Genomic DNA, 54,993 nt, shown 5'->3' on the forward strand with positions numbered 1-54,993 from the left:
TAGCACGGAACCCTAGGATTTAGCAAGCTTAAACCAAAATTACATTCCTTATATATGACCCCAAAATAATAAGCTGCTCAAGTAAGCAAATTGAATTGATTTCAAATTCCGAAATTCAAAGTACAAGCCTAAATGAAATCAACCCCATTGTTGCAGTTGATTTGAAAATAAAATCTAAAATTAGTTGAACTCAACCAATGATTTTAGAGTAAAAAAGACATGGTTAAACCACCAACTAACTTTAAACCACCAACTACAATGTAACATTTTACACAAGAATTCAATTGTACTTAGCCCCTTAAAATTGCAGCCCAATCATATGCCTCAATTTTGAAATAAAAGTTCATAGATACTTGTTAGACAATTGCAAATGATTTAAAAATTAGATAGCAACAATCTCGGCTCAAATGCTAGCTAAAACAACCAAAATTTGAAAAGTACCAAATTCTATATTGCTTCTTATGAGCTTTAGTTTAATCATGCAATTAATAAAAATAAAAACAGAAATTAACTTGTTGAAACTAAACATTGATCGCAAAGATTAAAGTACATGTAATCTGCTAGGATTAAGATGAGACAATCAAATATGTAAAACGTAAAAAAGTTTGTGAAATTATATTTTCTAAAATATAGATAAATTGACCACACAATGATTTGGAAGAAAAATAATGCTCTAGAGAGTACCCCCTTGTGTTGGCCAAGATTTTTCTTGGAAATGAAATCGAAAAATCGTATGAAAATGAAGTTTTAACATTCTAAAATAGAGTTGTTAAGTTTGAAAGAGATTTTTTGTCCTCTCGTAATATTCAGCAAGTCCTTGATAAAATTAAGAAAAAACACTTAAAATGGCATTGGTATTCATGATGATTTCTAAAAGAAAAATGGAAGTAAGAAGACAAAGACAATTGATGGAAGTGTAAGAAGAGAAGAACTGAAGAAGAAAATTTTGCTTTGATAATGTTTGAAATAAGGTATGGAATTAATGGAAGAGTACCTACTTGTTTGAATGTGATCACCCTCCTCAGGATCAAACCATAAGCTCTGACACCATGAAAAAATTTAACCCACCATGAATGAGTGCAGGAATGAGAGAGTTTCAGAGCATTCGAGACCAAAACCCGAGAAAGAGAGCCAAGGCAAGGTGACAAATTTTAAATGTAATGAATGAGCGAATGTAGAAGAGTTACAAGAGTTTATATAAGTTTTGTAAAATCGTGAATTGAGAAACAAAATCTTAAGGTCATCCCTTAGCTAGGTGTCACCTAGATCTCTTGACAAAATTACATAAATCAATATAAATCAATGTTTAGTAATTCCTTTCTTCTCCCATTAATTTGATCTTGATTTCTTTCATGTAATTAATTGGTTTAGCCTTAATATTCTTCCTTTGATCTAGTGACTTGAGATAATTTATCTCCTTAATTTATTTGGGTTGATTGACCATGATTTATAAGAGATCCTTGAATAATTTTGAAAGGTTGTAATAGGACCCACATACGAGAGACTATAGGGATGGATTTGTCTAAAACCATGCAGAGGTGGATGTCACCCTTGCATGGTTTTGCATGGATGACATATCCCCTTTTGCTCTTGTACTACCTTTGTATGAGCTTGGTCTTCCTTTGTATCTATAGTTGTCGGTATCGCCTAGAGTAATATATCTTCTTATGCATATCTTTATGTGTTAATATATTTGTGTTGCTTATCAAAGGGGAGATCCTCTCTAACACACAAGTCAACCTTTTTTGAGTGGATTAGAACTTACTAATGACCTAAGTTGGGGAGGACTAGCCCATTGTAAAGGGGTCCGGTCTGCCTTCTCAAACCTGACCCACCTAATCCCGATTTAACCTGTCAAAATGCAGAACTCAGTGAGTAAAAAATCCATTGTCCCGGTCTATGGACCTGGATTGGATGGATTCTGCCGCAACGGATAAAGAAACGTCCAAGACTCGAGCAAAGCAACCATTTTTCAGATTTCCCGCGTTCTTATTGTGACTTTTGAGTATTTTGAGACGTTTATGAGAATTTTCATACGCGTCGGATCCGCCGTAGCCGCCGACAATTGTGGAATTTAGTCTCCTGAATTCTCTGTCCGATAGCAATGCCCGCTTTTTTATGATTCTTTCATTTCTCACGTGAGGATTCTCACTGTATCGCTTCCGTCATTTAAGCTCCCTTCGACATTGGTTTAGCGTGGATAAGCAGATCGCTTTTAAATCAGTATGGCTGGCTGTAGTAGGAGGCGGAACACTGATCCTTACCGAAGCAGATAGCCAAGATAAGGTTCTCTTCTCCTTTCTCTTAATCTCCAAAACCCTATGTTTTGTTGCAGTTAGTCTGCCATTTTCTTCCCGATTTCGCCTCTCTCACTCCGGCAAAGGCGGTTGCTCATTCAGAATAACAATTCTAGAGCTCAGTTCTTCTTTCCTGTCTTATTTCCATGATTCCCCTTCCTTGTATATACTCAGTCGCTGGTCTTCCCGAGTCTTCTGTGTGTCCAATAACAGACAGCTCGCTCGTATGTAAAGACCGCAGAAGATCGACATGGACACTTCCGGCATTTCAAACGTCGCCATTTAAAAATTCAATGAGCATAAGGAGCACATTGTATCCATCTGATCCCTCGGAGCGACGAGTCAGAACTCTGTTTCCGGGAGGATTTAAGCGCCCGGAAATAAGAGTGCCCACACTTGTGTTAAAATTGAGCTCTGGCGATGTGCTGGCCAGAGAGGGTTCTTTGAATATGGTTGATTCTGCGGTTTCAAAATGGGTTGGGATTGTCATGCTTGAATGTGACGAAGACAGCGGTGGAAGGTTATACGAGGCTGCCTGCGCTTTGAAGTCGGTGATCAGGGATAGAGCGTATTTAGTTATTTCCGAGAGAGTTGATATTGCTGCTGCAGCAGGTTCGAGTGGAGTTGTGCTATCTGACAAAGGTTGATGTTTATTATATTGAGATAATCGTTTACTTGTTGTTGATATTTCTGATACAACGATTCCTTTCAGCTGCCAATAGTAATTGCCCATGTATGAAGTAGTCCATAGGTAATGGGGGGAGAAAAACTAAAAAAATTGACAGATTCCAACTTTTTGACAATTTGGTATTCTTGGATACTTTGATGGGTAGGCAGAGATCAGAAGAAGATGACATTGGCCTAAATGAAATGAAAATGAAAATGCATGATGTACGTTTATAGTTTCCTGCAGTAATTCTTTAAATAAAAGAAAGAAGATGAGATCGATATCTGTATCTTATATGTTTCTGTGCACAGGAAAAAAACTACTAACATAACTAAATCTTCAAGCTAGATGTTGCATTTACATGGATGGCTAGTATCTTTTGCACTGCTCTTGACCACTGAATTATAATTTTGATCTTGGTTGTTCCTGCTGTTTGTGGGTTGCTATCTTGAAAAATCACGTTGGGAAGTTGGCTGCAAAAGTTCAAGAGATTTTTCTTTTTTGACGAACAGTGGATGGAAGGTTTCATTTCAAGAGAGGAAATACAACTGCTGCAGCCCTCACAAGAGATGAAAAATTCAAGAGGCAACTCTTCAGTTTTAGGCCACCTTGTGAGGAGCAAATTTTGGAGCTAAGATAAATTACTTGATGCCTTATTTCTTAAGTAAGATAAAGGCCACTTTTTTTCAATCTCCTACTTTAAAAATCCATTTGTATAATGGAAATGCCATACTATTGTCTATAAAGCTTTTTTGGCTTTTACTTATTTGTACCTTCAGAATTGCTTACTCAAACTTTAATGCTTGGTGTTTGATAGTTTACAGTTGCCTTTTCTTTTTGTTTTACTGCAGGTCTTCCTGCCATTGTTGCTAGAAATATGTTGAGAGAATCTAAGCCAGAATCTGTCATTCTCCCTCTAGTTGCAAAAATTGTTCAAAGTGCTGACTCTGCTTTTAATGCTTCTCATTCTGAAGGTGCCGATTTCTTGATAGTAGAAAATGATGGAAATAGCTCTGCTAAGGTGTTGGTCAATTCTATATGTCAGAATGTGAAGGTACCGGTTTTTACAATGGTTGACTTGGTTGGAGAGACCATCCCTGTTAGTGATGCATCAGAATTACTACAATCAGGTGCTAGTGGGATTGTTGTATCCATGAAGCTTATGGAGATGTTGAGTGATGATATTGTAAACAACTTGTTGACTTCTACATATGTGGCAAATGAAAGAAGCCATGATGGACTTCCAATCTTCAACAAACTTGGTTTGATAGGGGTGGGGAGAGCATCTCATGAGAGAATGGGCTCTGTGGAGCTTAATTTATTCACAGAGAAGACAAAGCAATTCATAGAAGCAGAACGGCTGGTTTTGCTCGAAGCCATTACTACTATCCGCAAAGCTGCACCAATGGTGATCATCTTATATCTAATACTTGGTAGTTGAAGATTCCCTTCAGATGTTAGCTATTGTTTTGATTGTTTCCTTTCTGCTTTTCTCTTACTGCCATTATTCATCTGGAGTGACAGATGGAGGAGGTTTCACTTCTTGAGGATGCAGTGGCTCGACTTGATGATCCTTTTTTGCTGGTTATAGTGGTAATTGTGTGTTGAACTTCAGCAACTCATGTTACACGGGCTTATAGAAATTGGTATTAGCTCTGAATTTCATAGAACTTCCTTTGATACGATAATGGTGGCATTGAGTACCAAAGTAAAGCTTTTATTATTCGACTGATGTGACTCGCCCCAACTGATGATTTCTGATTTTTGGTTTTTTAAATTTTGTTTTTTGTTATTGCTTTAGTTGTTAAAGAGTATGTAGGAAGAAGAAAATTCAAAATTGCGGGACTTCAATGTCAGACTCAAGATTTTGGTACCACACACAACAAATTTTTGAGAGATAGGAAAGGCAGAGTAGAACTGTGGAGAGAAATGAAAGAGGAAGAAATGGTGGTGGAGGCTGAAGTTGAAATTGAGAGAAGAGATAAGTTGTGAATCTTACCCACCAGTTAACCCCATGGTTAGAGGGAAATAGGAAAAGCAATGCAGGGGAAATTTGAGACTGAACCAAGATGGGAGACTCGGTCCTACTCTAGTACCTAATAGCTTGTCTTGCACTTAAAAATGAAAGTGAGATAACTCACTGTAACTATTAACCCAATTAAACCTATATGAAGCGTAAAATTAGAAACAAGTACTTCTGATTTGTAGTCTGTAATTTCGAGCATGGGTTATACTGATTTTAGCATATGGTTTATAATGCAGTACAGTGGTTTAGATTCAAGAAATAACAAAGTTGCATGCTTCCTCTAGAATATAGATAACCTAGATTTCAGCAACAAATAAGAAAACTATAATTTGAATTCAAATTTGATGGGTAAAATTTGAAGAAAAGAAATTAGGGTTTCTGAAGCTATTAAGAAAAATATCAAACAGAGAAAAAACAGGAAGGATAGATTTCTCCAAGAGATAACAAAAACTAGAACTTTATTGAATAGCAAAAGAGTTACTTCAGTGTTACATATGAAGCTTTTTAGAGTGCATTCTACGAAACAGAATTTAATTAAGACATACTAAAACTAGTTCCACTTGATGGAAAAGATACTCAAAAAAGGGCACAACTTCTAATACTTAGAGTTGTTAATTTTAGATTTTCCTAATTTAGAAACAAAGACCCGAGCTAAAAATCAAAACTACTAATTGCAAAGATTTTTTAATTGGAGTTGTTATCCAAAATAGCAAGTTGATATATGAGTGATGCTTCCCATAAATTTAGCAAGTGCTTGTCCGATGAAACTTCTAATTTCAGCAAGTTTGAAATAGGAAAGTGCAATTTAGTGAGACTTTCTATTTTTGGTATTAAAGTCCAAAATAGGAGGATTTTCAGGTTTCTTTTATCCTTCTTCTTCCATAAATATGAATGACTTTGGGGTGATCTCTTACCCTTAGATGTTCCTCAACTAGATCTTCATCATTGTAATGTATTGCATCAGTGTAGGAGCAAGTTGATAAAATTACTGCTAGTTTTGTTAGTCCTTGCCAGGATAGTTTGAACTTATAAGATTTCTTAAGAAAATGCCATTTGTCATGATTTTAAAACAGAATGTAGTATTTTTTATCATCAACCTGGGTGATGTAGTCATAATATCTTCTATTCCCATAAGAAATATCTGAAATTCCTGTTGCTCATTACAGAGGAGTATTCTATTATGAGAAATCCCTTTGGACTCTCTGCTGTTCCACTCACACACACATGTACATAAAACATTGCATAAATAATATATTATAAGATGTCTATCTGTCAATCCATCCATTTATAGAAGGATAGATAGTTGAACTTTGCATTATTATGTAGTCCCTGTAAAAATGTAGTTATTAACATCAACTGACTGGTTATTGAGGATGTTAGTCGCTGCTATATACAGCACTAGCATAATTGTCTTGCTCATGGGTTTGTGATCATACAATTTAATAACTGGATGGTATGTGCATTGTAAGTTGGTAACTTGATAGTGTCCAGAAATAAACATAGCTCTAATCCTTCACCTGATTCAATTTTGTCATTGTATAGCTTTTTTTGGTAAATTTTCGGTGTCAATCAACAACTGTCAGAAATTACTGTTTTCACTTAAGAAAAGTCACTTGGGATTCAGTCTCTGCTTGTTACTGATCTTTTCTTATGTGTATCATCAGGGTGAATTTAACTCTGGTAAATCTACTGTTATCAATGCCCTCCTTGGACACAAGTACCTTCAAGATGGAGTTGTTCCTACAACTAACGAGATCACATTGTTAAGCTATTCTGCAATGGAGTCTAACCAGAATGAACTGTGTGAAAGGCATCCAGACGGTCAATTTATATGCTACTTGCCAGCTGAAATTCTTAAACAAGTAAGGCCCTTAACACTTTCTCCTTCATGTCTTTTGAAGCCTAAAGCAATTGAAAACAAGCATTTTTTCTTGTTCAATTAATCAATTTGAATGAAGGTGGTTAACTGTGTTTCTTGTAATATGCAATTGTATGTCTGTGACAAGATTATCTCAACTTCTTGTCTGATATTATTTATCTATTTATTTATATGTTGCCATGCAACTAAGTTCTATTTATACCCGTGCTCTAAAGTCTATAAATGTTAACTTACATAGGCAGGGGTATTTTGGTCATTTATCCTTATAAAATAAGTGTCATATTGTACCAGAAGGATGGTTTTCATTTCATATGCTTATGTTTCAATTTGTATTAGAATCTGAGTTGTATAGAGAGAGAGATATAGTGTATTTTATACTTATGGGAATTTCTATCCTTTTACTTAAAACTCACTTAAGTGATTATAAAGAGGGAACAGTCTTGATTTTCAAGACTGATCAACGCACATACCATACTTCCTCCGTTCTTCTTATCCTCTTCCTCTATTCTCCTTCTCCTCTCGATATAGTGTATTTTCCAAACTTCTTTTCCTCCGTTCTTCTTCTCCTCTTCCTCTGTTCTCCTTCTCCTCTCGATATAGTGTATTTTCCAAACTTCTCTTCCTCCGTTCTTCTTCTCCTCTTCTACCTTCATATTTTCTTCATTCTTGCATCTTTTTCAATACATCTTTGTGATTTTATATCTCATTTGTTTTGGTAATTTCATTGTTTACATTGGTGTGTATGTTGTTCATAGTCTCTTGGTTGAGCAGATGAACATTGTTGATACTCCTGGAACTAACGTGATCCTCCAGAGGCAACAACGGCTTACTGAAGAATTTGTGCCCCGTGCAGATTTGATTCTTTTTGTTATCTCTGCAGATCGTCCATTAACTGAAAGTGAGGTACATTGAATTCCTAGTTTGCCATTGGTAGCAATTGCATGTTTTGTTAGTATTTTTTTTAGGAAAATGGAAAGTGAGTCATGTTTTGTTAGTTATTGGAACTATTGCTGAAGATGAAATTAGTATAGAATTAAGCCTTTGAGAAAAGCTGAAGCCAAGCTTATTTTTACTTATCAGGTGGCATTCCTTCGATACATTCAGCAGTGGAAGAAAAAAGTTGTCTTTGTTCTGAATAAATCTGATATATACCGGGATATGCATGAGGTGATTTTCTATATTTAGCAGTATTATTTTCTCATCATCTCTTTATAACCTTTTCAAAAAACATTCTCCTAATGAAGTGTTTGCTGGTAGAATATTGCCTTCTTTCCTGAGATTATCTTTTTCTTGTCTATTTTCTTGACTTGTCTGTAGCTTGAAGAAGCCACCATGTTTATTAAGGAGAATGCACAGAAGCTACTGAACACAGAACATGTGATGTTGTATCCTGTATCTGCGCGATCTGCACTGGAGGCAAAGCTTACAGTAGCTGGTAAGAGTTATGCTGAGGTCTTGTCCAAGGATCCTATATGGATGACAAGTGGGTTCAGTGAACTTGAGAAATTTTTGTTTAGCTTCCTAGATGGATCTACAAACACAAAAGAGAGAGTCAGACTCAAGCTTGAAACTCCAATTGGAATAGCTGAGCGGTTACTTATTTCATCTGAAAAATTGGTAAGGAAAGAATTTGAGCTTGCCAATAAGGATTTGAACTCAGTCAGGGAAATTGTCAGCAGTGTACATGATTGTGCCCTGAAGATGGAAAATGAGAGCAGCTATTGGAGGAAACAGATCTTATCACTGGTATTTTTCTTTTCTTACTGAGTCAATCTTGGTCATTGACTATATGCAATTTCATTTGTTTGTGTGTGTGTGGGGGGAACGAAGTGGCGGGAGGATCATGAAGTTCATTTCATGAGTAAAAACTCCCAGGTATGGGATATAAGAGGCCAATTTATTGTCACCACTAAATTCTCAATGATGGTCCACCTATAAACCTTACCAACTAGGCATTCTATTGTATCTATTAACTGGTCCTAGTTTTATACTTTTTAAAAGAAATAAAAGCAGTGCTGCCTCTGGTATTTTTGGAATCATGAAACCTTACCAACTAGGCATTCTGTTGTATCTATTAACTGGTCCTAGTTTTATATTTTTTAAAAGAAATAAAAGCAGTGCTGCCTCTGGTATTTTTGGAACCATGACCTGCATTGGCATTTTTGAATGGGCAGGTGTTTTTTGAAAAATTTGAAGCATAAAGTGTAGTGTTAGTATGTGATTATTGTTAGAAAACAGTACAAGGGGCAATTTAGTCATTTGGCAAGGTCTATAGTTCCTAGTGGAATTACTGCTTTACTCAGCATGTTTAGATGTATTTATAGTTTGATTTTTATGTAATTTGGACATTTATGTTATTTATACGCTGTTATGTGTATGGATGGTATTTATGTAACTGTACCCATTTTCACTTAAATTAATAGGAGACTTAGGGGTCGAGCACAACCCCAACAAGAGCTGTTCTATTGCTCTCTCTTCAACTTCTTTCTCCTTCTTCATTCTTCCTTCTTCTTTCTTCTCTCAACCTCCTTTAATTCATCTTTTCATAAGGTATCAAAGCAGTAGATCCTAATTACAAGCTTGTGAAATTCCTTCTCTTTCTCCTTTGAAGACAATGAACTCATAGAAAGGGTGTTTCAAGGTTTTGATCTTGACTAGTTGACAAAATTTTGTTTTTTTGTGTTCTTTCTCATAGCCCTAAGGTTGATGGTTTCTGCTGCCTTTGGAGCAGTTTGATGCTTGATTAGAGCACCAAGAAAGGCATCTGACTTAGTTTTACCTCATCTATCTGGTTTGTAACCTAATCCTGGGTCGAATTGCTTGTGTCATCACCTGTTAGGCTGACATCAGCCTATTTTATGAGTATTAAAGTGCATGTGCGTGTGATTGCCCAAATCCTATTTTTTTTAGAAGTGGGGCAGGTACTTTGTTTGTGTGAAGCCATAGTTGCTTTGTTTGGCCATTCCTTGTACTTATGGCTGATTCTGGTGAAATAATCACCCTTTCAAGGGAGTTTGGTGGCTTTAAGGGTAAAGATTTGATTTTGATTACTACAGAGAGGTTAAATAGGTAGAATTACCTTAGTTGGTCAAAATCAATTCGTCTTTATCTCAAGGCCAAATGGAAGTATAAATTTATTAGGAATGATCCACGTGCCCTTGGATGATGATTGTGAAGCAGATGACAACCAAGTTATGACCTGGCTACTCAATAACATTGATTCCAAGATGCGGATGTCTATAGAAGCATTTTATGTAGAGGAGAGTAATTTGTCCCGAGTTTATGAACTGTATGCGAAATCATTCAGCCTTAAGCGAGGTGAAAGATTAGTCACAGATTACTACTGCGAGTTACTAGGGTTTCTACAAGATATAAATATTTTTCATCCCTTTACTACTAATGAGAGGGAACTACAAAAACAATAGGGACAACTGCATGTGGCTAAATTTTTGGATGGTGTTGATTTTTCAGGATTCCATGGATTTAGCTCATGGAGAGGAGAGATACCTATTGGTAGAAAACCAGAGGAAGAAGAGGTTATGTGTTGATTTTCAGGACTCGTTGGATTTAGGTCATGGAGAAAAATGAGAGAGACACCATTGGGAGAAAATGGGGGGAGAGGAGGTTATGGACTTGATCCAAACCCTCCCCATAAGGTATATTTATAGATATCAAAACTACCAATATTACAAGTATACCCTTCACCCTAATATGAGTGAAGAAGAGACAGGAAATGTAAACTAATTACATCAATGCCACCCTAATTACATCATATATTCCAACACCCCCTCAATTGGGAGGTAATGGCAGTGATCTCAGCTTGAACCAAATAACGTAAATGTAGTAATAATCTCCTTCATCATGGTGTCCCAAGGATAAGTACGAAATTGGACACAAACTCTCAAAGGGTAAAAATGGATGATAAAACATAAGTCAAAACCAAACTCAAGGATTTTGCACAAATATAGTGAAAATAATCACTAAAGTGGGTAATGTCTGTCATTCACAAGACGGCGATAAAAGACCCACGGGTACCAATTAAAAGACTCAATGGACTTTAAACACCCATATGAATATAAGGAACAACCAAAGCAATGCTTTAAAAGGGTTGGCCAATAAGGGTAAGTGAGAGTTAAATAAAGGATGGTAGGAGAAAGACTGCCAAAGGGTAATGAGTAATGGGTAAAGAGGAATATACAATGCTAAGGCCACCATGTGATTTATTTTTCTAAGACATTCAAAATTTGCATCAAACGAACCAATGCCAACAACAGCCAGCAAATAATGACCCCAAGGCAAGCAACCGAGGAGTTCGTCGTCAGAAATAATGTCTCAATCAAAGAGACACAATAACAGCAACGGAAATGGGCCATTGCCCAGATAACATGCACCATATATGCAGTTGTATAGTAGCGGATAACCGGTAAATAATAGGGGTCCTTAAGAATAATAGGGGTCTCAATCAAAGAGACAATAACAGCAACGGAAATGGGCCAATGCCCAGATAGCATGCACCATATATGCAGTTGTATAGTAGCGGATAACCGGTAAATAGTAGGGGTCCTTAAGAATAATAAGGACACATGAAATAGTCGGCAGCGAGTCCATCAGTAAATAAGGAAGTTGCACCAAATCCGGGTAATAATCCACGATAATAATCACCCGGAGACAAATAACCGAGTTGGACCGAGTCAAATAATAGATCAATATAGCCGAGTTGTGGGAGGAATCGACATAGAACTCGGGACCCAGACACGTATACCGAGGCCTTTTTTTCAGTTTGACCTGGGCCGGGTTGACTCAGTCCGAGTTGACCCAAGTTCACTCAGCGGAACAAGAGCAAGTGCTGACCCATCACTGGGTGAACTCGGCCCAGTCCAAGATGGCTTGACTTAACCCGGGCCGAGTTGGGCTGGAACAGGCGCTGAACCGGCTCTTTATTAAGTCCGTTTCCTAAGTTACGAAAATCAAATTTTCCAACATTGTCTTCTTCCCACGGCGCCGAAAAACCAGAGATCACGATGAACAGAGAAAATCTAGGCAGCTAATCAAGCTTCAACCGAATTTATGGAGCAGATAAATACGGCTTCCAGAATAAACTCCTCCGTATAAACATCAATAAAATCAATCCAGCAAGGAAGATAAAAAATTTTGGAAGTTCACGGATATGTATCTCGGTATGGAAATCCAGCGACAACAGAAAAGAGTTTCCAAAATCTTCTGTTAACCAGCTTAACATTCAAAAATAACAGCCTAATAGCAGAGATGATCAACAAAGAGATTAGCAGGCAGATATCCGATGAACCAAGGATCACGGACCAGAATTTTTCTGGATGACGGCTTCCGAATCAGAACATGACAACGTCTTCGTCCAGAAACGGCAACCAAGCTAGCAGTATCAATCAGCCAGCATCTTGGTGCCGTCGTCTTCAACCTTCAAAAACGGAAACTAAGCCGGATCAATTTTTTGGATTGACGGTAGATTGAATACACCTTACTGGATCCTTCAGTAAATCAGCCATGGAAGATAGAGGCCACGCTTCTATTGTTAACGTCTGAAGACTCGGGATGCAGTAGTAGTATACCAGAGAACCAAAGATAATAGAGTTTCAGTAGACGATGTTAACAGAGAACCAACGATCATATTGCAGAGGAAGATGAGCCAGAAGGTAACAGAACAACAGATTAACAAGAAGGTCATACAACGGAGCAAGGCAATATGATTAAACGACAACCAGAGGTAGAATGGCAGCCGATTAAAATGAGAAAAAATAACAGTTGTAGATTAATGGAGTAAGGAAGGTAAGGCATTCCACGACAAAACAATATGAAGCCAACAATATAGTCTTGAATGAACAACAAAGAGACTATGATAATCAAGATACCAAAGTAGAAGAAAAATGAGTTAGAATAGGAAAACAAATAAATAGAATCCTAAAAACTCATAGTACGAGTCCTGAAAATCAATGCTCTGATACTATGTTGATTTTCAGGACTCCATGGATTTAGGTCATGGAGAAAAATGAGAGAGACACCATTGGGAGAAAATGGGAGGAGAAGAGGTTATGGACTTGATCCAAACCCTCCCCCATAAGGTATATTTATAGATATCAAAACTACCAATATTACAAGTATACCCTTCACCCTAATAAGAGTGAAGAAGAGACAGGAAATGTAAACTAATTACATCAGTGGCACCCTAATTACATCATATATTCCAACATTATGGATTTTTTTTTTTTTGATAAAGATGTATTAATAAAAAAACAAGAGAAATTACAAAAGAGGAGGGAGCAGATCCCTTACAACCAGTGATTGTAGGGTAGTTCCTTGCTTGGTAAGCACATCTGTTGTCAAATTTGTGGATCTCGGTATGTGAGACCAAATACAAGATACAATTAAGGTAATTTCTAAAATCTCCCGAAAGGTATCCCAATGACACCATGGGGGAGGGGATGCACACTCACACCATCCAATGACCACCTTTGAGCCCCCTTCGATATAAAGAGGACTGCTGCACTTGTCTCTGAAAACACGGAGCCTAGAAAGGAGGCCATGAAGCTCTGCTGACGTAGAGTCGGATATGCCTAGAGGGCCGGCATATGAGAAAAGCTGATTACTAGAATGATCCGAAATAACCCCTTCGAAACTAGAAATCACAGGATTACCAAGAGAAGAGCCATTAAAGTTCAACTTAAGGTAACCGGGTTCAGGAGGAATCCATTCCTGCAAAACTGGGACCTTTGTTTAGAGTGCATCATAGCCAAATTTCTCCAGTTTTCACGGATAGAGGTGCCCAAAAATGAGGAGAAAGACTTCTTAGCAGAAGCCAAGTAGATATATGACCCACCACTCGGTCCGCGATCGATCTGTAGATTCACTTTTTGCATCAAATCATCTTCAATTGCACTCATTCCAAAGCCCCCACAGAATGAAACTAGCACAAGCAGAGAACATCAATTTTCCGAGGTCAGACAGGGGTACCAATGAGCGACTTATTGAATGAGATCATATCAGCCGCCATGCAGAATTGTAACCCCAACATACTAAGAATGGAAGTCCATACCTTCCAAGAGAATATACATTGAAGCAGAATGTGGCTTGTGGTTTCAGCTTCAGTGTGGCAAAAATGGCATAGGGGGTCAATTGAGGGGTGACCTCTTCTTCTAAGCACGTCTGCCGAGAGAATCTTGCCTTGACAGGCACTCCACATGAAAAATTTTATCTTTGGAGGAGCACAGACGCCATATGAAATAGATCTCATGCTCCCTCAAAGACGAATTCTAGCCATTAATGCATCCATATGCAGATGATACAATGAAAGTGCCATTTTTGTTCGGCCACCAAATGAGCTTGTATGCCTCCAAAGGACGAATTTTAACCGAGATAACTAAGTCCATCAAGTGACTGGCCTTCAGAGCCTCAGTATCCGAAAGACCCCTTCTAGGGTGAAGGTTCATACTACCCCCCTCAAAAGCATCGGCTACTGATATGTCTCTATGAGATGAGAGAAGAAATAGACTTCTGAAGGCAATTTGTGCTTGAGACGTTCTCACTAGTACCCAAACTGACTTTTGTATGCTTTCTGGTGTCTATAGCTTTTAACCAGGGTTGTCCACTTTATCAGCTGGACATTAAAAATGGCTTCTGGTATGATGACTTAAAAGAAGAGGTCTATATGGAGTAACTTCTTAGGTATGTTGCTCAAGGAGATTAGAAAGGTGTATAAGACTCAAGGACGTGATATATGGTCTTAAACAAAGCCCTAGGGTATGGTTGGAGAAGTTCAACCAAGTAGTTATGTCCTTCGAATTCTCTCGGAGCAATTGTGATGATTTGCTCTTTGTTATGAAGCTGCCTTTTGGGATTGTAGTAGCTGGTGTATGTAGATGATATTGTTTATCAGGAAGTGATATACATGGCATTGAGAAGGTAAAAGTACACTTTGCTAAATATTTTCAGACCAAAGATTTGGGCTTCTTGAAATAGTTCCTTGAAATTGAGGTTGCTAGAAGCAAGGCAGGGCTTGTATTGAGATAGACGAAATATGCGATAGACATGTTACAGGAGTATGGCTTGTCAGGTGCAAAACCTGTGGAGACACCCATGGAAGTTGGCCATGATCATCATGATGAATGTAGTGATGAACTCAAGGACAAAAAAATATATCACAAACTAGTGGGGAAACTAATTTATGCCATAGTTACTCGTCCTGATATATCTTTCTTTGTTAGTGTGGTTAGTATTCATGGATCGTCCATGCAAGGTACATTTTGAAGTTGCACAGAGAATGTTAAGATATTTTAAGGGGCACCTAGAAAGGGGTTATTTTTTAAACCTTAGTGTTACTTTTTTTGAAAATAGGGTGTGAATATATATTGCAAAATGAAGAAAAATTACATACCTAGCTAAGGTGGCCTTCCTCCACAACAAGCTGTTGGAGGGAAACGCCTTGTTTAGCTTGTTTATCTACCAAATGATTTGCAAAACTAGGAATATAATTCCATTTACAACGCATTTGGGAAATTAAAGTACATATATCCTCATATAACTCCGAATGCCGCCAAGGAGGTTTTGAAGGCTTCATACACCAATTGATAACAACAACCTTTGAATCGCCTTCAATGTAGAATGGGCCCTCCATCTTTTGCTTGAAGAGTTTTAACCCATTAAACAGCCCCTGTAACTCAGCACTGGTTGAATCTGATATTCCAATCAGTCCAACATATGATAAAAGAAGATTCCCACTTTCGTCATGAATCACTCCGCCAAATCCAGCAGGCCCGGGGCAACCAAACGCACTTCCGTCAAAGTTTAATTTGAAATGTCCCACTGGTGGTGGAGACCAAATTTTCATAGTAAGAGGTTGTGACGGAAAAGACATTTCCGCAATAAGATGCTAGTTTCCACACAAATTTGATCCTTGCAAGTTACAATATTCCTTCCGCATGAGTACCCAAGAGGACACTTGCCCTATGATTCTATTGCACAAAATTTTCCAGGGAAGAGATTTTTTATTAAATTTTTTGTTGTTTCTCTGTTTCCATGGATTCCAAACCATGTACCCAACACGACAAGAAATTAATATTTTCCCTAAGTTTGGGAAAACGAGCACTTGTAATAGTGAATATTGTGGAATGTAATGATTGACAAGGGCAATATTGCAACCCAATTTTGTTCATGAGTTCAGACCAAACCAAATGGGCATATTCGCAGTGCAAAAGGGTATGATCAGCGGTTTTAGGAGAGGAATGACAGAATGGGCACAAGGGGTCTGAGACACTATTTCCACGTCGAATTAATGCGTTGGAGGTTAAGATTTTTTTCCGGCACGCGGTCCAAACAAAAAAATTCGCACGAGGTGTACGCAAAAGCAGTTGAAGGGACTGTTTGCTTGGAGAGAGATCAAGAAGTGGTAGGCAGAAGCAATAGAGAACGTACCTTGCCTACATGGTGTCTAGATGAGTGTGTCTGGTGAGCTTTTGATTCTTGCCGTTGAGAGACTTGTGACAAGGTCTACAGCTTCAAGAGCTTCATCATCTGTCAAGGCTCTTCAGAGATCTAAGTTCCACTCACCAGAGGTAAGCCTTTGCATAGAAACTGTCACATCTTGTTCTCTTGCCAGGCGGTAAATACATCCATGACTATCTTTGAAACTGTTGAGCCCAACCCACCAGTCTGTCCAGAATTTTGTTTGGCTACCAGAACCAATGTAGCATTTGACAACAGTTTTAAAGACAGGCAGCAGCTGGGCAATCTTCTTCCACATGGGGGATAATTTGTAATATCTTTCGCCATCAATCCACCAACCAGAAACTTTCCCAGATTTGGCTTCAACAATTTTCCGCCATAACAGAGTTGGTTGCACATTTTATTTCTAGATCCACTTCAACAATAAAGCAAAGTTGTTGTTGCAATATCCTGGATCTCGAGACCACCCTTTACAATGGGTTTAGCCCATTTGGCCCATCCCATAAAAATCTCCTTTTAAGGAGTTCTATTCTATTCCAAACAGAAGCAGGACAGTGATACAAGGAAAGAAAATAAGAAGGTATGCCATGTAAACAAGATTTAATGAGGACCAGCTTACCACCTTTGGACAAGAATCTTCCTTTCCATGATGCAAGACAGCCTTCGAGGCGTTCAATGACAGGGTGCTAGACGCTTTTTGTTGGTAGGGTAGGGGTCAGTGGAACACCCAAGTGCTGGTAGGGGTGGCATCGAGCCGAGCCGAGCCCGAACCTACCTATGTTCGAGCCGAGCTTGATTTAAATATTTCAAACTCGAGCTCGAGCCAAGCCTAGGTTCGAGCATAAAATCGTTATCGAGCTCGAGCCTAATAATTTTAACCGAACTCGAGCTTCAACATTCATTTAAAACTTTTCAAAAAATACATGGCTCGAGTTCTTGCTCCAACATACATTTAAAACTTTTCAAAAAATACATGTCAACTAAATTGTATATAAAATTATGCATACATTTTACATAAAATTGGGAATGACCTCTACTTAAAATTGGGCATAAGGGTGGCATCGAATCCAGTTGAGTTTGAACCTTGTTCAAGCCGAGCTTGATTTAAGTATTTCGAACTCGAGCTTGAGCTCTAGCCGAGTTTGAGCTTAACCTACATTTAATACTCTATATAAAATATATGTCAAATAAATTATATATAAAATTATGCATACATTTAAAAAAAAGAATGATAGGGGAAGTACAGGATTGAATTTCAATAATGGATTAAAACACACCAATATTAATCTTTTTTACTCCAAATGTTGTCTCGCTTGTTTTGTAATTTTTTAATCTGGCCATAAATTTACTATGGCCTCAGTGCCCCTGGTTGAAAATTTCTAGTTTTTCCTATCATACATATTTCCAAAAAAAACCTTTAAATAAAATCCTGTTACTATTAGTGACTTATTAGAAAATTACAAAACATATTTTAAAATTTTCTGAGAAAAGTTAAATGGACATCTTATTGCCTCTTCTAGGGAAATAAATAAAAATTAATAATCAATATAATATATTACTATACTTATCGATAAATTTTTAATCAAATAAAATGCCAAACACAAAATTGCAATGAAAATTGCCTCATGCTAAAAGTATTACAACATCAACTGTCAAATACTTATTCAAAAAATTTTTATACGGTTTTCTAGCTCATCTTGGCAGGAAAATCTTACTTAGCAAATTATATGATTTTTTAATAAGAATTTTCAATTAGAAAAATGTTTACAGAAAACATGAGACACTAATATTCCCTAGAAACTTATTTCTACTAAAATGTATTTTCAATTTCTTCAAGAGCCATGAGGAAGGAGAGTTTAAGGATTTTTTTTTTTTTCACTTTATAATCTTGCACGAGTGAAATCATCTTCGCGTGGGGGTGGGGGTGGAGGTGAGAAATTATTTCTCCCCTGGTTCTGGTTTTCCGCCAAGACGACGCAGAGGAAGGAGGTTATGGCACCGGCGAGGACCTGTCGTTGGAGATGACGGTTGCGATGGAAATAGAGGCGAAGGCGAGGGGAGGAAGAAATCGAACAGACGGCGGTCAGCGAGCAGCTGTCGACAGCTGTTAGGAAAGAGTGTTGATTTGTATAGGCCAATGATCAGATCCAGTTTTGTTTATGACTTGGCCAGAAATGTTAGGAAAGAGTTGACACTATTCATTGTTTGCAAATAAACGACGCCAGCCAGCACCCATGAAGTTCCAAGGGAGTGATCGTGAAAATGCAAGCCAATAGAGTAGTGGCCCGGTATAGAGAGGGTGGCGTCAACGGCTTTTGGGTCCCAGATGACAACGATGCCATCAGAGTGCCCAATCGCATTGACATTAGCCCATGCAGGATTCCGAGTCATACCATTATTCTCGAGCAATAGAATAGTCAAAAAATTGCAGCTTAGTTTCTACAATAATTGCGATTTTTGGCTTACATTCAAAAAGCGCTGCTTTGATAAGGGCTCGGTTAGCTTTTTCTTTCTTCCTTTTTCTAGAGTAAGTGTAGGTGAAGGGGGTTATAGAAGGCCTTTTCTCTGTTTCAATTTGGGGGGTAGTGGCGGGAGATTTGGTTTTAGAGCTTGAGGCTTCCATGGTGGGTTCAGGTTAAGTATCTGAGGGGGTTGGGGCATAGAATAGAGGGGGAGCGAATGAACCGAAGTCCCAGGTGGGATTTGATTTGGACGTGAACGTTTTGGGAATCGAAAAGACTACTTCTGATGGAGGGGAGGGACTGGACGGGGCCCGAGGAAGTACTACGATCTGATAGGATTTTTCCAGAGGTGATGGGCTGCAGGGAGTGTTTATGAGAGGTACGGAGTTTGATGTGAATGGAATGATTTGATGTGGACAAGGTGGAGTTGGCGAGGTTGATGGACCTCGAGATATGAAACTAGGGAAGGGAGCAGGGGAGGCGGTTTTGATAAGTGGTGCGGATTTCGACGTGACAAGGATGATTGACGAGGTAGATGGGCCTCGGGTGGTGGAATTTGGGGAAGAGGCATGGGAGGCGAATTTTGGGCAGTGTAATGTTAGTTGATAGGTCCAATATCAGTACCCAGATCCGATTTAGCTCCGGGATATGGCTCTGAGTTGGATCCGTTTGCTGCTGTGTCGACTCGGACTGAGTCTGGCAGAGGGGAGAACCTTCCGAGTCGAAAAACTCGGCCGGAAGGACTTCCAGACCTCCGAATTCCATGGTGACCCATGCTGTGATTTTTCCAGAAAAGATCTTAAAAAAAGGGGTTCCACTTACCCGAGATTTTGGCCGTAGGAAGATTTTCTCCAGGTGGAGGTTCACCAGTTGGCTTTCAGCCCAGATGAGCTCTCCAAAGACGCTAGTGAGGCATTCCAGGGTATGTCTGCAATGAATTTCAATCGGTATACCTTTAATGGTCACCCATTGCCTTGAGAGGGGAACTGTGACTTTTGGCCTCCAGTCAACCATGTTTAGGATCAGGAATCCTTCATTTGTCTTCAACGAGTGTAGTTTTAGACGATCATCTTCCGAGTTGAAATTGATGAGCCATCGCCTGTCTTGAACTCTGGCGATGGCTTTGAGACCGATGCTTCTTTCCTGGATCCATTGCTGGATTTGTTGGCTTGAATGAATTATCGACAGGACCTCTATGACTACTGCCAAGGACATTTTGCGAGTTCCCTCTATTGCGGCTTGGGCTGGCAGGGTGATAGAATAATGGGTTTCATGGTGTAGAATCTGAGAGACTACCCAGATGTTTGAATTGAGGTGCGGTTGATCAGATGGAGGAGCAGGCGGGGTTGGAAGGCTAGGTTTTTTCTAGTGTGTGATACTTGGTTTGGGGAGGATTTTTTATGCTCAGTTAATTGTCGGAGGGTTTGGTGGAAGAGTTTCCATCCGAGGCCTGAATTAGAGTTTTGCGGTAGGAAGATCATACCCATAATCATCGAGTCGTGTCTTTGAGTGATGACGCATTCTAGGAAGCCACCGTGGTATTTGGTGTGGAACTGGAATTCCAATTTGCCGAGGAAGAGTGATCGGCTGAAGTTTCGTCCCGTTTTGCCTTTTTGAATCTTTTAAAAAATGACCAGGAAAGAGCCCACTGCGGAAATCGGGAGGGAGATGTAGGATCTTTTCACGCCAGATTGTGAAAGTATATGGATTGCTTCGCCACTTTTCTTTTTCATTATCCGGAAGGTCAGTTTGGCTTTTCCATTCCGGAATTCATATCTTGAAGGATCCTCCACCAAAATCCGTCGTAGTGAAGTTCGAGAAATGACAGTTTGCCACTTCGCTTTTGTACCGTCTCCAAGGCCATTGTCTTCTTCCTCATTGTCTTCAGCCACTTGTCGCTCTTGCCTCTACTGCTTCTCCGGACTTTCTCAGCCTTTGCCCCATACTATGCGGTGTCCCACTCAAAGAGGTGGGTTAGACAGATTGGTAGTCGGGGGGTAGTTACTCCGTGCCCCGTTTGGTAGGTGGGGGGGAGGGGGTGACTCCATGGCCTGATTGTCGTTCCGCCATAACCTTAGTGTTACTTGAAGATAAAAGCCTTCTTAGATGCAGATTATGTTGGATCTAAACTTGACATAAAATCTACCACTTGCTATTGTGTGTTTCTTAAGAGGAAACTTTTTTTTTGAAATGTGGTGTATAAACTATTAAAAGATAAGAGTACCCCGATAATTCACATGTTTAAGACTATACTTAGAAAGTCAGTGGGAGACTTCTTGAATATCGGCCCCAACATAGTTCAGACTTTTAAGTTACATTATTTTGAACACTATTTGAAGTTATGATTTAGAGATTTTCTTCCACACCATGAGGTTGGAGGCCTTACTGCAGCTTACAGTAAAAAAAGCTTAAGTTTCTTTACCTGAAATTTTTGGTCCATTACTTGCAGATTGAGGCAGCAAAAGACCGTACAGTGAAGCTTACTGAATCTACTCTTCAATTATCAAATCTGGATCTTGTTGTGCAATACTTCCTCCAAGGGGAGAAATCTGGTTCTTTTTCTCCTAACTCAAGAATTCAGAATGAAATTATTGGTCCTGCACTTTCTGATGCTCGGGTAAACCCTGCCTGGTAGTTTTCCTTTTTTCTTTTTTGATGTTTTCCTTTTCCAGAATGATTTTTGCTCAATGTGTCAATTGAATTTGCATTTATAAGTTGAGCTGTATTTGAACTTTTGAAACCCAGAAGAAAGCCCCAGTCCTCATTTGTTTTTAAGTCTTTTGAACCAAAGGACTTCGTTCTCAAAAAATGAAGGTCTTTGAAGGAGAACACAATAGTATTCCCAAAAAGAGATTTTTTTTAACAGGTGTATGGTTCCATTAATTTGTGACCAACTATAGGTGCATTAGCAATTTTAAGAGCTTGGAAATAACTTTTCTAAAATATAATATTGTATCTTTACTTACAAATAGAACTTATCAGATGAAAAGTTTTGAAATGAAGTAATGGTATTTTATAATTTTAAAAATAAACCTTAAAGTGAGGTTGATATTGCCATTTTATGTTTCTTTTGATTGCTTTTGTACTCTGTCAATGCAATCTTGTAAAGGAGCCATTATGCTAAGTAATAATCTAATTCCTCTTTTGGAAATAAGCCATTTTACGTCATCTTTTAGAATATATTGAAATAATATTTGGAAAGAACCTCAAGATAATGATAAATTGTGAATAATGAAATATAAATACTATTTCTAGTCTAGAAAAAACGAAATATAATATTTATTGTAATGGCATAAATATAAATAGTAATAGTAGCAGTTGAATCTGAATTGAGAATAACAATTAAGGGTGGCAAATAACAACAACCATATATTGCATGAGGATGTGTCATCACTGCTTCAAAAATTCCACGTTGCATGTAAATCCTGTAATGGGTTTATAGGATAATCCTATGAGCTACCATAGAACAAAAATTAAATTTTGTGTATCAGATAATACTAGGACTCATGAAAAAACTAAATAAAAGTACTTAAAAGGGTCATAAGAAACAGTAAATTCATAAGGCACTCTAGAGACTGAACCTTTCAATTTCAAGTAGTGCAGTGTCAGACATTTACATTCTCTGGCAAATCAAATTCTCAATGCACTAACCCGGATGAAACATTTCACTGCTTACGTTACATAACTAATTGATTGTTAAGATTCTTAGTAGACGCCAGAAAGTCACAATCTTTCCAAGTTTGATGGTGCTTTCACCGTATGCTTTATGTCCTTAATTTTGTATCATATGTTGAGTGCCAAAATAGTTTTTATACAAGATAATTTTGTTGCTCTTGGAACTTTTTGGTTTTCATTGTGGTCAGTCTTCATAGTAGTTTGTCAATTTCAGAGGCTACTACAGGAATATTTGACATGGTTAGAATCTAGTAATAATCGTGAAGGAAGGCGTTACCAGGAATCTTTCACAAAAAGATGGGCAACTTCCTTAAACTCACAAAAAGTGGTCACTTCAGAATCCTATGAATTAAGGGGAGGAGATGGACTTAGCTTGAAAGTGCTAGAAGATTTCAGTGCAGATGCTGCTGCAAGACTTTTTGAACAAGAAATTCGTGAAGTGGTGAGTCTAAGGTTTAGTTTTAGAATTGGAAATGCAATTGATTACCTTCAAATATTCACAACTGGTGCATTATGCTTCTGTTTATCTTATCTGCATGGCAAATAAATTTATCTTGTTGTTTTATTGCACTTTTTCCCTCTCAAAGGTTTGACTTATCTGATGTACTGAGTCTATGGCCAACATCGACAATGACAGCTTGAAGCCTCTAGAATAGAAGGTAGTGTAATCTGTTGAACAGAAGGTGGGGGTGCCCCAAGTATGGTGGTGTTTCTAACATGTGTGATCATTATAGATGATTATGATGTATTAGTTAATGTTATCAGAAACAGGCAGGGCAGGCCCTCGAACAGGGTCAACTGGTTCTGAGTCCCTTGTCCGGGTCTGGAAGTTATTAACCTGGGAAAAAACTTGCCAACCCCTTAAAATAAAAAAAGAGCTTCATTGATTGCTGAACCGTGAGGACCTGTCTGGCCAGATCAATCTCACCTTCCCATCTTTGATTACATAGAGATGGGAGGAGCTCCTTAGTCTGTTTGCTGGCGGGGGGTGGCTGTATGACAATTACTGATTTCTCATGAAGAGATAAAGGGTGCGACAGACTGGCAGCATCAGTCACTGTTGAATTATAAGTATGGGTATTTTGGTCTCTTTTACTTCACTCATTGTATCCCTGAAGACTAGGAAAGTGTCTTATTTCACGTAGTAGGTATAACTTTTCGATTTTCAGCTTTTTATGTTATGTAATTTCGAAGACATAAGGAGTTAAGTCTAGAGAGACATTTCTATCCATGTACATTATTATTCACTAAGTGATATTTAAGATAAGAGAGGTCGACTTCTGACCTCTTTATGAGTGCTGGAAACTGCTGCACCCTTATTCCGTCTCTTGTGCTCTCTTTTCTCTCTTTTTTCTTTTTCTTTCTTCTCAATTTTCCACTTTTACATTCACTGTCAACATTGGTTATTTACTAACTAGTGGGTTCGCAATGCATGGCTAATATATCGGCACTTCATATATTCCTCTACTGTAGTTGGTTCTCAGATTCTACTTTTGTTGCAATGTACTTAAAAGTTGGTAAGGACCTACACTTGTTTCTTTATTAAAAAAATAAATGTAAGGGGAACACTCCCTTTTATGTTAGATGGACAATCTTATTTGCAGCATTGTTTTACTTGTCTAATGTGTGTCGTAAGCTACTTGGTACTGCAATATATACGTTTCTTATTTGTTTGTCTGTTTGCAAACAGGTCTTGGGAACATTTGGTGGACTGGGGGCTGCAGGACTATCTGCTTCACTCCTGACATCTGTCTTGCAGACGACTTTAGAAGATCTTCTTGCTCTTGGCTTATGCTCTGCTGGAGGGTACACACCATTTCCATCTGCTCTTTTAATCCATCACCCAATTTTTTTGGTCAGCATGATTACCTGAAAGCTTCAAATCACTGATATTACGCATGCACTGAACTAAGTTGCAGTATATAGAGAATTGAAATTTTTTTTGTTCCAGTAGGCTTGAGTTGAAAATTCTTAACCCTGCCATCAATTTGGGGAAGGCTTCTCAAAACCCATATGCAAATGAACTGCCTCATTTGCACTGGAAATCCTTCATCAACCAACCATATTTTTAGATCAGTGAACAAGAATGGAAATTCTTTGTCTCATTTTTGTGGATGCGGAACTCAATATTCCACATGTGAACAAGGGAAGTGATCTTTATCTTGTTATGTATCCAACTATGAAGTGCATGTTTCCTGGTCCTAGCTGTTGGTTTCTACAATTTTGGCTTAAATCTGCATGTCTGATCTTCTGAAACAAAACCGGCTAACTATAGACTTTCCCAAATACGACATTCCTTAGAAACAAATGTGGGCTTGAAAGAGAAACTTTTTCTTTGTGTTGACGTTTCCAAAATAGAAAATACTAAAAATAAGATTTAGAAGCAGCTTTCTTCCCTTTCCATGAGTATTTTTCTCATAAAATTAATCTGCTATATGCTCTTCATCTGGAACTCAGCTATTCTTTTAGAATTTAAAAAATGAGAAACACTCTCTTGTGGGACACAACCCAATTACTGCTTCTAACTAGCCTACACATTTGGAAGATATGATTGGTGGTCTGTCTTGAAGAAGAGCAATAACTTGCTGGGGATAAATTTTCTCGTTAGAATGTGGAACTAGCCTAAACAGTTTGGAAGATATGATCGGTGGTCTGTCTTGAAGAAGAGCAATAATTTACTGGGGACAAAATTACTAGTTAAAATGTGGAACTAGCCTACAAATTTTGATCGGTGATCTGTCTTGAAGAAGAGCAATAACTTACTGGGAATAAATTTACTAGTTAAAATGTGGAACTAGCCTACACATTTTGGAAGAAATGATTTGTGGTCTGTCTTCAAGAAGAGCAATAACTTACTGGGCGACAGATTTACTAGTTAAAATTTGGAACTTGAAATTGTTGCTCGATATGCTTATCTTAGGCTATCTTACTGTAGAGATTCAGCTAAAATCAATATGCCCCAAAGTTTACTGACTAGAAAATTCATAGATAATACCGGAAAATTGTTGGTCTGTGACCAGGACTGGATTTTCAATATGTTACTTCAACTTTTGCTTAGAAATAGAGAGTGATCATGCCTTATGTTTTTGAATAGGCTACTGGCGGTATCAAATTTTCCTGCTCGTCGTAAAGAGGTGATGGATAAGGTAAAAAGGGTGGCAGATTCATTGGCACGTGAACTCGAAGAAGCTATGCTCAAGGATTTCTCACAGGCTATTGAGGATCTGCAACACTTTGTTGAATTCATCGGCCAACCATATCAGGAGGCAGCACAAGATAAACTGAACCGTCTTGTGGATGTTCAGGAAGAGTTATCAAATGTTGATAAGAAAACCAAAGCTATACAAATTGAAGTCCAAAACCTCCACGTTACTTGAACCCTTACAGTTCATCACCTGAAGAGCCTAGCTATTCTTTTCGAAACTCTTGTACATTTTTATTTTTTTCTGATTGAATTGGGTCTTCTCCACTTCTGACCCTGTGGGGGTTGTGCATCAGGGGACTAAGATGATGCTGTCATGTGGTACTCCTGCATCAAAGTAATTAAAATATCTATCCAGTACAATAGACTCTGATGGTGTTATTCCTTTTGCTGACCTCCTCAAATCCTTGGAAGTGTCAATTTATCTCACTTGATGATACATCCATTCTATTTGTTTATAAATGTGTCAAGTACAAATGCTTCACGCGGCAATGCACTAATCCTGATCTCCATGTGAATGACCAAAATCAGTTGTCATCATATTACTCTTTGCAAAGACAGTACAAACGAATTGGTATAAATTATCCTCAACTTGACTCCAAAAAAGTCCTCATCAGCATTCCAGATTAAAAGAACCAAAAGCAGGCGGGTTCAGCTCTCTCACATACAACTCAGCCTCATGTGTTAGAATGAAGGGAAGAAGGGGACTTTTTGGTTAAAACTTTTGAGATTATTTGGTGAGATCAGCCATTAGGTAGATGACAAGTCTGCATGGTGGTTTTACGTAGGGCTTTCCATTCTCATATATTTAACGAAGCAAAAGCTGGCACTAGCATAAGATGGTCAAAAAGGCAGAGAAGTGAGTGCCGCACTAGTTTACATGTTTGCTTCTGTAAGCCATCAAAGTGGATTCCTCAGCTTTCTCAACATTTCATTGGTTTCAGTTTGGCCTACCGAAATATGAAAAGAAGGTCACAAATTTAGGTTAGGACTTTTTTTCAGTAGGGGACATGAGCACAAATTCTCAGTCACACCCACTATGAAAGCCTCTTTCAGGTGCCTTTCGAAATATTTTTTTTTAAGGACTTCTGTCCTTGTAGGGTCCCCCCTCCTCTCCTCTTCTCCAAAGCATGTGTACTAATAACCACCGAGCGGTTATGGACTCAGTGGTATCTGCTTTTGGACCACCCACATATCCTTTCCCAGATAGCTTCCTCCAGGTTGTCTACTTAAAAAAATTAAAACTCTATTATGGATTAGAACTTTTATCTGGAACCTCTTCGCCATTAGAGAGGCCAAACAACTTGGACACCAGATACTCATGCTGACATCCCCAATCTGGTTTTGATTCCCATTCTGGAGGCTCTCCCTCAGATTCGTTCTATCAAAGCAAACATGGCAACGGGATCAAATTGTTAAATTGTGGAGTCTAATTAATGTCTTTCACAGAGTTGGCACGGTTGAAAGGGGGCGGGAAGCTTCCGATATATTGACGGTTGTTTCATTAAGTCTTACCTTGAGGCTTGCCTTTATAAATCTTGTGTTTTCGTGTTTGAATATTTCTTCTTCTATGATTATTATTGTTCTCATTAGTATTAAATTAGTACATCTAATTACTAATACAAATTTCTGGAGGCTCTCTGTCAGAATAGATCAATGAAAACAAACACAGTAATCGGAGGAAGAGGACTGGAAGAATGTTTGCTATTCTTGTTCTTTTGAAACGAGATGAGAGGGGAAATGGGCAATTGAGGCGAAACTGGAGCGTGGTCGGTGTACTGGGCTAATGTAAGCAAGAGTGGGCGGACAAAGCAAAAGCAGTGCTGTCTTCTTTGTCTAAACATACCTCTCTTTAACATTTCTGGCTTCTACCCACTTTTGAATCAACAAAGAAACATTAATCAATCAATGACGGCAAGGCAGAGAATCCTCCGCTGTTTGAAGAAGAAAGACGAGGAAGATTGGTTTTTTTAACAAAGTAATCTCGGGTGGGTTTGCTCGACTAAAGTAAAGAGCCAGGCGACAAGACAGTGAATTTGGTCTGTGGCAAAGGCGCCATGGATAAGAGTTACAAGAATGAACTAAGAGCAACAATACCCATTTACTCGTCCTGTTCAAATTAGTGGAGATGGATGGGGGAGATGGTTTTCACGAAATATACGGGAGAATCCTTGGTTTTCTCATGGTGGTTTTGATATGGAAGGGAAAGAGAGAGAATAGGAAAGAAAGGATTTGCTCATTCAGTGCCAGTAAACCTGCCTTTTCGGTTTGCTTTTTTTCTAGCTTTTTTGTTTCCCTCACTACAATTTAACGAGAAAATCAAGGGTAGATCGAAGAAAGGAAAAACAGGAAACCAAAATCTTGTTTTTCTTCTTCCCCTGGTGAATTAAATCTTGTTTCCTACTTGGAAATTCTAATTTCAGTATGAATTATAGATGTTTGCAGAACAGAGGAAGGGCTGTCGATCTTTTAGTGGCGTGGAAGGCCCCCCCACCCCCTACACACTAGTCTATGACACTACTTTTTTCCCACTACATATTCGCATCCCCCCCGCTTCAGCACTCTCTCATGTTCTCGTTCTCAGTCTCCTGCTCTCTCTCTCTCTCTCTCAACCCCTACCGCTCCTCTTCTCCATCTGTTCTCTCTGTAGCTCTCCATCTCTCCTCACTGGAAAACTGAAAACCCACGTTCTTCTTGCATTTGAATCCTACAATGACAGCCTGATTTTTCTGTAAGACCATCTAGATTTGCTTCCTCTTCGAGTTTCCTCCTCCTTCCTCAATAACTCGCCATAACCATGTCTAGTACAGTGTGGCAAGCTCTGCAGTCGTGTCTTGAACCCCATGGTTCCCCCTGGGAACCCAAACCTGGAGATGGCTTGTACGTACACCCTCTATCCAAACGCTCCTTAAGCGCCAGAAGCCTGGCATTATGCACCGAGAATTTGGGCTGCGAGACGGGTAGCCATGATTTTTCTTCGTCAGACGACGATGATAACGAAGAAGATCGAGAGGAGATGAATAAGAGGAGCTTGTCTCTTTCTCCGCGGGCCAGGTCGGCGCCTAGACCATCACGAACTTGGAGCTTCAACTCCAGAAGGATTAGCGCCTCAAACGACACGGGTCGGAATTTCCCGCCTCCTCTGACGTCCATCAGCGGCGAGGACTGCATTCTGATGAACTCTCGCCGGCAGGGAGGAAGATTGGTTCTTAAAGCAGTTAAGATCCCTTCTCCCCACACTTACTTACAAGCGGAAAGAAGTGATGGCCGACTCACTCTTCGCTTTATTCGTCATCCTTCTTTCCACTCCAAACCCAGACAAGAAGTGGAAGTAGAAGGTAATGTCGCTGAAATAGAAGTGGAAGACAACGTTGTTGAAGGACCAGTTGAAAGCGACGTTGTTCAGAAACCTGTAGAAAGAAATATTGTTGAAGCAGGAAAAGAAGAAGAAGTCGAAGAAGCAAATCCCAAAGACAAAGAAGAAGAAGAAGAAGAAGATGCAGATATTAATGGTCTTCACCTGGGCAGCGATGATGAGAAAACCACTATATTGGCCGAGAATAGTGGTGGTTGTGATGTGAGTGTTATCGAGAAGTTCAAAAGGCCAAGCAGGTGCAAGGAAGGTGGCCATGGAAACAAGCGATTCCCCTGGGAACCGCTCTGGGTTGCCACTTCTTGACTAAAAATCTCTCCCCCTTCCCAAGCTGCTTCTACAGTTCTCATTTCTGGCCATCTGGGCTTGGATTGATTGCCCTTTTACACTCCATAGTATCTCTTTCTCCTCGTCATAAATTCCTAATGTTAGTTAATATGGTTACGTTGCTCAGAGTGGAGCCCGAGATGCTTCTCTAGTCTCCCTCTGCTCTTTTTTTTTTTTTTTTCCGTCACTAGTATGATGTACCACCTGATCTCCTTTTCAACCGAGGCTCATTAACAGTTACAGAAAAGAGCAAGAACAAGATCCATTTCCTCACTGCCCCTGCCCAGCATCTCCTCTCACATTCTGTTATCCTATTTTTCATCCGTGCAATTCTCACTTAATGCACTGTTTGTACTGTTCGTCCATCTTGTCTGAATCACATGGACTTGTAGGAGAGGCTCTAAAAGCTGATAGTGACTCTTTTAGATATTGTGAAATTTCTGATTGAACTACACAGTGCTCCATCCAAGCTTTCATCACCCATTAATGGAGGTTACTTTATAATTAAATAAGAATCACTTCGAAATGAACCCGATGTCTCCGAAGTGACAGCAATTCAAGCATGAACTGTTGTTATAGATTTTGTTCAGGGAAAATAGACTCTCTGCAAATACCTCCACCTAGACTCCTCCATTCCTCGAGCTTCCATCAAGCAAGCAACAAATTCTAGTTTGGTAAAACCAGAATAGGAATTCAATATTCATAAGACATAGAAAATATTTAAAGAGAAAGAAAATGGTACGGGATCGTACGGGATCCCGACCTTGCCGGAGTAATTAAGATGAAGTGGCATTGACAAGACTGAAACTTTAGGTCTGTCAATCTCTGGACGCCACGACAAGGGACCCAGCCAGTCACCTCGGTTACTACTCACGAGCAAACTACCATACGAACATGGATTGGATGAGAAGCAGGCTTCGTGGAGTCTGGTCATCCATTCGCTCCCCTTACAACAAACACTCTGCACGTTTTCTGATCTTTCTCTCCTCTACCCTTTTCTTATCCCTTCCCATTTTCCCTTACTATCTACTGTTACTATCTACCTTCCTTCCAATCAATCTACCCTTTCTCATTCATAATTAGAAGGAGAGACGATGTGATCCTTTTGTTTTGCCCTTTCTCCCTTCGACTGCTCCTCCTACTCACAAGAAGACCGCGACTGGTAATCGCAGCCTCTAATGGTGAAATAATCAGGAGAGAAGGGAAAACAAAGTCAATATCACTGTATGGATCATATCATTATATATCATGTGATCATCGGGAATATTCTCTCCAGCCGCCGGACATGGAAGACATTGTCATTATTTTCTCAACATCAACAAGGGACCACTGCCTTCACCCACCTCATGGCCGACTTCAAACTTCTTTCTGGAGATTTCTATATTCCCAACCAACAAAATACTCCACTTTCTCCTCTCATACAACTTGGGTTTCAACTTTCTGGAGGTTTTGTCATAATTTAGCTCGGGGAAGGAAGGAAAAGGATTTAAAATGATAAGAGACTAAAGAAAAAAGAAGAAGAGAGCATTCAGATGAGAGAGGAGAAGGGAGTGACAGAGGAGAAGGGGGGAAAATGGAGAAGAAAGGACGAGAAAAGCTGGAGTTGGTTGGGGGTATAGAGGTAGCAAGGGTATCCTTGTCATCCACCTTATCCTATTTGAAACCAAATGAAACCCAAAAGAACACAGCCTATTTTGACTTTTTTTTTTTTTCTTTTCATTTTCTGATTTGCAGAGGGAATGAAGACTTGCTCATACTGTTTTAACAAGGATAAGTGGGCAAAGGAGGCGCCGTGGGTATCCAGGTTTGGCCCTCTCACCTGAATCGACGCCGGATGCCCAATCCATTCTTCAAATTCTGAACTTTTTCTTTAATCCTTTTCTTTTTTCCCTGCCACACTCCAGTCTTCCTCTTTTGTTCGTCTCTACCTGTATATTGCTTATCGAAATCGACATTGAGAAAACGAGGAGTGGATAATCATGATTTGTCACTCTCGGGTGAGTGCCTGCGAACGAAGGCATGTGTTGTCTATGATCGGTCGGTGGCACTGTTCCAGGGATCAATTGGGAAGCTCGTGAGATAGAGAGCCTGCATGTGAAGTGGATTTCTAATTTGTCCCGACCATAAATCTCTACTTGCTGCTAATTGAATCCATTCGGATTCCACCAGCCTGATGATCTGCACCTTTGGGTTGTTGTTTTTCCCGACTGACTTCCCGGTTCTTTGTCCTTCATAAGAGTTCCTGTAAGCTTAATTGGATTTTTAATTAACATCATGAAATTCATTATATAAACGTAAACGGAAACCTAGAAAACATAACTCTTGCCGTGGCGATCAGATTCCGAGTATTATGAAAAATGAAGGTTTTCTCGTCTTGGCACTTCCAAGCTCTGATCACTCTGATTCATGGTGTAAAACTGAAGGGGATTGAATAACTGAGTTTGGGGATCAAACCGTAGCTTTATTTGGCCAAGCTCCCATCAAAGATTTTCGTGGTAGTCATCTACTACCGTACTACGGAGGGAGTGACTTGTAACTGCTTCGTTGATTAGAAGTGAGACCATTCCACTTCCTAAAAGAGAGGAAGCTCCGTCTCTATGATAAACGGTTAACATCCCCAAGATCCGGAGGGAGGGTAGTGCCCACCACGCAGGGTTAAGAAAGATACGAAGAGCAGAGAAGATCTTGATCATGAACATGTTGAGCAAAAGAAAGAAAGACTGTGTCAGACCTGATACTTGTGTTGTCTCCGTGTCATTGGCAGCCGGGAGTGAAATAAGGGTTTGGAATTGCAACGGCGTTGGAGCAGGACAAACAAGATCTTGATTCTGAGTAGTTGTAACAGGCGCTCATCCTAAAGCAGAATTTGGTGTGATCAGTGGTGGGGGTGATGCCTGGTGGCTATTTGAGACCTGACATTATCTCCCGCACCCACCCCCTTTCACATCACCACGATCCCTACCCTCTGGTTTTCTCCCCCACTCTTTATCCCCTACCATCCATCCATCATTTGTTTCCCGTCCTTGCTTCTCCATAAAGCTCGGCATCCTCTTTCAAAGCAGTAGACACTTGGCGAGGCGGTGTTTGTTTACATTTCTAGCAGTCACTCAGTAGGGCGATCAGATCAAGTTTCTGTTCAGTGTTGACTGGATCATGGGTAAGGAGTAGAAGCACTTGGCAATGCTCGTCGCCTTCCAGAGTCCAATCTCCATATGCTGATTAAAGTCTTGCATTTGAGCAATTTGGAATCCAAGAACAAGTTCGTAATCTCTCCGTCCTGTTGGAGATTTGCTGCTTTTTCTGTGTCACGCTCATGAAGGCATCCGAAGCCGGACCCCTGCTCAGCTTCACTACACCTGTGAATTCAATCTTCTTTCTTCACAGATATTATTCAGGGGCCCTTCCGATAAAATTCGGTCCGCTTTCTTCACAGATATTATTTAGAGCCCTTCCGATCAACTCTTGCCTTGACACGTGGGGGACCGCCCCGCCCCCCTTCCAAAGGACCTTTTGCCCTACCCCCTCCTCGTTACTTGCAGCAGGAGGTACGGATAGCATTGAACCGAGCAGGTTCTCCGGTGGTCGAAGCTCGGCTCAGTTCCGACTCGGTTAGATTCAGTTTATCTGGCTCCGAGTTTGAGATCCAAATTGGGCTCATTTAAGTTAACTAACTGAGCTCGAGTGAACCATGGCTCAGTTCAGAAGCTTGTAAGCCGACTCGTTAACTTAATGAGGCCCCGAGTGATTTCATCGATTTTCATTCTTCAAAATCGAAAATTCAGGATGTCTGGATTCTGTAACAGCAGTCTTCACAAGCGGAAATGGCCCATTTCTGATTTCTTCCTTTCAAATTTATTCTTCCCCGATTTCTTCCTCTCCAATTTCTTCCTCTCCAATCCTTAAGAATTTGAAGACACAAATAGTCTACACACAAACGGCGCGGTCTTCGCAAAACTCACAAAGCGGTGACTCAAAAGAGAAGCAAGAGATGCGGAAAGAGGGAGCGGAAGACTTTGGTTTTGGTTTCTGAGTAGATTTGCAACTGGAACAAAGTTACAAGAACGAAGAAGAGAAGCCGACAGAGTGAGAAAAATTAGTAAAGTTGTCGAGGACGATGGGGGTTTCATCTTCAAGTAAAAATCATTTTAAGTAAATATTTTAATATGTTATTCTCCTTTAGAATATAAAGAAAGACCCTCTACTTACACATGCAGTCTTAAAACTTACAAAAATTACCCCTCACTGTATAAGATACAAAAATAATATTTACTCATATTTATTTGTCTTAATAATTTATATATAAATAATCAAGTATCTGGGCAAAAGATTTTATGTAAAGAGTATAGATAATTTTATGCACAATTAATATATATAGGTTATGCCCAATTTTTATGTGGAGGTTATGCCCAATTTTATGTAACATATATACATATAATTTTATATACAATTTATTTGACATATATTTTATGTAAAATTTTAAATATAGGTTGGAACTCAAACTCGATTAAAATTATTGGGCTCGATTTCAATCACAATTTTAAAATCGAGGTTAAGTTCAACTTGAACTTGAACTCAAAATATTTAAATCAACCCAACTCAAACATAGACAAATTCGTACTCGACTCGATTATATGCCACACTTACCTGGAAGGAAGGACCCAGTTCGAGCTTTACCTAAAATGAGGAGGAGAGAGACAACACGCATAATATTTGATGCATAGGAGCTTTACTTTTATTCTCCGGTTACAAAGAGAGACAGAATAAAGAAGATTGAGAGTTATTTTTAAAATCTGACATGCAAATCAACCTAAAAAAATGTGTTCGAGTTCAATTGCATCTGGATTGTACTGTCAGTTGATCGACCATTGATGTCTTATTCTTAATGAATTCAAAAAAAAATTAAAACAATTGAACCAGAAGACACTTGGGGTGGTTCTGAATTTGAATATCCTCTTAGGTTGCTCAGGATATGATGGTAGAGACCTATATAAAGGGATTATGTCAATTGTGATTTTTTATTTGGATAGCACGACTCAAAAATATGCTAATCCCATAGTTCAGGTTAAAAAAAAGGGGAAAAAATGCAATCAGAAGGTAAGAATCTGTTCTATTAAATTCTTCCTAGTTACAGCCAATGCTGGTAGACAAATTGTAACTCTGCTAGGGCGTCCTCCTCTCAACCCTTAACACGGTTTTAAACATCAGAGCCTACTAAACATCTCACCCACGGGTTGAACCAAGCGAGCCTTCAGTCGACCATTGCTCATGGATGAAGCCACAGGGGAGATAGGCTATTGATAGATTAGCCCCAATCCATGCTGAAAAGAGGGAAGCCAAATTTTTCAATCAAAAGAGAAACAAAAACTCAAGCCGCTACAATAACTCTCTCACCCAAATCTAGGTACCCCATAACACAGCACCTCTGAAACACGCAAATGTGGCCAAACATACAAGTATCACGGCCTTCAGAAATGTCGGAACAATTGCTCAGCAGTTTACCTGCAAGAAGAAAGATAGGAGGAATGACTTTGTGGACAGAGTGGGAGAGACGAGAGAGAGAGAGAGAGAGAGAGAACCTGCATGTAGCAAATAGCTTAATCATCAAGGTAATAGTAGGAACCAGCTGCTTTCTGTTCTCTGTCTTTCGTGGACTCCAACTTATTAATTCGTGGTCGATAGTTAGTTGGATCGCGCCTGAATGTTATATCCAGATGCTGCAAATAAAAAAGATCAGGAATTTCACACTTTTCTGTTAGAAGAAAAGAGAAACTTAGCAAAGTTGTCACTTTGCTGTAAAGGGCGGATTTTGCTTGTGAAAAAACACATCTAAAAAAACACATCTTCTATGTTTATGGAACTGAAAATGCAGTATGCATGAGCTGGGAAGAGGAAAGACAGCAAATCAGCATTGCTTAGCCTTTAAAATGGGGGAAAGACAACATATAATAGTGCTTTTAACGCAATTAATTTTCACTTCTGGTGTCCTCCCACATTGATGCACATTACATCATGTGCGACAAAATGAACAAGAGAAACAATGGACGTCTTGAAATCATGTAGAGACTATCGGTTTTCGGTTACCATAAACCTTAAATGCTAAACCCTGAATGCTAAAACAAGTGTTGTACCACCAGATGTTGGGCTGAAGTAAGGAAACAATCAGGTTAAAAACCTGTACTTTGGGGAATGCACACTACTTGCTGTGAGACGAGATCTCCTGGACCCAGCCAAGTCACCTGGCTGGAAGTGAATGTGTCTCATACATCAGAGGGCCCTATTCCATTCATGTCCAACCAGGTGATTGGCCGGGCCTAGGAGATCCCATCTACCTTACTTCACACCGATATGCTTATATTAATTAATGCATCCCTCATGGGAAGAGACTACGTGATTCCCCTAATATAGTTGACTACTTTCCCCAGAACGATGGTGTATTATCACAAAAAGAATATTATATTTCTCAACTAAGACAACCTAACCAGATAGCCATGAAAATCGGCATGCATATGCTTAAATGAGATAGAAAGAAGGAAAGAAGATATATCACACGGTAACTTACAGATAAGAAGAGATTCATTCCAGTCAACAGGGATTGTGGAGCATTGGCAATACAATCAATGGATGGTTTCCCCTCATAAACAATAACTCTGTCTGCCAGATAAGTTGCCATGATGAAGTCATGCTCAACTACAAAAGCAGTTTTCTTAGCGTGAAGTATAAACCTCTTGATGACCTTCGAAGCAACTATACGTTGCTCTGAGTCAAGATAAGCACTTGGCTCATCTATCAGATAAATATCCGCAGGCTGCATGCACAGGACAAACGATAAATCGAGTCATTGGAACACAAGAAGGAAAAAGATAGCTGAAAAATAAATATAAGGACAAGTTAGGGTGTTTCAAATTTTCTGAAACTGGAATTCAATTCCTGATGAAATAGTAATTCCAGAGTTAGTGACTTTCATTGGCTTTGTAATTACTGTTTATGACAAATCTCGGAACCCTCAATTTCCATAATTTGGGGAATTCATTTCAGCTATTCAACATCCCAAATGAACTCCAGAGGGACAAAAACTTGTTGCTCTTTCTCCCATCTCCTCTATGAACTATAAAACTGGGGGAAGGATGGTCCTCCCTTTCCTCCATCCTTTTGATGGAGGAGAGGAACCTCCTGGAAACAAAAAGGGATGGAAGTATATACTTCTTCCCCACTTTCTATATCTATTTGGGAGGCTGCCCTACTTTGGACAGAAAACTAAGATGGGAAGAGGACAAGTTCTCTTCTCAGTAGATTTTTTTAAAATAGTATTATTACAATGTAATATTGTTTATGTAAAATTTCCATGTCCATTTTGATGATTTATAGTCTTAATGCTAACAAGGGTATTGATGATGTTAAAAATAAAGTTAAAATTAATGCTAATGGAGAAAAATATTTTTTTCTTCATAAAAAAAATTAATGTTGATTTAATGATTTTGAAGTTAATAGAAGACAACTATTTTTTGTTACTTTATTGTTATATTAAATAATTTGATAATAATTTTTCTAGATAAGTTGATAAACTTTTTTACTGTGATAAATGAGAATGTAATTACATAATAAAGTATTAACATAAAATGACATAATAATAAAAAAGTTAATTAAACAATGCTTAAGTTACTTTATGGTACTCTAAAAGTCATACCAAATCTGGAATTTCTATATTCTAGAAACATTTATTCAAGAAAATCCTATTCTAGTAAATAATTGCAGTACAAAATTCCCAGCAATTCAATTCTAAACACACTACACTCCTTAAGCACATCACTGAGTAACTTACGATGCAGTTATATCCAACTAGTTATGGAGAACCAGTGAGGACAATTTAATGTAGCCGAGGGCAACTAGTTGGGACAAATCTATAACAGAAGACATTTTTTGCTATTTTATATATTCAGAGATGGTAAGGAAACCATAAAATCATTTTCTACAACAGGAGTTAGACTATGTAGATAATGATGATAATGATGACAACAATCATGAAGATGGCAGTGATGGTGACAATTTCTTCTATTTTACTTAGGTTCTCATACGGTGAAACTTGTCAAACCATTTAGTACAGTACAAATTGTATTATTACCTTTCCAAGACAGAGACACAATGCAACTCTCTGAAGTTCTCCACCAGAGAGATTTACTACTTCTTGATCCATCAATTGTTCAATTTGCAGGGGTTTCATAACATCCGACACAAACTGAGGATGCATATAAGAATCACGAATTTTTTGATGGAGTAAGTGCCTGACAGTAGACAGGAATTTTGGACTAATTTTTTGAGGTTTGTACGACACATTAAATTCAGGAATTTCAGCATCGGAACTTTCCACCACATCAGGCTTCAGTAATCCAGCCTGCATAAGAATTTTAGAGACAATGAGCCAAAGAACAACACATGAAGAAAAATAAGATATCAAAACTCCATATGCAAGAAGATCATAGAGAACTGTAAAACATTTGCCAAGGTTGATTGATCCACTTTTTGTCAAACAGAATCAAGGACAAGCACTGTGAAAGATTTCAAAACAGCCAAAAATTTCAATCCAGCTAATTGAGAACAAGCAATAAAAGCAGCCATAGCATCTGCCTCTGGTAAAAGCAGCCGTAGTTTCTGCCTTATTTTGAACTGGAGCTATTTATTCCACATACAAAATCTAACCATTTGCAAAATATAAGACACTTTACCAGCATACGTATGAAAGTTGTCTTCCCTGTTCCATTCTCTCCCAGCATGACGATGATCTGTGAATCAGTAAATTCACCTTCAACTACTTGAAGCTTGAAATTGCCCTGAGTTTTACTCATTGTAGGATATCGGTAGCGTGCATAAGTCTGAATCTCTTCAGCGCTTTCCTGGGGAGTCTCTGCTACCTGAAAACACAATGATGCAAACACAAGAACCATGGGGCATATGTTCAATTTGAAAAAGAGCCTTGGCACGTGAAGCAAATCCATTTGTAACAAACTCGTTTCAGAAATAATACGTTTTATTAGGTAATAACCAGAAGTTTGAAAATAGATAAGAAACACACAGACAAGGGAAAAAACAGGCAGAGATATAAAGACAAGATTAAGATCTCTCATAATACACTGAACTCAACTCAATAATAAGACTTCTATTGTAGCAATATAATTGTCAAATTAAATAAAGATGATTGATAAGACAGCTTAATACAAAGGGTTTTTTTTTTAAGGAGATTAATACAAAGAGTGTAAATGGATAAGTAGATAAAAAGACAGGTTGAAGTGTATGTCTGCTCTTGAGTTGGTAGGAATTGGTCAAGATAAGAAGCATTTCATGATACTTCTTCTCAGATCGCTAAACAACTTAGACCCCTTAACTACTACAAGACTAAATACGCCCAGACCTCAATCAAGTCATAAATAGAGCAGTCTTTCATGTAAGAACAGTTTGAAAATGAATGTGTACTCTCCATTACCTTAAAAGTAAGTGATTCTTCCCGGAACCTTAGATTCTCAGTAGGGACGAATCCTGCCAAAAAAATATTAATCCCTTCCCTCACAGAAAAGGGAAGGGTTACAACACCATATGCACCAGGTTTCCCATATAAGCAGCAAATAAAATCTGATAGGTAATCAAGGACACTGAGGTCATGCTCCACAACAATCACATAGCTGGATAAAGGAAATGCATCAGTGCAAAATAGTACTGCACAACAATATCAAATAATCATATTCTAATGATAGTTGCCAGTAGAATTAAGAATACACTCAAATCACAAAGCCTCAGAAAAACAGACATCAGGAATGTGAGTGCATAATACCTGTTAGGCCTCAGTAAGGAACGGACAACTTGGGCAGCTTTGAGCCTCTGCTTCACATCAACTTGAAGGCTCATCAAACATATAAATCTCGGCATTTTGGATAGCAACCACAGCAATTGCAAACCTCTGCAACTCTCCACCAGACAAATCGCCAACATTTCGGTCAATAACCTGATTCAGTTCAAGATCATCGCAAAGTTCAGCCTTCATGTCTCTCTCATCTTTTTGGTCAAGCACCTGCCCAACATTACCCTGCACTGCTTTTGGAATGTGATCAACATATTGAGGCTTAATTATTGCCTGTTGAATAGAAAATGAACATGTTAGCAAATAACAAACTGGAGAATGCAAAAAGAGAAGACATCCAGATAATGCTGGGAAAGGGGTACAGATCATGGCCAAAATATCAAGTATATATGGACAAGGTATAAGATGGTTAGCAGTGGAAACACTAAAAAACAAAAAAAAAAAAAAAAAGGAGAAAGAGTAGCATGCAGTTGAGTCTATTTCTGCCATAAGATTCATGAGCCTACTCAGTAAACATGCTGAGAACTAAGCACTATTCCAAGAAGTAGGAAGCAAAGCAACTATAAATCTGATAACATCAAGTAAAGCATGGTGATCAACATAAAAAAGATGTTGTACCACATAGAGAATTTTTTCTACTAGACCTATATACAGCAGAAGCAACATGTACCAGTAGTGATGCTGAACATTTGGACCTCACTAACCAGTGCCCAATTATTTTGCAGCAAGAGTCAGATAGATCGCACAACAATAGATTGAGACTCAAGCAATACAATAGGATGAAATTCATGATGCCCCTCAACCTTCGACACTGATGGATACTTCAAGAAGTTTGACTTTTTGCAAAAACACCGTCATCAAGAGGAATCACATCATTTGTGAGCCATATCCTTATATATTCCCATACAGAGGAAGGTGAACCTTGACAAGCACTATAGAATTTATCCCTTACATAGCAATATTTACCTTTATGAATGATATTCAGATCAAATTAAAGAATAATTTAGAATAGTTAAGGGAAAAGTTCCAACAAAAATGTCCTATTTTTTTAAAAAAAACATACATGTAGCAATAAAATACTAAAATTCCTCACTGAAAAACAAAAGAAACTATATTATGTCTTCTTTATGAAAGAATCGAAGTACCACGGTGTACATATAATTGGAAGTAAGAAGAGGCTACAGAACGGGTGTAACTATAAAAGGGGGTGACAGTGGCTTTCACTTGGGAGTAGTGCCAATATCTGAGAAAACATGAGAGAGTACTTTGAAATCATTTGACATTTTTGCATAAAAAAAAGATGGATTAGCACGCTCATGCAGAAACCTGATAGCTCACCACTTAGGGGCTTGGTCAATTACCAGTTCACAGACCACAAAGATAATAATGAAAAGAAAATGACACTGACAGAAGCCTTGGAGCACTTAAAGAAGCCAGGTTAATAACAGAGCTATGAAACAATAGAGAAGAATGATGGCAAAGTATTTTTTTTGAAATAGATGGCAAAGTATTAATGTATCTAACCCCAAAACAACTGGAACAGAGTTTTGGTGATATGATAATGTTAAAATCTATGCAACGTATTTTGGTCATTTTCCCTTACTGGTACATACATATGGAATTAGCTATAGGCTATGTGTCATGTTAGGAACTCATGGTTCGAGTTTAGTTAAGTTCTGAGTTGTAATCATTAAGTTATGTGAGTTGAGGTTATAAGAGGCATTATTGTAATCTTGGTTATGTTATCACTTAAGTGAATAAAATAGAAGGGAGGCACGATTTTTTGCCTCCAACAAGTGCTGTTGCACTCTTCTTCTTTTTTTCCCTCTTCCTCCCTCTTCTCCTTCACAGGCATACTTCTTTCAGATAATAAGGAAGACAATGACAACAACACGAAGGAAAAAGGAGAAGACGATGATGATGATGTTCAACCTTCTGTTTAGGTTTCCTGACATTGAAAAAACATGTAAATATTTTTCTCATAAAAAAACATGTAAATATATACTCACTAAGTGAACAAAGGGAAGAAAATTTGCATGACTAGAACTCAAAAAAGACAACAACAAAAAAAAAAAAAAAAAAAGTGGCCAATAATGACTAAAATTAGCATGACTAAAACCTTCCAATACAAGTTACAAACATCAGAATGATAGTCGCAGAAAGGCGATAACCTTTAGATTATCTTCTAAAATGCGTGTGAAATAATTCTGAAGCTCTGAACCACGAAAGTATGTCAGTATTTCCTGCCAATCAGGAGGATTCTGCAAAGGAAAGAGTCTCAGATATGATATTAAAAGATGAAGAAAAACATGAAATAGAAAATAGATTGCAGATTAAGGATTACATTGAATCGGCCCAAGTTTGGTTTCAACTTCCCAGCCAACACTTTAAGAGCAGTTGATTTCCCAATTCCATTTGTTCCTACAAGCCCTAGTACTTGACCAGGTCTTGGAACTGGCAACCTGTGGTTCCACATGAAAACAGAAAAAAGTCATGAGAAGCTTTTTTCCTTTTTTTTTTTTAATTTCTGCATCTTATGGATCTACATTCATTTAATACCCTTCATACAAAAAATAGTAAAATTAAAATAATTAAAAAAATTGTTTAATACCTATGCAACTTGAATGTGTTTGGACCATAACGATGAGTTGTGTCTTTATCCAAATCTTTAGGCAGATTGATGATCTGAATGGCCTCAAATGGGCATTTCTGCACCAATCAGCATGAGAATTCTGTTAAAAAGACCTCAAAGCAATTATAAATATATACAGACAGATGAGACGATAGAAAATGAAGAAGATGGGGCAATAAATAAAGGACAAATAGAAGTAACATTTCATCATTATTGATACTCAAACATATAGCTGGTGGCTCAAACAGGTGTTTGAGCCAACAATCAACCAGAACTTTATATAGAATATCATGTCCTGTTGTGTATGCAGTCATACACATGGGAAGAAAAAAGTTAAGTAGGAATTATGTTATTGTAGACTAATCATCTAAAAAACATTTCAGATGTTTACTGCCATTAAATAAAGAAAACTGTTATCCTTGCAGTATACATCAAGAGAAAATGATCAGGCATATTGCATACCTTGACACAGATACCACATCCAATACATAACTCCTCAGAGATGAAAGCAATCTTTGAGGCAGGTGTGACCTCAATACACAATTTTCCTACATAAAAGGAGAAAAGCAAAATCAACTATCGAACTAAAAGCACAAGACCAAACAACATATCATTCTGTTTTCCAAATTTAATTATAGAAAATTCAGACATATTTAATTGGAAATTTGAACACATGGCACAGAAGCAAATTATAGCATTCCTCAATTCACATTAATACTGCAATCCTATAACTCACCGTTCTGGGGTGGGGGGTTGGGGTTGATTGAATCTCCACATACTAGCCAGTCTGAGATCTTTGGTATTGTTTGTATTTTATTTCTGTAGCAAGGGTTACTTCATTTCAAAAGTAGAAGAAAGGCCCATAACCTATTTCTCAACTAATTTTATTTTATTTTTTGTTTGAATGGTACAACTAAATGCTTTTTGGAACTTCAGATAACCATGTCAGAGGAATTTAGAGTCAAACTATGATCAACTTCTGCTGTGGGATATATTTCAGTCACTACCAGAAGCTATCTACAAATGCCAGCAAAAGGGCATATATCATATATCAGTAAAACAATCCTGTAGATTATTTCTAAATGTGTAACAAACAGAGCTCAATCTTAAATTTTCACCACTTTGCACTAATTGGCTATATATATGTTTGTAGAACACCAAATCAGGGTTACTACTTACAACAAACTCAAAATTCTATTTTTCGGGTAGACATTTTCAGCAACTTCTAATTCAAGTTTAAGGCTTCGCACTCTCTTGAAAACAGAAAATATCACCTTACTAAAAATAAGCTGTTCATCATATAATTAAGTAAATAGTACACAAGTAGCCAATAATGAAATCCAGAGAAGCTTCCCAAAAGAACCAATACTTTTCAACAGCTAAATATTTCCCAAAGCTTGGATTAACAGGGAAACGATTATGCAGATGGAGAACAAGTGTAATATTATAAATTACGCGCACCAGTTTTAACAACAGGACAGCTCTTCTTGCACTCCTGACGACATTTCTTCGGCTTGCATCTATCTGAGCTCACGATGGCAATTCGAGTCAACCGATCTGCCATATTCCCTGCGGTAGACGACCTGCAGTCCACGGAAAACTTCATAAAAAAAAAAAAAAAAACGAAAACAAACAGAAACCAATGAGTCCCGCGGCTTATCTTAAGAAAATGATCAGAAATCATTCAACTCTCAGCAAGTTAGAAGGGGAAGAATCGTACGGAACGAAGGAAAAAAAAGAATAAGAAAAGCGCGAACAGTATGGTACACAGAATAAAATTGAAGCGACAAACTTAGAGAGGACGACTGGGCAATCAGAGAACTACTGAAAGCAGAGAAAACTGATTGTATTCAACGAAGATTACGTTAAGAAAAGTGACTTCGTAGGAAGTAAAATCTGGAGAGATTGATTCGGGCTAGCCAGAAGTACCTTTAAGTGCTCTGCTCCTCCCTGCCGCCGCCACCCCCGGAGATACAGAACAAAAACGCACCTTAAAAGGGAAGGAGAGGGAGAAGACACGCGGAAGAAATTATTCCCTTTCTTTGAATGAGCGTGTGTCAAGAGCAGAAGACAAAATTTTAAGGTGCTCGCGGAGTGTGTCGGACACGTGCGTGGGCCCACGAGTAAGAGTGTTCACAATTACATCATATTTTCATATTTGGTTAATTAGATGTATAATTTCATATATGATTAAATTCAAATATATTTCCAACAAGCTTAGCACTAAATTACTAGTCATATTTTTAATTACTAGTATGAAAAAAGGCGAGTCTCCGATGAATTTTTTAAATAATAAAATAAAATATTTAAAATAAATATTTTTAAAGGTAATTAAGTAATTCTAATTTTTAGCTATGATCTAGTAACATTGTTAATTACCCGTTAGATTTGGATCACCAACTCGTATTTGAAATTACGATGTCATATTAGAAGTAACTCCTCTCTGTGAACAAAAAAAATAAAATTTTTTGGCCTCCTTACATTGTACTTAAGTTCTTTAATTTTATTTTTTTATATTTTATATCCTCAATTCACCTCCCTCTTGAGAAGCTACCTAGGCCAACAAATATTTCTTATTTTTCTAGTACACATGATCTTTACTATGATTAGTAAAACTAAAAATTAAGAATTAAGTAAGTATAAATATTTTTATTTAATATTTTTTATTAAATAATAAAATTTGGTCACAATTTATTGTTATATATTATTAAATTATTTAAAATATTATTTTATAATTTCCACCATTTTTAGTACAATGTATAGTCAATTTTTATAATTTTATCATTTATTTAAGTATTTTAGGATTTACTCAAACGTTACATTTTCATAATAAATATAGTCACTCGTATTTTTATAAAATTTTAGTAAAATTTATAATCAATTTTAAAATATCAAACCTTTGTCCCGACTTTGGAATTGAGGACTTGAATCGGCTTATTGAATGTTCAACATTTTTTTCTTAAATTCTTGTTATAAATTGCTAAAATTATTTTTTAGAAGGATATTGTCTATTTATATGAATAAAATCGTTAGTAACACATTTTCAAATTACCCATTTTGAAGTCCAAAATGATTTAAACCCTTGGCATGGGCATAACTAGATATATAGTCGAGGGGTCATGGCCACCCCCATGATCTTAAATTTTGATACAAAGAGTATAGTTTTTAGAATTTTGGTATTCTTCAATTTATATGTTCTTGATAAATTATCTATTATAAGAATTTAAGCCCCCTACTTGTAGAACTTTTCTAGAGGTAAAAAAAGAAATATTTGTGTTTAGATATATACCAAAAAACAAAATCAGTCACAATTTATTATTTAAAATATTTAAAAAAAAATGAGTACCAAATACCTAATTTGGGTATTCCCAAGTAGAGAATAAAAATTTATTTTCACAACCCCTAAGTGAGATTCTTTAGGGTCGGATTAAAATCTAGCACATAGGTATACTGAAAACATTATGTCCGTTCTAAGTTGACATTCGACGATCGAAAAAAAATGGAGGAGGAAAAAAAAGATTGAACTTTCTCATGGAAGCCCGGTTTTTTTTGTTCCTACAATATACCAAAATGAAATTAAAATTTTTTGTTGGAAAAAGACATTTTTGTGTTTTTATTTAAACCATTGGGTATTAATGTATGAGAAAAAAATACATTAAAAATATTTATTTATTTTATTAAATACCACATTGAACTTATAAAATTATGTTATTTATTATAAAATATATGAAAATATATGTTATTCATATATTTTATATGGGCATTCTGGGTATAAATCCCCATAGGTTGGGATCCAAAGGAATTATTATTTTATTTATTTTTCAAGGGGTGAAAGTGAACAAGAGGAACCGCCTTCTTCTAAAAAACGCGGCTGGTGGGTAGAGCAAAACCTTCAACCCTACGACCCTGCAACTTCTCAACGCACAACCCTAATTGCCTCCAAAAGCGTCAAGCAATGCAAAGGCTTCCCTGGTGCCATCTCTCACGCTCTCGTTTCTTCCCAAATCGAAGGGTTTCCGTCTCTCCTTTTCGAGGTTTTGGGTAAATTTGCTGGGCGGAGGTTAGATTTCTTTTTGAGTCCCAAGGACCCAGTTTCAGGCCATGTGCTTAATCCAGTTAGAATATTCCGTCAACCCAAAAATGCGACGGACTTGACAGAACGAGGAAATGTCCAAGTACGGAAGGCCGGAATTTCTCAAGAGGAGATTTTCGCGGCTAGCTTTCAGAGTGAAGAAACCAAGCACGACCTTCGTGTTAGATTCTGCCAAGTTTTGTCCGATAATTCGAAACGCAGTGGTGCTAAGCTTGAACTGAGAGCTGGTGCAAGACCTCTCCGATGCCATCCTGTCTGTTACAACCGCTTGATGAAGGCGTACAGCCGAGCCAATAGAGTTGATGAAGTCTTTCGGCTGTTTCACGAGATGAGAGAATCTGATTGTAAATCAAACATTCTGTGTTTCAACACAGTTCTTAATTCCCTGGTGACTGCTAACCGTTTTAGAGAAGCTTATAATCTTCTCGAGGAAATGGGCTCGTTACAGTTAACTCCAAACACATCTACTTTCAACATCCTTATAAAGGCCTACTCTTGCCATTCCGATCAGTTCGATTCAGCTTATAAGATCATCGATTGGATGGTTAAGAGTGAAATTACGCCTGATGTGACGACTTACTCGACATTGGTTTCAGGGCTTTGTAGGGCAGGAAGAATCTCCGAGGCTTACGATGTGCTGAATCGGATGTTAAAGGGGAAATGTAGTCCGAATCTTTTTACTTTTACACCCATTTTACAAGCTTTATATGGTAAAAGAATGATTAGAGAAGCCAGCAGTTTGATTGGGTTTATGTTGAAGCGGGGCTGTCCTCTAAACACTGTAGTATATAATATATTGATTGATGGGTTTTGTAAAAATGGGGACTTTGATGAGGTTGAGGTAATGCTCGTGGGAAGTACGGCAATGGGTTGGAAACCAAATTCTGTTTCTTATAACTCATACATGAATGGTCTTTGTAAGGTGGGAAGAGTTATGGAAGCATTTGGACTTGTAGAGGTTATGAAAAAGAGTGGGTTGAGCCCTACCACTTTTACTTTGAACATTCTTCTTGATTGCCTCTGTCAGGCATCAATGGTTGATGAGGCCAAGGATTTAGTGGGGCAAAGCTCTTGGTTAAAATGGGAGGTAGACACTGTAAGCTATAATATCGTGATGAGTAGGTATTGCAGCCTGCGAGACTGGAAGTCGGTCTTAAATCTTTTTGCTAGTATGTTAAAGAAGGGCCTTGAACCCAATAGTAGGACATATAACATTGTGATGAACTGCCTGTGTATAGCTGGAGAACTGATTTATGCACAGTCTCTAATTTGCAAAAGATGGTTTGCAGCTGATCTCGTGACTTACAACATTTTAATTGATGCATTTTATGAGGCAGGGAATCCAGTTCTAGTGCAAGATCTTTATAAGAGGATCAGGCAAGAGAAGATTGTCCCAGATATTTACACTCAGACTATTGAAATTAAGTATCTTTGTAAATCTGGAAATCCTTCACGGGCTAGTGATTTCCTTTTGAAATCCATGGAGATGGGTTTGACGCCTGATTTGGTTATGTACTCAGCTTTAATTGATGGTTTTGCGAAGCATGGGAAGCTTAGTGAAGTAGTGGAGTGGTTGAAGAAAATGCTGAGGCAGGGATTGGTTCCCAATGTCGCTGTATTTGATTCTGTAATCAGTGCATTTTGTCGAAAGGGCTATTGTACTAGCGAGAAAATTAAGTTTGTCTGTGTTGTTGTGGATGAAATGATTGCAAAGAGATAATTTATCTCAGATCTTGGCCTATTAAATGGAATCATAACAGGTACTATTTGTTATTTAAGACATCATGCTTCTACTTTTGAGGTTCCAAGTTAATAACTAGTTGTATAAGTTACCAATGACCTCACTTTGTTTTGCATATAATTTCTCTGCTGGAAGTAGTCTATAAGTGGTTGGTGCTGGGGAACGATAAATTTGTACTAATTCTTAGGTGTTGACTATATCTGTCTCATGAAGTATGTAAATTGATGTTACCTTTATTTTGTTTCCTTACGTGGTATTGTTTCTGCAGTTTTCCATTACGACATTCTTTGCTCTTTGTCTCTTGTTGTGTGCTAGTCCTCTGTTTGTTCTGATCCATGACCTGTAAGATGAGTGCAAGTGGAAGTTCTCTAAGTCTGTTGATCAGCTGCTACAGACATGCAACAGATATCTTAGCTGGTTGGACTATTATGTTAAATGATGTTCCTATATGGTTAACCCTGTTTGAAATTTGCTTTAATTGGTTAACCCTGTTTGGAATTTGCATTAATGGGTTACCTAGGCTACTTTTAACTTAATGAATGGCCTTAGGCATTGGGAAGTAATCTGTATTGTTTCATAGGTTAAAATTGGATGAGCAGCGTTTGAAATGGATGTGCCCTTTTTCAGAGAAAAAAAGAAGAAGTTGGATGAGCAGGGCCATCCAGATGCAGATGTACCCTGTATCTCTTATCTGTTTTAGCAATGGGTTGGCTGGGATATGTAGTTGGTAACTGCAGGAGTTTATATCCGATGCTTTACTATTTCTGTCTGGTAGATTGAACAAGATGATTGAATCCTTTTTCTGCCATATATGGGTGGAAACCTTTTAGTTTGTGTTATCTGGTTTCTGCTGCAGATGTGCAACGGAGTGTACTTGTTTGGGGTATGATGCAGTAACAGCATGAACTTGTAAGAAAAGTTGTAAGTCATGAAGTTGCTACATTTGATAGAAAAGTTAATTTTAAGTTTTGTCTAATTAACAGTGTGGATGACTTATTCAGGTGCGATCATCACTGATCTACAGAGCAAGTATGAAGCATAACAGAATTGAAATTGACCAGAAAACAATTTAATGTAGATGAACACTAGGAACATGCTTTGCATACAGATACTGTTCATATCAGATTACATGGTAACATCAACAGATAGTTTGAAACTCTCAGACGTTTGTATGTCACAATTGGGGTTCTGTTTATTTTTGTTCTTCATTTTTCAATTTAGCTTTTTAATGTAAAATATTGCATTCTCAGAAGAATTTGGCTGTTGGCAGTGGCAAAAAATAAGGATTATTTTCTCAACACAGTGGAGGGATGCCAGAATTGAATTCAAGACATTATATGCTTGTGCAAGCTTGTGCTGTGCAAGGGGCCTTGCTGGAAAAGAAGTTACTTTATTCCTGCCATCAAGAGAAGAGAACAGGTACTTTGATTTGATTTGTTCTGTGTTTGGCAGTTGTAGGCTTGAAGTCGTTGGAAAGGCCCGTTTCTCTATTTATTCCTTGTGTTTGACCATTTGTTTTGATTAAAAATGTTACTGTTTTTGTTTAATGTGTTGAAAGTCTCTGTCAGTTGGTATCTTCAACTAGTTATTTTATTCACTCAGTTTCACTTGTTATTTTTCACCTTGTTAGCATCTGTCCCTTAAAACTTTAGACAGGTTGATTTTTAGACAGTTGGTTCAAGTTCATGTGATTACATGGTCATTCACTTGAATGGGCTCCAGAGTAAAGTGGGTGGATCAGGATTCCCACCGAAATCCTGGTTCATCCACCTGAACCCGTCAGGCCCGAAAAAATTTCTCTTCTCCCTCTCACTCTGTGGACTGCAGTAGCTTTTTGATTTTTCTGCTGTTTGATGTTGTGGAAAATGTGAGAATCATCAAATTGAGTTCAACTCAGTGTTCTCTCTGCATGTGTCAAGAGTGAAGAATTGTTTCCAGCTGTTTGAGACTTATGGTACTGGCTGTCTTCAAGAGAAAACAAAAATAAAAGGAAGACGGGAGGAACGGGGTGGTGGATGTGTATTCTAATGAAAGGTCTCCAGCTGCATTTGAAGGCAGAACAGCCATGAAACCATTGTGATGGTGTTTCATCTGGGTGGGTGAGAATTCCTAATTGATGACCCTGAGATTCTTTACCCTGTTCTCTCATGGTGTTGAACAGAATACCTAGCTTGTGGTGTAAGACGGTGTTGCCTGCAGTGCCTACTTCTCTACCATACCCTTGTCTTGTTGTAATGTTTTAACCTTGATTTCTTTTCTATTATTCCACATTAAACTCTAAGCACTCCTATGAACAGTATATTAGTTAGAAAGGATTGACTTGATCAATTGAGACCACTTCACCAATTTTGCATCTCTCTCTTATTAAGGCTGTACTGACTCAGGCATTATTTTGAACTCCAACCCACTTGAAAACATTTTTAAATCTCTGTGCAGTTGTTTTTGTTTTCATTTCTTTATTTCATCCAAGTGAAAGAGCACAACTTTAGTTGGCATTTTGTTGTTTTCCCTGTCATGTTTGCCATGAAACATCCAGTGCAATGGTTCCGTAAGGTGATTTTGTTTAGATATTGACTGCTATGACTTATATTATTCATTGTCCGATATTTTTAAACAAATCAAGTATTTACTGACTTAGTACTTGTTTTCTATTTTGGCTAATTTCTAATATCATATACTAGGACATTGCAGACATGTTAATATCTCATTCCATTTCTATGTTTACTATTATCATACTCCTGAGTGTTGGTTTTTAATTTGTATTTATACTTAAACGTCAACCTTCTTGTGAAGTTTTTGTTGAAGTGGAGAATCGATTGTGCAATGTCATCTCTAATGGAGAGCATGCCATGCTTTTGTGAGATCAGAGTGGCTACATTTACTTATACTTCTGAATACCCAGCTATTTTCAAGTATAAATTATCTAGTCTGGAGATAAGGTGTGGACAGTGGTGACAATCGAAGCCTTCTGTTGGTTTTGTGTCTTTGTCATCAAGTTGAGCTTGGCAGACTTCATGCTGCTTGTATTATTTGAGCACTGTTGTTGTTTGGCAACTTTTAGCCTCTTTGCCTTATCTGGAGGAATCAAAACTTGTTAGAGGAATCTGTGAATGTCTTTTACCAGAGAACTGCCATTTGTGCCAAGGTGCATTGAGATGCATATTGAGACAGAATGCAAATATAGAGAGGGCTATTTGCCTAGTTTTCAGCAAGATGTGACTATGGATCATGTGGTTCTTTTTGAATGCTGACTAATTCGGTTCATTATCAAGTATTTTTCTTTACGCATTATATTTTATATATGTTATTAATAATCTATCTTATGTTATTAATAAAATAAAATAAAATAATATTTATTTATTATAGTTATTATTTTTATTACTATAATAAATTAGTAATTTAAGAATGGTAATTAAAATATTGTTAAAGTAAGCATTTGATCAAATATTTTTATTTAATTATTTTTTATAATTAATTAAACTAATAAATTTTAATTTTGTGGAAATATATTATTAATTAATACTATGTAAAAATCTATCTTTAGTTATTAATAAAATAATATATTAATATTACAAAAAAAAACCGTCCTTGAATTCTTAAGTAATGATCCATTTTGTCATTAAACATTGGCCATTATATTAAGCTTGTAGTAAAAAAATAAAAAAGCTGTGGTTAAAACAAAAAAATTTAAAAATTTATCTTATTCATCACCAAAAACACCCTTTTAGTGATAGATTTTGTTGTTATTAAAACCCACCATTACGATAAACATTTTGTAGTGAAATAATTAATCTTTAAGATATTTTTTAAAATTTTAAAACATTTATTAATGGTAGTCTTAATGATGAGATAAATATTTTTTGTCAATTATTATAATAAATAATTAAATGAAGCAACAAGTAATAAACTTATTAAAATTAAATATACATTTCATCACAACATATCATTTGTGTAATTATATTTTTTTGACAATTTTTAGCACTCAGTTACAATTTTTTTTTAAAAAATAAAATCACAAAAAGTGTTAGAAAAAATTATTAATAAAAATATTTCCTTTCATTTCTCATCATTAATCACATCCTCTCACCTCCATTCCCAATGATCTATAGAGATCTCCTTGCAAATATTAATGTCTCGAAAACTTCTCTTCTATAAGAAATCACACAAGAGCTTTCAGTCGGGGACTTGAGGCTTTACAACCTGAAATGGGGTAAAAATCTATGAAGTTTAGTGAAGTAGATATGCCTAGAGCCTCCTATTTATAGCCCGAAAAGTCCAAGCACTCAATTTGAGACCTCTACAAAGAATTTAAAGAATTCTAGAATTCTAGATATGAATCAAAGGTTGACGTCTCAAAAAACAAACTTTAATCAATGAATAACACTTAACAAACAATTCATATGTGGTTAATTGATTTATGTACATAAAGATTAATTGATTGAGCTCTTTAGAAACTTATTCTTAGGTTCTAGTCAATCAATTGATGAAAACAAGCCTTCAAGTCTATCGATTGGTCTTTGTAAAATAAAATTCAAATCGATATATTCGATTAATTGAATGTTATTTGGACCAATTGATTAAACTATTAAGAACCGGTTAATGCACCTATCAATTGATTGATATGACTTTGTATAATATTTTTTTCAGTTTCAAATTATTTTAAACGAAAAAAATAACTACTATAAAGTGCCAAAAATAAAGAGCTTTCTTGATGCTTTTACATAGTAAATTTGTACCCCTCAAACTATGGATTTTGACAACATGAAATTTCATTATTAACAAATGATAACTTATTATTAGTAAAATTAAAATTTTAATAAAATTATTACTTTTATTTATAGTATATATTCAAATAGAACTCCTATGCTTATCTCCTTCCTTGGAGATTTCTACTTATTAAAGTCCTCTTATCCATTCCATAGACCTCTTGCCATGGATTCTATTTCAAAAGATTTGATACCATGGTATGAATAAAAAAACATAATGAATCAACTGTCAATGAAAACAATAATCTAAATAAACAAACAACACACAAAGGTTTTACATGATCTAGAGAGTTTCTCCTACTTCAAAATGTGAAAAGTTACAAACTTTGGGCTATGTGTTTTTTTACTTTATTTAATATATACAATTATAAATATACCCCTTCAAACTTTGTTACCTTGTGGTTTGCTATACCATACCACATTACATAGAAAGGTTATGCCCACGATGTGCACTCTGTGAATGGTTACCCAGTACTCCACTTAGATCTTCAACATTTCATTAATTGAGTGCAAAATCACCATTAACATTTTCCAAGACCCTTCCTTGTGTATACTCGCCCCTCTTGCATCTATCAACTTGCCCAAGTGTGTTTGTTGAGCCCATTCAATGTGGCAAGCTCCCAGTAGGAGAAGAAGCTCTTGTTTGTTCTCTTGCAATATGTCTGGTCTTGATACCATCTACCTGGGGACAAAGAAGACTCTTGTGTGCCCAAGTGTATTTGTTGAGCCCATTCAATGTGGCAAGCACCCACTAGGAGAAGAAGCTCTTGTTTGTTCTCTTGCAATATGTTTGGTCTTGATACCATCTTCCTAGGGACAAAGAAGACTCTTGTGTAGTTCTCGATAGCTTGCTAGCTTACACCACATGCTAACTTGTTCCAAAATGATGACAAGTAGTGGCTGAAATAATTTAGGTTTTTAGAGCTCCTAATACAAATACACAATGCAAACATTGAACTTATATAAAAAAAGAGCATCCACCCAAGCATTCATATGACTTCATCCTTATATTTCTAAATTTTAATTGAATCTAAGATATAAAACCCAAAATACTAACATTCCCCAAAATGGTAGAGTAGAACGGTTACCAATGCTTGCTAGGTTATTGACTTGCCAAAAATGACTTAAATAGTATCTTCTTTGCCCATTTGTGACTGCCAAAGAGATATTTTCAAGGCTTGCCCAAAATGTGTTGTCATGATTGCCAATGGTTTTGTAGTTAAAATGCCTTTAAAGGTGGCCCTTTGTTTCCCTTTCATGACAATTAGAGCAACTTAATTCACCACTTTAACAACATATGTCCCACTTAGGTTCTTGCATGCAAAGGTTTGACCAATGACATCTACATCCTTATATGCGATTATAAGCTCTTTTAAGCAATGGTTTTGATAATTAATCAGAAGTTAGAGGAACTTGGAAGAGGAACATATAGAATCATCCCTAGTTTTCTTCAATGTAGCTCAGTTTGTTCAATCAGCTTCAACCTATTTGTTGCACCAATTATGAACACTTCCCTTCCTTGTTCAACTTTATCTATATCTACAAACAACTAGATAAAAAAAAACCAATGAGGATATGATGCTCTATCACTTACATGTGTTGCTAATAAAGCCTCCACCTCATTGAGGAAAAAAATTATCTAAGGTTCAAAAGATAGAACTCGACCAAATATAGTCAGGTAGCCAACTAATTTTCAAAAAATATTGACTTAGAAATTCAACATTAGCCAACTAGTTTTGACAAAATATTTACGTAGAAATTCAACACCTTTAACATGTATTAATTTTTCACTTGCCTCATTATCTAGGTTTTTTGCAACTAGTGTTTTCTCACATTCTAGAGGTCCATACAGTAAAAAAGCCAGTTTTAATTATCACACCAACTTTCACATGTCTTTAGGGTGTTTCATATGCCCTAATACGTAAAACTCTCTCCTTTCTCAAGGAACTAGGCCTTCCAATGTGATCCCATTTGACATACGAAATAGTTAAAAAAGATCTTCTCTTGAACAATAATGTTGAACCATCTTTGCAATTTTTTTCAAAATCAACTCTTGTGATACTAAACCTCTTCAAGCCTTTAAAAAAAAGAGTGCACCACTTCCATACCATTTGTTGCCAATTTACTGTATCCACCATGAGTTACTAGTTTTCCTCAATTTCACATTCACTAGCCAAGCCATCTTACCTTAACCCAAGACAAGACTTGGTTAGGTCTCATGTGGAACAAACCTATTCGAGGAAGGGAAAGGGGGTGGGTGGGTGTTGCCTATTTATAATAGCAGATCTATATATAGATTTACAAATGAAAACTAAGTGCTTAGTAAAGACTCGATAAGGAAGTTTCTTTTAGCTAATTAAGCTACAACCCTAGATCCATAAAGAGATTTGCAACAACTCACAAGGCACACTAGCCTAGACCAACAAGGAGATTTCTAGTACAGCTAGGGGTGGCATTGAATCGAGTTGGTTCGCGAGTTGCTCAATTGTGGCTCAATTTATTTGGATCTCGAACCGAGTTTGAGGATAAGATCAG

General features: G+C 37.5%; 4 protein-coding genes across 8 annotated transcripts; 3 read left to right on the plus strand and 1 right to left on the minus strand.

The window, feature by feature from the left end:
- The first annotated feature begins 2,223 nt into the window (after window positions 1-2,223).
- On the plus strand, window positions 2,224-26,042 carry LOC137955716 (probable transmembrane GTPase FZO-like, chloroplastic). 5 transcript variants are annotated; one of them, XM_068802800.1, is made up of 11 exons: window positions 2,224-2,939; window positions 3,816-4,372; window positions 4,489-4,557; window positions 6,655-6,852; window positions 7,641-7,772; window positions 7,950-8,036; window positions 8,187-8,615; window positions 21,252-21,419; window positions 22,692-22,919; window positions 24,168-24,283; window positions 25,572-26,042. In XM_068802800.1, the coding sequence occupies exons 1-11, from the start codon at window positions 2,444-2,446 to the stop codon at window positions 25,852-25,854; spliced, it is 2,763 nt and encodes a 920-aa protein (XP_068658901.1). In that variant the 5' UTR covers window positions 2,224-2,443; the 3' UTR covers window positions 25,855-26,042. The 5 variants fall into 5 exon arrangements, with proteins under 5 accessions (XP_068658901.1, XP_068658902.1, XP_068658903.1 ...); XM_068802801.1 differs by having other exon boundaries at window positions 3,939-4,372; XM_068802802.1 differs by lacking the exon at window positions 25,572-26,042 and adding an exon at window positions 24,429-24,786.
- Window positions 26,043-28,276: 2,234 nt separating this feature from the next.
- On the plus strand, window positions 28,277-29,791 carry LOC137956835 (protein FANTASTIC FOUR 1-like). The gene has a single exon (XM_068804473.1). It carries the CDS (start codon window positions 28,477-28,479, stop codon window positions 29,356-29,358), a length of 882 nt encoding a protein of 293 aa, XP_068660574.1. The 5' UTR covers window positions 28,277-28,476; the 3' UTR covers window positions 29,359-29,791.
- Window positions 29,792-34,367: 4,576 nt separating this feature from the next.
- Window positions 34,368-43,437, minus strand: LOC137956068 (ABC transporter E family member 2-like). Its single transcript, XM_068803379.1, is given in 13 exon segments — window positions 34,368-34,878; window positions 34,956-35,093; window positions 35,939-36,184; window positions 37,499-37,768; window positions 38,100-38,285; window positions 38,855-39,050; window positions 39,200-39,259; window positions 39,261-39,499; window positions 41,398-41,487; window positions 41,571-41,688; window positions 41,838-41,935; window positions 42,321-42,406; window positions 43,320-43,437. Coding segments are annotated over 12 exon segments (1,812 nt in total). The 5' UTR covers window positions 43,423-43,437; the 3' UTR covers window positions 34,368-34,878; window positions 34,956-34,973.
- Window positions 43,438-45,389: 1,952 nt separating this feature from the next.
- Window positions 45,390-49,313, plus strand: LOC137954837 (pentatricopeptide repeat-containing protein At1g62914, mitochondrial-like). The gene is made up of 3 exons (XM_068801741.1): window positions 45,390-45,400; window positions 45,685-47,711; window positions 48,963-49,313. The coding sequence occupies exons 1-2, from the start codon at window positions 45,390-45,392 to the stop codon at window positions 47,669-47,671; spliced, it is 1,998 nt and encodes a 665-aa protein (XP_068657842.1). The 3' UTR covers window positions 47,672-47,711; window positions 48,963-49,313.
- The last annotated feature ends 5,680 nt before the right edge of the window (window positions 49,314-54,993 follow it).

Source organism: Aristolochia californica, unplaced genomic scaffold (genome assembly GCF_029961685.1).
Source record: "Aristolochia californica isolate CCGP_79_NKW_82.1479 unplaced genomic scaffold, dmAriCali1.0.hap1 SCAF_2, whole genome shotgun sequence".
Classification (NCBI taxonomy): Eukaryota; Viridiplantae; Streptophyta; class Magnoliopsida; order Piperales; family Aristolochiaceae; genus Aristolochia; species Aristolochia californica.

Excerpts from the sequence above, each read along its gene's own strand:
- LOC137956835 (XM_068804473.1), top strand. The coding sequence starts at position 28,477 with ATGTCTAGTACAGTGTGGCAAGCTCTGCAGTCGTGTCTTGAACCCCAT.
- LOC137955716 (XM_068802800.1), top strand. The coding sequence starts at position 2,444 with ATGATTCCCCTTCCTTGTATATACTCAGTCGCTGGTCTTCCCGAGTCT. Across the intron at positions 6,853-7,640 it reads CAGCTGAAATTCTTAAACAA|ATGAACATTGTTGATACTCC; the intron begins GTAAGGCCCTTA and ends TTGGTTGAGCAG. Across the intron at positions 7,773-7,949 it reads GTCCATTAACTGAAAGTGAG|GTGGCATTCCTTCGATACAT; the intron begins GTACATTGAATT and ends TTTACTTATCAG.